The sequence below is a fragment of the Pelophylax lessonae genome (genome assembly GCF_965119305.1).
Source record: "Pelophylax lessonae genome assembly, chromosome: 1".
NCBI classification, from domain to species: domain Eukaryota; kingdom Metazoa; phylum Chordata; class Amphibia; order Anura; family Ranidae; genus Pelophylax; species Pelophylax lessonae.
The window spans coordinates 801978458-802050546 of NC_138768.1; the positions used below are offsets into that span (position 1 = coordinate 801978458).

Consider the following 72089-nt stretch of genomic DNA (forward strand, 5'->3'; position numbering starts at 1 on the left):
GCTCACCCTCCTATTGCTTCAGTACCCCAAGTCTCGCCTTCCTTTTGCCTAGACACCATTCACATTCTTAAAGCAGTACTTCCAATATTACACTCTCTTGCTCCTTTTCTGTTGCCGCACTATGCCTAGAATCACCCTTCTCTTGTTTCAATAACCCTCAATGCTTTCTTTTATTGCTCCAATACGGCTAGTGGCCCACCATTTACCTCTCCGCCTACCTCTTGTTTTAAATGCACAGGCACCACAGATAGTGGTGGCACAGGTGCACCAAATCTTTAGGTCACCTAATCAGCTGAGGGTAGTTGAAACTGCTCCCTTCTCCTGCCACTGTGCTACCCTCTGACCTCCTTACACCAGCTGAAATAAGGCAATCACAGCAGTATTGTATATCATGTGCAGCAGCTTCAGAAACAAAGCACTTGCTTTGAAGAATATCACAGGTACTTGCAGGCAACACCAGATAAAAATAACAAGATGAAAATGAATAGTCAATTAAAAGATTAAATAACACAACCAGCTTTTACTGCAATATTAAAGAGGAATTTCAGGTATGGATGGAAATCTCTGAATTCATGTTAAAGAAGAATTCAAAATTTGGATTTTTTTACATAGTTACATTAGTCGAGCTTGGACTAATGTAACAATGCATATACCATACTTGTGGGATCCCTCTAGAAGTTGGAAATCACTGTAGTAAGCACTGCTACTGCAGTGACATCCATTAGCTTCTGGTTCCCATACCAAATGGCTGCCCTTCTGCATTGTGAACACAGGAGGTTGGCTGCTAGTACAGGTGCCATTTAGAGATTGCTTTCAATTTTCTCAGTGAATACAAAGTGTTCTCTGATTGGACAGGGTGGCGAGATGGGGGGATGACTCATGCTCTCCACCTCGCCCCAATCATAGAAACATTACACTCTTTCAAAAAATGCAAAGCATTCGCTGAATAGCACCCGTGCCCATCTGCCAACCTCCTGTGTTCAGAATGCACCAGGGCAATCACTCGGCACAGGATGCAGCAACTAGTTGAGATCATTTTAGTAGGGGGTAATAGTGACTTCCAGCTTCTAGAGGGATTCCACAGATACGTTATATTCATAGTTACATTGGGCCAAGCTCGACCAATGTAACTATGTGAAAATATCCATACCTCTAATTTTTTTAACATTTAATCCAAAGATTTCCCTTGCAGTACTCACCTCAGTAGCCTTCAGACAAAAACCAATTGGTCGCTTAATACTGTACATGTCAAGTAGTAGTAGTATTTTTTTCTACCACTTAGCTTGATGGCCAGCATTATTCTTCTGAACCCAGGTCCTCTTAGACCCACCCCAGCTTGTGACAGTAAAAGGAGAAGCAGCATGTAAGGGTCTCTCTCACTGGTTGGAAGTTTGCACCAAGGTACCACTGGACCCACCATGTGTCTTCTTGGAAGGGATGGTCACTAAACTGTTATTGGAGATACTCCACCATATTGAGTCACACTACTCCCAGCTTGAGGCCCACCATACACACATTCCTGGACCCACCCCAACCAGTGACAGTAAAAGGAGAAGCAGTATGTAAGGGTCTCTCTCATTGGTTGGAAGTGTGTGCCAAGTTACCACCGAAATCACCTCGCTTCTTCTTGGATGGGATGATCACCTACTGGTAGGGTCACCACAAATCCACCACCAAGTGCAGGGGGACAATAAGAAATGGCCACTCACCGGATATATATGCTCACTTACTCTCATAAATGAGCACACCTCGCATGTTAGTAACAGATCCACATGTTACCATAGGATAAGTCAGAACGAGCAAGAGATGGTTCCCAATCCAGTGCAGTAGCCCTCTTTTCACAATTTCTCCCAAATATGTGGAAAACAAAAAGATATCTCCACTAGTGCAATACGTCTGATAAATTTCATTTCAAAGCAAACCAACATACATTGCACTCACTTGTAATGAAGTAAAAGTAAGCTCATCTCATAAAAAGGCAGTATCGGGGCCTCCTCTCCTAATCCGATGTGGCTCCACGCCAGATCGGGTAGTCCCGGAAGTCCTTAGCTGCCGTAATCCACGATTGGGTGCGTCGTCTGGCCACGCCCCGACGTGTTTCGTCACTTCCTGACTTCAACTGGGGGCGCGGCCAGAACAGCGCACCCGACCTCTTTATGCTCCACAATACCAGCTGTGCGCTGGTGCATCCTAAAGCGCGGAAATAATTACACAGTTTGGGCGGGAGACTGAGGATTATTATCTATATTGATCACCTACTGTTTGTTGGAGATACTCTGCCATATTGTGTCACACTACTCCTGGCCTAAGGCCCACCATACACACATTCCCGGACCCACCCCAGCCAGTGACAGAAAAAGGAGAAGCAGCATGAAAAGGTCTCTCTCATTGATTGGAAGTTTGTGCCAAGTGCTACTCCTGGCCTGAGGCCCACCATACACACATTTCTAACCAAGGACTGTTACCAGGAATTACCTTATGTCCAATCAAAGTGCAATTTAACTGCTGTACTGCATTACTTCACTCCAGCACAGATAGCTCCAATAACGCAGTTGAACATGACTCACTGATAGAAGTGCAAAACACTCTCCTCCTTCCCAAAACTCTCCATACAGTGGTCATCAATTGCAGAACACTTCAAAGTCTCACACAGTAATAGTAGCCATCTTCCCTAGATGTTACAGTCTCTTAGCATAGGCATTACTCATAGGGTGAACATTACTCATACTCAAATGGAGTTACTCCATAGGCACAGGAACCATTCTAAACCAAGCCACAGGACCCGCTGAGTTAGGGTTAAGGGGGTTCAAGGTTTCTCTGTCTACTCCAAAGTGTCCTCACTCACCACCATGGCAGTTCGGGCCTGCAGCGGGGTGTCATGGTCTTACCTTCTTGCTGTTCTCCTTCGTTTGACATGTGCTGGCGGCCATCTTGGTTTCTGGGTTTCTTGTAGCCTCCCACCCTGCGGCTCCTCCTTCCCACTGGGAGGAGCTGGATGCCTAGCTCATATATATAGGAGGTCTGTGGCTTCAGTTCCTTGCTTGGTCCTCCTGTGTTCACATGCTTCTAAGACTGCTGCTGCTTCTGGTCCCTGATCCTGGCTTCGTCTGACTACCCTGCTGGTTCCTGATCCTGGCTTCGTCTGACTACCCTGCTGGTTCCTGATCCTGGCTTCATCTGACTACCCTGCTGGTTCCTGATCCTGGCTTCGTCTGACTACCCTGCTGGTTCCTGATCCCGGCTTCGTCTGACTACCCTCCTGGTTCCTGACCTCTGGCTTCGCAAGAACTCTGCCTCGGTTTCGCCTTCCGTTTGGACTTTTGCTTTACAGCTTGATTTTCAATAAAGCCTTCTTATTTTCACTTATCTGTTGTTGTACGTCTGGTTCATGGTTCCGTGACATTAGGACCAAGCCATGAATTCTGACGGTACAGGGCCATCCTCGCTACCCACGCTGGTTGCCAGACTTGATCAGCAGGATCACCTGTTGGGTCGGTTCGCCGTGGCGTTGCAAACCCTGCTGGAACGCACGGCTCATTTCGCTCCCGTTGCCGTTGTGTCGGTTGTCACTCCTGGGCCCGCTCCTACTGCCGCTCCGTTTGTTGCGCCAGAGTCTACCCCGACACCTGTTGTTGCGCCTGCGGTGTTTCGGGGTATGACCGGTTCTGCCCCCCTTCCACAGCGCTTTGGGGGAGAGCCAACTCAGTGCCGAGGTTTCCTTAACCAGGTGGGCATTTATTTCGAGTTGCTGCCACATGCCTTTCCTACTGAGAGATCAAAGGTGGGCTTCTTAATTTCGCTGCTCTCGGACAAGGCCTTGGCCTGGGCCAGCCCTTTATGGGAGAACAACAATCCGGTGGTTGCAGAGTTTTCCGGTTTTGTTGCTTCTCTTCGGAGGGTATTCGATGTGCCGGCTCGTGCTGCCTCTGCTGCGAAGCTCCTGACAGGGTTCACGATCCGTAGCTGAATACGCCATTGAGTTTCGTACCCTGGCAGCAGAGGTGGGCTGGAATAATGAGGCTCTGGTCGCTGCTTTCTCTCATGGTCTCTCGGATGCCTTGAAGGATGAGGTTGCAGCTAAGGACCTACCAGTGGAGCTCGAGTCTCTTATTTCTTTCTTGATTTTGATTGACACCAGACTCAGGGAGAGACCTTCCTTTAAGGAGAGTTTGCGGAGACCTCCTAACAGATTGGCGCCTACCTTTGCTGTCCCACCCGTGCCTCCCTCTCCTCCCACGCCTCCTGGGGATGACTTGGCTGGGGGTGAACCCATGCAGCTGGGCTTTGCTCGCCTGTCCGAGGGGGAGAGGGTACTCCGAAGACGCGAGGGTCGATGCATGTACTGTGGTCTCGGTGGGCATTTTCGGTTGGCATGTCCGAACCGTCCGGGAAACACTCGCACCTGAGATCCTGTCGGGGGCAGATCTTGGGTGGAGTCTCCTCGTCCCCGGTTTCCCGTGTTGACAAACCACTGATCACTGTTGTCCTCTCCTGGGTCGGGGGCTCAGTGACGACCCAGGCGTTGGTGGACTCTGGTGCTGGTGGTTTGTTCATTGATAGTGTGTTCGCTGGCGCCAATTCCATTCCTCTGCAGGCCCGAGGTTCTCCACTGGCTCTTGAGGCGATAGACGGCAGACCCCTTCTGCCGCCACACGTGACTCATGAGACCCTTCCAGTGGGGATAGCCATTGGTGCCGTTCACAGAGAGTCGGTCTGCTTCCAGGTTATTTCGTCTCCACACTACTCGGTGGTCTTGGGATACCCCTGGCTCCAGAAGCATAATCCGACTTTCGATTGGAGATCGGCCGAGATCCTCTCGTGGTCACCGCAGTGTGGGGCTAGTTGCATCCATGGGCCTGTCAAGTTGCTGTGTACTTCCTCGGACTCTCTGTTGCCTCCTGAATACGAGGAGTACCGGGATGTATTCGATAAGGTGCGCGCGGTTGCCCTACCTCCGCACCGCCCATACGATTGTGCCATCGAGTTACAACCTGGTGCCGTTCCTCCTCGTGGCAAGGTCTATCCACTGTCGGTAGCAGAGAATGAGGCCATGGAGGAGTACGTGAAGGAGGCGCTTTCACGCGGACACATTCGCAAATCCTCGTCCCCGGCAGGGGCTGGATTTTTCTTTGTGAAAAAGAAGGGCGGTGAGTTGAGGCCTTGCATCGATTACAGGGGTCTCAATCGCATCACGATCAAGAACGCTTACCCGATACCCTTGATTTCCGAGCTGTTCGATCGCCTTAAAGGGGCCACGGTCTTTACCAAACTCGACCTGAGGGCGGCATATAACCTCGTAAGGATCAAGGCGGACGATGAGTGGAAGACCGCGTTTAACACCAGGACCGGTCATTATGAATCCTTGGTTATGCCCTTTGGGTTGTGCAATGCGCCCGCAGTCTTTCAGGAATTCATTAACGATGTTTTCCGTGACCTGTTGCAGCAGTGTGTGGTGGTCTATTTGGATGACATCTTGATATATTCTGAATCTATGGAGACCCACATTCTGGATGTCAGACGAGTGTTGCAACGGTTACGAGAGAACAAGCTGTTCGGTAAGCTTGAGAAATGCGAATTTCACCGATCCCAGGTAACCTTCTTAGGTTACATCATTTCCGCTGAGGGGTTCTCCATGGATCCTGAGAAGGTTTCGGCTGTCTTACAGTGGCCCCAGCCCAGTGGTCTTCGCTCCCTGCAGCGCTTTTTGGGCTTCGCCAATTATTATCGGAAGTTCATCAGGGACTTTTCCATGCTAGCCAAGCCTCTCACGGATCTGACCAGGAAGGGCAGTAATTCACAGGTCTGGCCGCTCGAGGCCATCCGAGCTTTTGAGGCTCTAAAGTCCGCCTTTGTGTCGGCTCCGATTCTGTCACATCCCAACCCTGGGTTGCCCTTTGTCCTCGAGGTGGACGCGTCTGAGACGGGAGTAGGCGCCCTTCTGTCTCAGCGTAGAACACCAGAGGGTCCTCTGCTTCCTTGTGGGTTTTACTCCCGGAAACTGTCTTCCGCGGAGTGCAACTATCAGATTGGTGACAGGGAGTTATTGGCCATCGTGCAGGCCCTTAAAGAATGGAGGCACTTGCTCGAGGGTTCGGTGGTTCCGGCCCTCATCCTGACGGACCACAAGAATCTGACCTACCTTTCTGAGGCCAAGAGATTGACACCACGTCAGGCCAGATGGGCTCTGTTCTTGTCACGTTTTAATTACGTGGTCTCCTACCTACCCGGTTCCAAGAACATCAGGGCGGATGCCTTATCACGGCAGTACTCCGACCTGTCCAGGGAGGAGTCGATTCCGACTTCGGTCATACCTCCGAATCAGATCCTGGCCGCCATTCGCACCAGCCTGACCTCTCCCCTGGGTGAGCAGATTTTGGCGGCTCAATCTGGTGCTCCCTCTGAGAGACCCAACGGCAGATGTTTTGTGCCTGAGGAGTTGCGCACTCGGTTGTTGCGAACCTACCATAACTCCAAGACCGCGGGGCATCCTGGAAAGAATCAGCTGTCCTGGGCTGTTTCACGTCTGTTCTGGTGGCCTTCCCTACGTTCCGACATCGCCGCATATGTAGCGGCATGCTCCGTTTGTGCCCAGAGTAAGTCCCCTCGGCACCTTCCATTGGGCCTTCTGCAACCCATAGCCACCAGGGAGCGCCCATGGTCACACCTGGGGATGGATTTCATTGTGGACCTCCCTGCATCCCGAGGCCATACGGTCATTCTCATGATTGTGGATCGATTTTCCAAAATGTGCCACTGTGTTCCTCTCAAGAAGTTACCCTCTGCACAGGAGTTGGCCACGATTTTTGCCAGGGAGGTCTTCCGGTTGCACGGTTTGCCCAAGGAGATTGTGTCGGATCGGGGGAGTCAGTTTGTGTCCAGGTTCTGGCGCGCCTTTTGCTCCCAGTTGGGGATTCATCTCTCCTTCTCCTCGGCCTACCACCCTCAGTCCAATGGGGCCGCAGAACGATCCAATCAGGCCTTGGAACAATTCCTTCGTTGCTATGTCTCCGATCACCAAGACAATTGGGTTGACCTCCTGCCTTGGGCTGAGTTTGCCAGGAACACAGCGGTGAACTCTTCCTCTGGGACGTCTCCCTTCATGGCCAATTATGGGTTCCAACCTGCCGTGTTACCGGAGGTATTCTCTCCCCAGGATATTCCGGCTGTGGAGGATCACCTTTCCGTCCTACGTGCTTCTTGGGTACAGATCCAGAAGTCCCTTGAGGTTTCTGCGCAGCGCCAGAGACTCCAGGCTGATCACAGACGAGCGCCTGCTCCTTCCTACCAGGCCGGAGACCGTGTATGGTTGTCCACCCGCAACCTCAACCTTCGAGTGCCCACTCCCAAGCTGGCGCCTCGCTTTGTTGGTCCCTTCCGAGTGCTTCGCAGGGTAAACCCGGTGGCCTATGCCCTTGCGCTTCCTCCTGGCATGCGGATCTCCAACGTGTTTCATGTCTCCCTGTTGAAGCCACTGGTGTGTAATCGTTTCACTTCCTCGGTTCCTCGGCCCCGTCCGGTCCAAGTGGGCAATCGTGAGGAGTATGAGGTGAGCAATATCCTGGACTCACGCCTGGTCCGCGGTCGGGTGCAGTTTTTGGTTCATTGGCGTGGTTATGGTCCAGAGGAGCGTTCCTGGGTTCCCTCCGCAGATGTCCATGCTCCTGCCTTGCTCCGAGCCTTCCACGCACGCTTCCCTCAGAAACCGTTCTTTACTCCGTGGAGGAGGGGCCCTTGAGGGGGAGGTACTGTCATGGTCTTACCTTCTTGCTGTTTTCCTTCGTTTGACATGTGCTGGCGGCCATCTTGATTTCTGGGTTTCTTGTAGCCTCCCACCCTGCGGCTCCTCCTTCCCACTGGGAGGAGCTGGATGCCTAGCTCATATATATAGGAGGTCTGTGGCTTCAGTTCCTTGCTTGGTCCTCCTGTGTTCACATGCTTCTAAGACTGCTGCTGCTTCTGGTCCCTGATCCTGGCTTCGTCTGACTACCCTGCTGGTTCCTGATCCTGGCTTCGTCTGACTACCCTGCTGGTTCCTGATCCTGGCTTCGTCTGACTACCCTGCTGGTTCCTGATCCTGGCTTCGTCTGACTACCCTGCTGGTTCCTGATCCCGGCTTCGTCTGACTACCCTCCTGGTTCCTGACCTCTGGCTTCGCAAGAACTCTGCCTCGGTTTCGCCTTCCGTTTGGACTTTTGCTTTACAGCTTGATTTTCAATAAAGCCTTCTTATTTTCACTTATCTGTTGTTGTACGTCTGGTTCATGGTTCCGTGACACGGGGCTCTTTAAGTCAGCTCCATTGTAGCACTATATCCTTATTGATCAGGGGTGTCCTGCTTCCATACCCCAAGTGCCTGGGCCCACCCACAGCAGACATATAAAGGGGGTACTATCTCCACACATTACATCACTACAGAAGGGGCAGCAATAAAATGGCACTAACACCTTCCAACAAGCACAGTAAGCACATCTCTATTTGTCAATAAAAGAGGCTTATATCGTGTGATACTTGGGTACTTACACTGGTTGTGTTTAAAAAAAAATGTAATGATATATTTATGATTACAGAGATGCATTCAGTCGTGTCTTTTATCTCTGCCTAGTGTCCAGCTTCAAGCATTATAGTTAGCCAAATTTGGACAACATTTAGTAACTGACAGCTTATGCATTGAATAAAGTATGTGATAAACTGATGAAGGCCTCTTGTTTTCGGCTTTCATTTGTAAAATAAACTGAGGCCCAAGCAGAATTTGCCCCTTTGCCTTTCAGGAGGTTATATGTGCAATGAAAATATTCCTGCACCACTAAGCACATGTAGAGAACATCAAAGGATGGAATCCTCTGTTCAGCAGTTTGGAAGGTTTCACAGAACGACAGTTTATTTATTAGCTGTATTCTGATTTTCCTTCCACAAGTCAGCCCAACTTGTGTGCAGAAACTCCAGAGAATGCTGCCAAGTATATGTTGTATATGTCTAGAGGCAGACCTAATGCTGCATATGGACCTTTCCTATAGAAGTTCCATGTTTTCCTTTGGAAGTTGCATGTTGTCACGATGCTATGCAATTCCAAATAAGAATATGATAGAAAAATTCAAAGGAAATTACCTTCATTAAATACTGGATATCAGAATGATTAGTAGATCCAGAGATTGAGTCAGCTGAAATGTAATGCTTATATTACCTATTCCCATAAAACTTGATCTTAGCCCCACCCCTCCAAAATCCTAAGACCTCCTGTTTGTTAGTGAGGCCACCCGTCATGCACAAGGACCACTTGTAAAGCTTGAAAGGTAGGGCCCAGCCTAACTTTATATGCAAGATTGTGATTATATTACAGATATTTATATAGCCACTTAGTAGAAAGTAAAAAGAATATCAACTGGAAAATGTCAGCTCACATATGACCCAGGAAATGGTTCAATGCATAGTACTGGCAATCTATTGCATTGCTATTTTCCTTCTTGTATGTTTTCTGTATAATAAATTTGTTTAACTCATATATCTCCTTCCTATAATCAGTCCTGTTTTCAACACCCTTTTGGCCATGATCTTCTTCCCACCTATTACCTCCTTTTCACCATGATCAAATCCTATTTTGCGTTCAACATGCAAAAACAGTTATTTATCTTACTCTCTCCCTGTTACCTCTACACGGAGGTTCTTCTATGCGTTTAGTTTCCCAATCGTGATCATCTGCAGCTTTGCTTTACATCAGCCCTGATCACTTTCCACTCTACTAACCACATGTAGCCCTACCCCTGCAAGGGCCGCCAACCTGTATCCCAGGTTCTCTTACTGCTGGTGCCACGGCAAACAGCAACTTCTACTCCACTGGCTCAGAAACAGTTTAGGAGTTGCCTTTGCAAAATTTAATTTGCAGATTAACTTGGATAGGGTTAGGGAGCTGTGGGATACTCCAAGACAGTAACAGAAACAAAGAGGACACTCTTCCTTGTAGCAGCTTCTTGGCCCAGTCCCTTTACTAGGACAAGAAGTGAACAGCACTGGGGCACCTGTAGAAATGTTTCAGGCCAGGCAAACATCATATGAACAGGATTGATGGCCAAGAAGGGCAGACAGTCCTCCTGGCTGGGAACCTGTCCTCCAGGGAAAATAACCCCTCTTCCTGTGGCTCCAAACTATTAATGCATCCTCCAACCACCATCTGGGCACACCTCCCCAGGGATTGGCTGAAGTTTCATAAATAATCAGGCTGCCCTTTGACTCCCCCACTCACTAGATTCTGGAAATCTCCAGAAAACAGGGGGAAGCATCACACCTGCACCCAGTAGAACCTAGAGAAGCCCAAAGCGTGTTAGATTTAACACAGCTCAATTCATTACAAGAGAGTCAAAGAACTAAATTTTCCTTTCCAGGCCTAGCAGCCTAGCTAGGAGGGTGATAAACACTGTACACTTTCCCTTCACCTCAACCATGGTCAGCTTCTACTTTGCCTAATCTCTCAAGGTCTGAAATTGGCTGCCACTGCTCCCTCCCATGCAACTTGTTTTGATTTCCTTTTTCTATCCTTGCTCTATGATCAGCTTCTAATCTATCTCCTTCGTGACCCTACTACAGTCCACAATCACCTCTTTCTGTCTCCTCTGTCTTATCTTCTTCCTCCATTTGGTACATGACCAATCCTTGCTCCACATCATTTAGCCTGGTACACACTAACTTTTTTTTTTCATTCAACCCAGCGGGTTTAAAGAAAAAAAAACTGAACAGCTTGGGAGGAGCCGTTGTGCTAACTATCCAATGTTAGTACAGCTATCTCCCCCACTGAGCTATTGTGTTCTGACAGGGAGACGCCCCACCAGAACAGCGGGCAGCGCTCTTAGCCATTATCTGAGAGCTCTGATCTGGTGCCGATCAGCAGACCTTTTTCAGTCATACCCCTTCACAATACCTGGTCCTTCATGAGTTCATGCTGTGCTTTCTTGCTTTCTCCTATATGCCCCTTCATCCACGGTTGCCTTTCTGACACTGTTTTCTTCCCGTCTATAAATTAATGATCATCTCCCATTTTGTCTTTTCTTCTACTTGTCCATCATCAGCTGCCAGTCCTTATATCAGCTGTCCATACTCAGCTCTCAATTTGCCTCTAGTACTCTAAGATCAACTTCCATTATGTATCCCTTATAATCGGTTCATTTGAGAAGGCACACCTGATCAATCAAATGTCTTCGACTCAGATTTTCTCTGATTGGGCAGGAAAGTGTATCAGCATGTTATTATTCAATCAGAAGCTAAAACCCATTCTATCTGAGTTAACCTGTTCATGAATATTTGCTATCATTTATTTTATGTTTTTAGGTCTACATCTGCTTTGCGACATATGTATAATAATATTAGATTCTTTTTTTAAGCGTTTAACAGTTTTTTCTTTTTTTTAATAAACATGTGGAAAAATGTCAAATTATAAACATATGTATAGGATATTAAACTGATATCAGAATATAGTATCTGTGTTATCAATAATAACATTTTGTTTTTCATTTTTTCTTTTTTTCTTAATTTAAACAACATTGCAGAAATGCAAACTGCATATGAAAAAAGTGATCACTAAACTCAGAAAAATATATTGGGCATGAGGAGGATAAATATATTCTGGCTAATTTCCCTTCTATAAAGTGAACCTAATTTCAAGCTTATGTTGGCATCAATGTAAAACAGAACTCCCTCTCTGGCAACATAATTCCTGCTTGCTCTTGTACATGCTCACTCTCACAGGAGGACACAGCTAGGCTCAATAGAAAACAGTTTTTTTTTGTGTGTAGGAAATTTGTATTATTCCTACTTTCTTTATATTTTTGTAATTCTGCAGCCAACAGTGGGCTGTAGTCAGCCTAATTGTACCCCAACATTCTCTGCCACATGTTGCTTGAGCTTGCTCCAGCAGGGTGTGCTAGCAAGGTATTATTCTGTGTTCAGGCCATTTCAATCATTGAGGCTAAAGAACCTGCTTAGGCATGCTGGGAGAACCATTACATGCAGTCAGGTCCATAAATATTGGGACATTGACACAATTCTAATATTTTTGGCTATAAACACCACCACAATGGATTTGAAATGAAACAACAAGGTGTGCTTTAACTGCAGACTTTCAGCTTTAATTTGAGGGTATTTACATCAAAATCAGGTGAATGGTGTAGGAATTACACCAGTTTGTATATGTGCCTCCCACTTTTTAAGGGACCAAAAGTAATGGGACAGATTAACTATCATAAATCAAACTTTCACTTTTTAATACTTGGTTGCAAATCCTTTGCAGTCAATTACAGCCTGAAGTCTGGAATGCATAGACATCACCAGATGCTGGGTTTCATCCCTGGTGATGCTCTGCCAGGCCTCTACCTCAATTGTCTTGAGTTCCTGCTTGTTCTTGGGGCATTTTCCCTTCAGTTTTGTCTTCAGCAAGTGAAATGCATGCTCAAACGGATTCAGGTTAGGTGATTGACTTGGCCATTGCATAACATTCCACCTCTTTCCCTTAAAAAACTCTTTGGTTGCTTTCGCAGTATGCTTCGGGTCATTGTTTATCTGCACTGTGAAGTGCCATCCAATGAGTTCTGAAGCATTTGGCTGAATATGAGCAGATCATTTTACCCGAAACACTTCAGAATTTATCCTGCTGCTTTTGTCAGCAGTCACATCATCAATAAATACAAGAAAACCAGTTCCATTGGCAGCCATACATGCCCACACCATGACACTACCACCACCATGCTTCACTGATGAGGTGATATGCTTTGGATCATGAGCAGTTCCTTTCCTTTTCCATACTCTTCTCTTCCCATCACTCTGATACAAGTTGATCTTGGTCTCATCTGCCCATAGGATGTTGTTCCAGAACTGTTAAGGCTTTTTTAGATGTTGTTTGGCAAACTCTAATCTGGCCTTCCTGTTTTTGAGGCTCACCAATGATTTACATCTTGTGGTGAACCCTCTGTATTCACTACGGTGAAGTCTTCTCTTGATTGTTGACTTTGACACACATACACCTACCTCCTGGAGAGTGTTCTTGATCTTGCCAACTGTTGTAAATGGTGTTTTCTTCACCAGGGAAATAATTTTTCGGTCATCCACCACAGCTGTTTTCCATGGTCTTCCGGGTCTTTTGGTGTTGCTGAGCTCACCAGTGCATTCTTTCTTTTTAAGGATGTTCCAAACAGTTGATTTGGCCACACCTAATGTTTTTGCCATCTCTCTGATGGTTTTTTGTTTTTGTTTTTTCAGCCTAATGATGGCTTGCTTCACTGATAGTGACAGCTCTTTGGATCTCATAATGAGAGTTGACAGCAACTGAATCCAAATGCAAATAGCACACTTGAAATGAACTCTGGACCTTTTATCTGCTCCTTGTAAATGGGATAATGAGGCAATAACACACACCTGGCCATGGAACAGCTGAGCAGCCAATTGTCCCATCACTTTTGGTCCCTTAAAAAGTGGGAGGTACATATACAAACTGTTGTAATTCCTCAAATTAAAGCTGAAAGTCTGCAGTTAAAGCACATCTTGTTTGTTTCATTTCAAATCCATTGTGGTGGTGTATAGAGCCAAAAATATTAGAATTGTGTTGATGTCCCAATATTTATGGACCTGACTGTATCTATGACTCTTTCTGTTCTGTCTCTTGCCCCTTGGGATCTTGCCCTGTGAGAATGTCAGCCTAAAAAGTCAGTCTCTGCAAAACATTTGGCCTGGTACATGGAAGGATGCAGGATCTCCCGTCTTGAGAGGAACCTCTGAAAGTGTTCGCTGCTGGATAAAAGAGTGTAAGGCCTGAAAGGAAGCTAATCTGCAACTGCTCCCCACATATGGACATGTGGTCAGTGACTGGTTGATTGGGAATTTATACACAGGAACCTTTGCATGCTGTTCTGCCTTGAAAGTTTAAATACCACTTGAATCTCAATTGGCAAGGAGCTGAGGCTCTGTAAAAGGCCAGTCAGCATAGTCTGTGATTTTAAAGGTAACAATGAGGGACTTTGAGGGAGATTTAGTCTGGATTTTGGCCTAGTTTAATGTTTAAGATTCAGTATTCTTTGGGGATATCCTAATCCAGACCTCACCTTTTCCCAAACTGATTTGTGTAGTACACCTATCTTAAAAAATTATTAAAGTTTCTTGGTTCCCATCATTTCATAACATCCATTTTATAACATCCTGGGCAAAGACCCACACCTGAAATATGGTTTCTGGGACTTAAAGGCATTGTACACTTTAAAATGTTTTAGTTGTTTTAACTAGGTAATAACTGGCTGAAGTTCAGGTGAGGTCTGATCGTCCCCACATGCCCGATGACATGACCACACTTTGCGGCTAATGACATCTCACCGCTCAGCACCACCACTTAACTTGGAAGCGCATTCATATGCAGGAACCTGTGATCAAGATACTGAGGCTACCACACTGACCCGAGGATCCCACTGAGGCTACCACACTGACCCGAGGATCCCACCGAGGCTACCACACTGACCCCAGGCTCCCACCAAGGCTACCACACTGACCCCAGGCTCCCACATCCGAACTTTCTAACTCTGGGAAACAACATCACCGGAAGGACGATCCCATAGATAGGAGAGAGTGTGGATCGAGTTTTTGTACCCACCTGTGGCTGCTCCAGGAGCTGTGAGTTATCCCCAGCGGAGAATAGCGCCACTTATTCACATATCAGACTGATGTGATTTGATGGTCACAAACACTGCCAGTGTGAGCCCAGTCAGGGCACCTTCCACACCTGGAGGCAGTGCCCCTCCATTAGCTGCACTGCACGAGTTTAGCCTCAATCCACCAGGACTTACATGTGTTCACATGCACAAACAGAAACTGCCATAGGCCAGACCAAAGAAATGTCACTTACACCGCACAGGACTGTCGATACCTACACCTGTGACTTGCATCTGCTAGATCTGGTTCATCTTAGCTGCTGCCCATGCTTTCCATGCACCATATTCGACAATTGCAGGAACTTCAGTGTATGCTGTGACATACAGTTCTCTACCCAGCTCATCCAGCCTATTTGGGGAATTAAGAAACCCAGATGTCCACTGTGAGTTGTGTGGCCGTCTAAGGGCTGACACCACGGCAGTTACCTGGGACTCCTTCAGACCCCACACACTCTGCCAACCACACTTGAGCTGGCATAGTTGGTACCACAGATTTATGTAGTATTATAGTGTGCTTGTTTTTAGATGTGGCTGTACAACCAGCCATGTCTGTTATGTATGACAAAATTGTCGCCTTTGAATTATTTTCTATTGCTTATCAATTGTGATTATAATTTGTCCACTTTTTCTACATGCTGAATAATAATGTTTTTTTCAAGGAGAAACCGCTGGCAGCCCTATTCCCTCTTCACACTTTTTGAACTACTTATAGATCTTTCCTGTTTTCTTTTGATACTGAGTTGAAGCCACCACTCCATGGATAGAGGATGCTCTGCAGTTCCTATTGGGGCAAAGTGGTTCAGCAGGTTAGATCTGAAAAGCTGGTATTACCAAATCCCCTTTCCACCCAGAAGAAAGGGAGAAGACTGTATTCATTTTTTTTAATTCAACAGAATGCCCCAAGGATTGTCAGGAGCTCCTGCAACCTTTTTACCAGCTGATGGAATGTACCATAGGAGACATGAACCTAAATTAGGCACCGGTTTATCTTGATGATATCATTGTCATCAGGAAGACTCTTGAGAAACATGAGGAGCCATGAGGAAAGGTAGAGACTCCATGAAGAAGAATTAAAAATGTTTTTGGAGAAATGTAAATTCTATCAACCCTTAGTCACCTATCTGGGGCATGTTGTCTCCAAAGAGGGAGTCGTCCCTGACCCAAAAAAAAAAAAATTTAAACTGTCACTTCCTGGCCTAGAACATATAACACCACTGAACTAAGGTCATTCTTAGGATTCTGCTCTTACTACTGAAAGTTTGCTGAAAGATTTGCTAAAATAGCCTGGCCCCTCAATAAGTTGTTAAAGAATTAGGAGGAAGACATGGACGCTAGGGATGATTGAACTTTTCAAAAGTTCGGTTCGACCAGAACACCCGAACTACCCGAAAGTTCGGCCCGGATTTCAGAACCCCATTGAAATCAATGGGACCCGAACTTCGGTAATCAAAAAACACCATTTTGAAGCCCTAAAACCCAATAAATGCACCTAAAAAGTGCCTAGGGTTCTGGATTATGCCCCAGGGACTATTAATCACACACAAAAAAGTTCTTAAAAATTGTCATTTTTGATAGAGAGCCAATTATTGAAAAAAATTAGATTTCTTTGGATTTAGTGTCTGGGGGGTCTAAAAAGTGTACCTGTGAAGTTTCAGCTCTGTAGCATGTCCAGAACCAGAAAAAAAAAAAGATTGTTTGTATTAGAATTGCAATAGAACAGGATAGTGGCTCCGCTATTTTCACACCTTGCCGGTTTTGTAGCAGGTGTTTTTTTGGGCATTTTTTGGGGGTCTTTGGAGGCAGCATAACATCAGAACTTCTGTGTAGGGGTATATATACACACACACATGTATGTATATATACACATACACATATATAGGTGTGAAAGTAGCAGAACACTATGCTTGCGCTAATGAAATAATTAACACCCATATGGCTTCTCTCCTTTCACACCTATATGTGTATGTGTATAAATACATATAAGTGTGTGTGTATATATACCCCTATACACAAGTTCAGATGTTATGCCTGCCTCCAAAGACCCCCAAAAAATGCCCAAAAAAACGCCTGCAACAACACACCTGGGCGTTTTTGTAGCAGGCGTTTTTTTTTTTGGGCAGGGTCTTTGGAGGCAGGCATAACATCTGAACTTGTGTATAGGGGTATATATACACACACACTTATATGTATTTATACACATAGACACATATAGGTGTGAAAGGAGAGAAGCCATATGCATGTTAATTATTTCATTAGCGCAAGCATAGTGTTCTGTTACTTTCACACCTATATATGTGTATGTGTATATATACATACATGTGTGTGTGTATATATACCCCTACACAGAAGTTCTGATGTTACGCCTGCCTCCAAAGACCCCCAAAAAATGCCCAAAAAAACGCCTGCAATAACACACCTGGGCGTTTTTGTAGCAGGCGGTTTTTTTGGGCATTTTTTGGGGGGGTCTTTGGAGGCAGGCATAACATCTGAACTTGTGTATAGGGGTATATATACACACACACTTATATGTATTTATACACATACACATATATAGGTGTAAAAGGAGAGAAGCCATATGCATGTTAATTATTTCATTAGCGCTTCTGTGTAGGGGTGTGTGTATATACACACACATGTATGTATATATACACATACACATATATAGGTGTGAAAGTAGCAGAACACTATGCTTGCGCTTATGAAATAATTAACACCCATATGGCTTCTCTCCTTTCACAGCTATATGTGTGTATGTGTATAAATACATATAAGTGTGTGTATATATACCCCTACACACAAGTTCAGATGTTATGCCTGCCTCCAAAGACCCCCAAAAAATGCCCTAAAAAAATGCCTGCAACAACACACCTGGGCGTTTTTGTAGCAGGCATTTTTTTTCACTTAGAGCTGCTGTTAGAAATCATGGGGCCCTGTACAGCCTGCCTGATGGGCCCCATACAAATTTGCCCTTGACCCCCCCCCGTCCCCGCCCCTGACCTAGTCCCAATGGCTACCGATGTTTTCTTAAGACCAAGAGCCCCCTGCGCTCTCCCAGCACATAAACATGGCCTGCCAAAGGACGCATATGCACAGCTTGTGGGCATTAAAGCCCAGCTTTTTGCCACTTTACATATGGATTACTGGAGTATAAAGGGGTTAAAGGAGAGTGATTAGGGGGGGCACTAAAAAAGCAGGTCAGCTACGTGTTTTTACTGACCCCCAACACCTGTGTATAGTAGTGTTTCACGCAAAAACATGTACCTGTGCCCTTAAATAGAAAAAAAAGTCCCTCCACTGCTCTTACCTCAGGATCCCCTCTGTTGACCTGATGGGGCCTATGAGAATGTAATTATACCCCCTCCAAGCAAGTAGGAAGAGGAATTCGTTTAGGAAGCCCTATTTTTTATTTGGGATAAATTAACTATAAAGCTGCCCAGGCCCCCCTGTTGAACTGATGGGGCCCAGTACAACATGGTTGGTTGTACTGCCTTATCAGCGGCCCTGTTTACACTACAGATCTCAATGGGCACAGTGCAGTAGGAGAAGTGGAGAGATGATTTTTATTAAACTTCTCGGAAAAGTTCTTTCTCTTGTCACCGAGGGAGTTAGAGAGAGAGAGCACCTCTGTCTGGATATTTACCTGGCAGCGGCAGACCATACTAGGGAAGATCCAAGCCTCAGACTGGGAATGAGACAGCGAGGCCAGGGCAGCACCACTGCCCACATCACAGCACCTGCATGGCCTCCACAGGGAGACTGGAGAGTCCACTCACCATCTGTTTGCCACCGTTGATAATCAGAGGATGTTGGGGAGAGAACAAGGGTCCCCCCATTCTGCAGCGAGAGGTCACCGCAACATCCTGGGGACTGGTGATAGGGCTATTCTCCCATTGCTGATACTGCTAGCAGACACCGAGCCACTCAGAGCAGTGAACCAAGTGTACCCAATCCATACCACACCCAAACTGCACTCTATACCGCCCTTATTCCAAACCTAGACTGCACCTATACCAACCCTGTACTGCATAATACTGAACCTTTATCACATCTGAACCACATTTACCTTGCACCTGTGCAGAGACAATATCACATCAATATTGTATCTATACTGCATTCAGGTTAACTGGGGCTGTCGTTAGATGCCCCAACTCTCCTAAAGGGCCCCAATGATAGTCGGCAGAAGAACAAATCAAAGGACTGCCCCTCCTGTAATATTTTTCTACAATCCCCCTTTGTTCCTCTGTCCCCTCTGTTACATTTTCTTTTGGACAGTGCATACCCAGTCAGTCTATAACTAGCATTGCTTCCATAAATGTGCTTTGACAGTATAGTTCCAGCACTTTACTACTGCTCAATGTTGCAAATGAGGTTGCCTCTCTGTTTATGCTGATCTGGATGCCAAGATGCTTCAGCTTGTTCAATTAAGCTTTGGCAAAAAAAAGTGGAAAATAATTGGTTTCTATGCAGAGTTACACCAGATTTTGCATTCTCCAGTTTTAGTAAATCAACCCCCAAATCTCATCTTATGCCTAGGTCCTACTGTTAATCACATTTTATGCTAAATTGTGTTATTACCATTAATTCATTTTATGTTTGCTTAGTTACCCTACCATATTTGGTAACAATACAGTATATTAAATTTGCCTTTACTACCTAGTTTGCTGCCGTTTTCTTTAACATAGCACTACTATTGGGTACTAAGTATTACTTTCATTGAATTTCTGTGCTATTGTATGTTTGTACACTCAACCTGGTGTGTCAGAGGTGCTGAGGTCCTTGAGAAGGTTGAAGCAAAGAACAGAGAACCCATTCTACCCAGCAGCTCCTATGGGGATAGCGCTACACATCTATACCATAGGCCTAACTTAAAATCAGTAATCCCCCCTTTAACAATAAGCAGGCACTCATATACTCCCCCCTCCCCCCAATGTAAATAAGTAAGGGGTACATAATACCCCTACTCATTCGAAAAATAAAAGTTATCAGTAAATATAACAGTAAAGTTTTGACAAGTACAATATTAAAAACGAAAAAAAAAAAGCCCACGATGTACTGTAGATCGATCATCAATCACATCATCCAGCAATGCAGCAATCTTAGGCTGGCCATGGATGATACAATATTCTTTCCTTCCACCATAGGTAGAATGCCTCCTGCTGCGCTATTGTATTCTGCAAGTGCGGGCGCAGGGAACATTCCTGGCCACCAGAAAACATTGGTTACTGCTAGCCCTGGCAGTAATCGCATGTAGAAAAATCAGACATGCTGGTCAATTGATCGACTTGGGTACAATCAACCTGCCCATACATGGTTTGAATCTTGGCCGGTTCAGCGGGATTCAAACTGTCCATGGTTGGCTTAGGATTAGTCTGGTATACAGGAAGGGTAACTCCAGCCACTTTGCAAAGAGAAATAATCTTCTTTCCTATGCTCCCTATACCTAAACTAGCAGTCAACCCTTGCAGTGCAGGCACAGCCCCACTGTAAAGAGTAATTTGCAAATTTCCTGGAGTTGTAACACGTTAAGTGCCGATTCACATTGGTGCAATGCAGGAACCCTGCAAATCCACTGCGGGTTCCCTCACTGCACCCGACTCACAGGCAGTTCACACTGCCATATGCAAACTTCTGGGAGTGTTAATACAAAGTTAATGACAACCACAGATTAGTTCGCATATCGCAGTGCGAACTGTCAATTTGGTCAGGAATCGGATCACATAGGTGATCCGATTCCGGTGCGGACCAAAAAAAGGGTCCTGCGCGACTTTGGTCCGATTGCGATGCAAATTCAGCCATACAATCTGTATGGCTGAATTTGCATTGCACAGACATCGCATGTGATTTGCACAGCAGTACAGTGCAAATCACATGCGATGTCTGACATCGCTATAGTGTTACCCGACACTAAAACCGATTAAAATCACTACTATAACAACAAAAATTATCACTACTACAATAAAACTGCATGTTAGCATCAGTGATAATAAAAACAAAATAATAAAACACTAATAACAAATAATAATAATAATAAAAAATATAATGTTATATTGTAACAATGTATAGTAGTTGTTATGATAATATTAATAATAATAATAATTATTATTATCATCAGTAATATTATTTTTATTGTCTTGTGGTTGTTGTTATTGTCTTGATATTATGCACTGTTGTTAATTGTTATTGAATAAAAAAGTATTAATAATTATAAGGAAGAAGAAGAAGATCGCTATTACTATAAAATCTAATAACATAATAATGTTATAAGTGTTTGTTGTTATTGTCTTGATAATATGCACTGTTGTTAATTATTATTAAATTAACGATTTTTAAAAATAAGAAGAAGAAGAAGATTACTATTACTATAAAAGCTAATAACATAATAATGCCAGCATCATAAAGTACAAAAGCAATAAAAAACAACAAAAATAAAACTAAATAGTAAACATTTGTATTTCTAAGATTGTTGATGGAGGAAATCCTCAGCACTCTTCCTTTCAACATTCTTTCAGCAGTCCCTCTTGACCTGAGAACCTCCTTTTGCCTGTCTAGCCTGAGGAAGAAAGAATTGTTTTCCTCGCTTGTCTGCTGATCCAATTAAGAATGGAGACAATTACTTCTAATAATGTGCTAATTTTGTTTTCACAAAAGCAAGAGGGCTGAGGTGCTACCATCACTCAGCACAGGGAAGAGGACTCTTGTCTGCCAGTAGAAGCCTTTCTTCATAGAAGTCTGGGGAGAAGGGAAGAAAGTCAGGATCACTTTTCTAAGTTATTCGTCCACTTTGTTCTGTGATTCCGGGAATTTCTGGAAATGGACACAAACCACTAGAACAGCACCCAGCTAAACTCACATTACTGTCTACAGTCTCCCCAGCACAGACTCCCTGACTGCGGTCCACATACCTTTTACATGGCCAGATAATGTATGGCCAACAACTTAAGGGGATCGATTAATGTAGATTTACTTGTGCATTATCAACATGTCTTTACTCTTGTAATTAACGTTGGCATTAATGACAGTAGAACTTTTTTGTATCCTTTTTTGCCTATTTTTTTATTTTCATTATAAAAATATGATTATTTGTATACTAATTTTCGTTACCTTTCCATGTATTTAGAGAGTTATCTTTTTAGCTCCTCTATATCTTTTAACCGAGCTATACTTTTTACGTAAAAGCATTATTGATATATATATATATATATATATATATATATATATATATATATATATATATATATACATATTCAATTTATAGTTAGATGGATAATTGCTGGATTAATATATATGCTCACGCTTTCAATGTGTAAAACATGTAATAGGGAGGTATCTTTTAACCAAACTATATTTTTACATTAAACTTTTACATATATATATGTGTATATGTATATATATATATATATATATATATATATATATATATATATATATATGTATATATATATATATATATATATATATATATATATATATATATGTATATATATATATTACATATTTATACACACACCTTTTTAAAGTATTTTTAGGTAGGAATAAGTAATGTAATGAAACTGTATATAATATGCCCTCTGTGGCTAGTTAATGCATAAAATATATATTTTATACTATATTTATATATCTATTATATATTCATTTATATATATATATATATATATATATATATATATATATATATATTGTATAAAAATGATATTTTATGCATAAATTATATATTATACCCAGCTCGATAATTTGAAGAAACGTATTTTATTTAAAACGTCAAAGAGAAGTATGAATTCCGAATTCGGGTGATCGTTTGTATATGCATTTTTTTTCTGTCTATAAAAAGACAGAAGGGGGATTTTGTGAGCCGCATACAATAATATATTGCATAAAAGCAGCAAATGTAAATGAATATCGCAGATTGAGGAATTTCTGGGTTCTTTCTACACATTACTGCCATAAAAATAAAAATCATGTATAGATGATGTGATGATAGGAAGGAGAATTCTGTACAGAGCCGAGTATATATGAGGAGAGGGACTGGTACCGGCTCACTGTATGATCAGATCTGACTACAAAAGAGGGGCCACTTCAGCTCAAGCGATCTGTAAAAATCCCCCAATGATTATGTCATGGCTGAATTAAATACAGAAGTTCACACAAGTTGTATGCTCTTACAGGAACATGTAAGTACGAGCGAGAAAAAAAAACACAAGCAGAGGACAATAGATTGAGGAGAAGGTTTGATGAATTGCATGCACCTGCCTGTAGTGAAGGTGTGACATCTCAGTAATTAGCTAACACATTCCCCTGTCCAAGTAAATTAACGCACGATAGTCAGTAGACTGAGAACAGTAGAGAATGTAAACCTATAGAATATGTACATTACCAGAGTGATATGAGAGTGTGCATTGTACTGTGGTGTGGGAAAGAGAACAGGATATCTCTGTCTCTGTATAATATATATATATATATATATATATATATATATATATATATATATATATATATATATATATATATATATATATACAGAGAGAGAGTGTGAGAGAGAGATCCACAATATCTATCTATCTATCTATCTATCTATCTATCTATCTATCTATCTATCTATCTATCTATATAGTTTTCTAATGGTATCTATTTTTAGCTCAATAGTTTTCTCCATCTATATCTATCTATCTATCTATCTATCTATCTATCTATCTATCTATCTATCTATCTATCTATCTATCTATCTATCTATCTATCTATCTATCTATCTATCTATCTATCATCAGTGTATATCTATTTCTCTAGCAATCTATTTTATATTTAATCTATTTTTTATATCCTTGCTATCGATCCCTTACTGTTTTTTTTATTTCTATTCATCGAGTTCTATCTATCTATCTATCTATCTATCTATCTATCTATCTATCTATCTATCTATCTATCTATCTATCTATCTATCTATCTATCTATCTATCTATCTATCTATCTATCTATCTATCTGTTTATATCTTTCTTTCCATCCATCTATCTTTATTTATGTACATCAGTTTATATATAGCGTTCTATCCATCCAGGTTTATCTATCTATCTATCTATCTATCTATCTATCTATCTATCTATCTATCTATCTATCTATCTATCTATCTATCTATCTATCTATCTATCTATCTATCTATCTATCTATCTATCTATCTATCTATCTATCTATCTATCTATCTATCTGTTTATATCTTTCTTTCCATCCATCTATCTTTATTTATCTACATCAGTTTATATATATCTTTCTATCCATCCAGGTTTATCTATCTATCTATCTATCTATCTATCTATCTATCTATCTATCTATCTATCTATCTATCTATCTATCTATCTATCTATCTATCTATCTATCTATCTATCTATCTATCTATCTATCTATCTATCTTCATTTTTATCTCTCTTTTTAATCTGTCTTAGTTTTGTCCTATAACTTCTAATATATGTCATATAATGTACATATTTCTTTCTTTCTCACTCTATATTGCACAATGTGTGTGTATTCTATTTAATGTATATCAAGGCAATTCTGTTATGTGTTGTAATAGAAGTATTTGTGATTTTAGGTTAATTGTGTTTATTGCATTTTATATACTATGGCTCTACCTGATTTGTATGTGGAAAATAAAGTGTAAAAGAATATGTGCATTGTACTCAGGAGGAGTCTGTACCGTACAGGGGATTTCAGGCAATGATTTCCCCTCTCAGTGCTAATTATGAAGAGGAGCCGCAGTGCATTGCTCCAGAGATATCACTGACTTATCTGAAGTTAGCATCCGACCTTTCCATCTTAGCACTGGAGACAGATGTCAATTAAATATGTATAATTGTCTGAGTGGCTGCATATTTACCATAAGAACCTTTACAGATATGTAGATATATATATATATATATATATATATATATATATATATATTTTTTTTTTTTTTTTTTTTTTTTTTTTTTTTTTTACTGTGATGAAAGTATTTTCTATATTTTTACGATATCAGCAAGGTAACAACAAATAGATTGCTGTTGAGGTGGCGAAGTTCACATGATCAAGCCTTCCATTCAATCGTGTTAAGCTCTTATGATTTTCCTTAAATCTGGTCAGTTATAAATCGGTTGCATTTTCAGAAATTGATGGAGTTAATTTAATAAAGGCAAATAGTCTGTTTAGTATTCAAGGTAATTTTGACTTTGTGAATGAAGTGAAGCTCTTCTGACTTTCATTATCCAATCATGTGCAAGAATAGAATACTGTTTATTTTTCCTTGATTTTAGAAAAAATACTATTTATTCATTTTTAAATTTCACTACATTCACTAAGCTACTTCCTTCCCAAAGTAGCCTATTTGCCTTTAGTAAATCAACTGATGTGTCTCTTGGACTCTGATTTCATTAATAAACTCTTGCAAACTAATATTTTAACTATACTTAAATGTATGTCCATAGTTTATGTATACAGACTTCCAGAGAAGTCAAATGAATATTTTATTTCATTGTATCCAATAAAAAAAAAGAGTATTTTAATTTACAGACAATAAAAAAACTGCATGTGCTTCAGTGCTTCTTTAAGGCCCCCTTTCTCTTTCTCACTGGTGGTACCCCAGGGATTGTAAGTCTTTGGTTATTCATAACTAACAGAAGAAGCTTATACATTGCATAGAAGAGAAGACGATTCCTGTATCAGTCAGATCCTTTCATTTTCAAATGTACATTAGAAATAGTGAGAGCTGAAATCTGATTGGCTCTGGCCAACGCCCTTCTCCTCTTCCCCCTGCTTGTGTGGCATTTCCCCTGTTAGTGATGAGCACATGTTAATAAATTAACTAATCGAATGAATTTAAAAACCACCACAGCAATCAATTCTCTACACTGTTGTTCATCTAGTAAAAGGAAAAAAAAAATGTTAATACTGTAATGGATTGTTAACCCAAACTCTTTCACATATCAAGTCACAAAGCTGACACACCAGGATAAGAATACTAAAAATAATAATAAAAATGTTAAATTAAAAAAACTTTTTTTTTTTTAAAGTTACTTTTTTAGCCAATGAATTAAAAATATAACACATTGTAAATGCAGATTATTATCCCCTGAGCTTTGTGAATTGAACCTGTTAATGAATGATATAGAAGTAAAGAAGCACTGTATAAGGGGCAAGAAATTGCACATATACAGGAACATGAATCCCTTTTGTAAAGTATCTTGCATAGGACGAATTAAATTAGATAAATGGTGTGGGTTCAAGTTTTTTTTTTTTTTTTTCTTAAAAAGGTACAAAAATAAGTGTACATGCTGTAGGCAGATAATAGTAAGATATAATAATAATTATTAAAAAATAAATCCTCCCCTTCCCTTACAGTGATAGGTCAGAAACACAAACTGACAAATTATTAATTCCTCGTAGTGGCTTTGTGATATGGAAGAAGAAGAAGAAGAAGATCGCCTTGCGACAGTTTGTAGCAATGTGCGCCATATTATACGTCCCCATCAGTAAGGCTGTAGTATTTGCCGGGATTGGGGAAGCACAGGTAGGGAATGGTGCTCCCAGGGTAGATGACAGGGAAGGGCATTGGCAGGACGCACCTATTCAAGAAAGAATTGTCTTTGTAGAGGACTGAGAGATCCCCAGCACTTTCCCCTGATCCGGGACCCTCCAGTTCTGCTGACATCTGTCTTTTCAGCTTGTTCCTTCTGTTCTGGAACCAGATTTTCACCTGGGTCTCAGTCAATTGCAAGGAGTTCGCTAAACAGGCTCGCTCGGCGCTGCTGAGATAGCGCTTCATGTCGAAGGTGGACTCCAGCTGGAAGATCTGGCTCTTGGAGAAGATGGTCCGGGTCTTCTTCTTGGCCAGGAGCTTGCTTTTCTTACCGAGCTGATCGGGCGACGGTGAGGGCCCATCCACCAAGCTGTCAGCGAGGTCTGCCCTGTAAGGTAAGTCTCTGTGCTTTGAGGACTGCTCAGTGCAGTAGTTAAGGCTTTGGGTGGAGGTCAGGAGGCATCTGGTGTCTGCAAATAAAAATCCCCAAAAAACATAAATAAATAAAGGTCATGTAAACTGTAATAACTTTTTCTTATTCCCTCCCTTGATTCGCTAAATATATATATATATATATATATATATATATATATATATATATATATATATATATATATATATATATATATATATATTTTTTTTTTTATATATATTTTTATTTATTTATTTATTTTTTTTATATATCTGTACAAATAACTAACTGTTCACCCAGCCAGAAATCTTGTGAGCTGACAATTATAATTTTCTAAAATTATAAAATAGAAATAACTGCATCTAAATAGTAATTGGATCTCAAAAAATGTCCCTGCAGCTGCCAAAAAAGATGTACCCCTATAAAACACCCCCACTTTAAGGTCCTATAAAACACCCCAATTTACACTGTTAATTATAATTTTCTGCACTCCCTGCCTCTGAACTGTTATCAATTAGCACTTCTATATTAAAACACTTTCCACTGGTATGGTGAAGAGAGGGAGGTATTATGTAGTCCTGATACAATGACAACTTCCTGTCCTAAGGTGACAATGCTGCTCAGTAGGGTTGTCATCTTAGAACAGGAAGTGAGTTCATGGCAAGAATGCCAGGTTAAAAAAGAAAACTAATTCAGCCACCACATCTAAAATTGGTAAGCTGCAACACTATCAATTTTGAGGTTTAGATACATTTTAAATCATGTGAATGAAAGATGGGACGATGGGGGTCTCACTGGTGATGCAGATTTGATTAGCACTAAAAACATTTTATTTGGGGCTAATATTTCTACACTATTATCTATAGAATGTACTTTTATGGAATTCTGCAGATGACTTCCCCAGCTCTTCAGATACCATTTTGAAGATCACCTGCTTCTATAAACTGCAACTCCAACTAAACTTTCCGCACTAGGATAAAGGATCATCATCACCAAGAATGATATATCGTATGATATGAAATGATATGATATGATATACATGTCCTGAAAACTGTTATTAGATGTATCGATAGTATCTTCTAGATTTATTGACATTTTCTCTACATTTGGGTGTAGGCCAAGCTAGCCAATAATAGTGACAGGAAGGGGAAAAGAAAGGGGGGGGGGGGAGGATTTATTTTATTTATTTGTGTTTGTTTGTTTGTTTATTTTGAAAGATGCAACCATTTGAATTGTTGCAAGCAAGTTTTGTCTCAAACACTGTCACTTTTTCTGGACAGCTTGACCTGCATGCAAAATGTAAAGGAGGGCATGTAAAAGAGAAAAAAGGTGTTCATATAATAAATACTGTATAATATATATATATATATATTTTTTTTTTTTTTTTTTTTTAATTTCCTTTATACTGGTCCTGTAAAACCGTCATAGATCGTTGAAACAGCATTAAAAAGTTTCAAGCAGACACAACTTATTTTACCTTATTAAAATATTGGAATTAAAAAAAACTATACATGCACAGTATCAGCTGCATCATTTCAATGAACACTTTGGATATAACATTCTCTAAGGATTTGTGGACCCCTTTTCATGATCATTTTGGAACACAGACCAGTATATAGGATCAGGATTAATTGCCTATAGGATAATCACAGTTACCGTTCATCCATAAACACATATCGGTTATTGGGGTCCCAGCCTATTAATGAAAACCTCTCTGTGGTGACCTGAGGCTTCGTGAGCTCAGCCTGCTTCAGCTAAGACTTGTAGTTCCCCAGCAGCTGTAGGACCTCAGGCTAGTATAATCCTGGATTAGTGTAGAGTGTGGGAGTCCCCCATATGGTCATTAGTATATATATGGTCCTAGATTCCGGGGTCCCAGCTGTACTGATTCCCAGCCGTCATATGTTCTGTCCTGGGGACACCAACTTTAACCCAATAGCTGCCGGGGAGCTTATCTTATACCATTGCATTATCAGGAAATTAAATCTCAGATCTATCTATATCTATCTATCTATCTATCTATCTATCTATCTATCTATCTATCTATCTATCTATCTATCTATATATCTATCTATCTATCTATCTATCTATCTATCTATCTATCTATCTATCTGTCTGTCTGTCTGTCTGTCTATATATATATATATATATATATATATATATATATATATATATATATTTATTTTTATTTTTTTATTTAAAGGTGGAGAGCATCAACAGGTAAATATAGTAATCTATCCAGGTAACCAGGCATGTCCCAAAGAACACCAAAATAAATAAAGGGGGTATGGATGCCTTAAGTATACATTAATATAAACTATAAATTATGCTGTCTGTAAAATATTTACAGTTTGTATTCGTTATCCCCTTGAAATATATATATATATATTTGAAACATTTTTATGTAGACATTTATATATGTGATATGTTTGTGCATGTGTGCTTTAAATTGTTACTTATAGGATATTATAGAGTTTCTTCAGTATTAAAATAACTACATTTATATCTTGCTACAAAATAAGCATTGCATTGAATAATTAGAGGTATCATGACTTGTATATAGTATAATATAAGACTAAAGAATTACAATAGTAACATACATATCTTGCTAAATAAAAATTAACACTGTATATATATATATATATATATATATATATATATATATATATATATATATATATATATATATAGCATAATACAGTAAGATTATTACAACATTACATATATACCATGCTGATAAAAAAATGAACACCACTTGCATCGAATTCATGGATGAGCCATGTAAATAGCTTGCATATAATAAATAGTAAGAGCATTGGATAGGTGTAAGTGTGTATATATATATATATATATATATATATATATATATATATATATATATATATATACTTGTAAATTAGTGAACACTGTCAGTGAATGAACAGAAGAAGAGTTATAGTTATAATAATATAAGAAGAGTATTCAAAGCATTGGATAGGTGTGTGTGTAAGTAAGTGAACACAGTCTGTAGTGAATAACCAGACTAATGATAGTGTGATATAAATAACTTTTATATAATTTAAAAAGAGTATCTAAAGCATTGGATAGGTGTATAGGTGTGTGTGTGTGTCTGTGTATGTATATGTATATATATATATATATGTTTAAATATATACAGTAAATGAGCACTGTATGCAGTGAATTAACAGATGAGTGATCGTGTGATATAAGTAACTGCATATATGCATATTAGCTTATGACAACATATATTAGAAGAATACTATGAAATATATGAAATGCCTGTAGCGATGCATTATATTAGCACCCAAATATTATAATATTACAATGACCGTAGACATTATATAGTACAATTGGCCATATAATGCATGCAGAGATGGGTGACAGCCATGTATATACAAGACATAGCTGATGATTGCTCCCATCCAGTGTGCGCTAATTGATGGGAATGTGTTGTATGAGTGTCTGCTCCTCTCTCTGTACCTTGTGCGGTCAGTAAGGGGCTCTTCTTGTCCTCTGTGGCCCTCCGCTCCTCATCTGGCTCCGCTGAGTGCTTGCACAGCTCTCTGCTGTCATCTATGGTCCTCTCTATGAAGTCCCTCTGTATTTTGCTGCTGTCGGATCTCCTGGAGTTTAGTTTCAGGATGCTGTCGATGGTGAAGTTTAAGGAGAGGGGTTTGCAGGCATCTTGGCTTTTACTCATGGTGGGTGAGGCTGGGTTGTGCTCAGGAAGGGGTGAGGGTCCTAGAGGGTGCCGAGCCGCGGCACAGGGAGCTGCATCGCCCGCACAGCTCTATGGACTATAGCAGAGCATGTAGAGTCCCAGGCAGACAACAGACAGGAAGGCAGCACAGCCAGCTCTCCCATTACATGACACAGAGTGGAGGAGGGGCATACACTGCACTCTCTGCACTGACACTGCACAGCACACTGAAGGATTATTTGGGGTGAAAGGAAAGAGGACACAGACACCAATGTGAGAAAAGCACGTATTATCCGCTTTATATTCAGCCAAAAGCTCTTCTGATTGTTTAATAAGCTTTTAAGTGGTCAGATGTAGAATCATTAATGTGACACACTTGGGTTGCTTTACTAAAGGAGTAGAGCATGTGTGCAAATTGCAAGGGAATTTTCGCTTAGTTTGGGGAATGTTGTCAAAATTTACTTTGTAAAGAATACCCAACCATGCAAGAAAAACAATAAAAAAAATTTGCTTGCACATGATTGGATAATAGAAGTGAGCACAGCTTCGCCTCCTTCACTTATAATCTGGCTATACAGGTAGGGCCAGATTTAGACCTTGGGGGGCCTGGGGCTTTTTAGTTTGGGGAAAGGGGGGGCTCATACACAGAGTTTATTCACAGCAGGCTTTCTCAATCTTTTCAACACATAGGAACCCTTGAAATAACTTTCCGGTCTCAGGGAATCCCTTTTAACAATTATTTTATGTACAACTCTCTGCCAATCCCTACATTGGCTCCCGATTGCCCAGCAAATTAAATTCAAATACTAACCACAACATACAAAGTTATTCACAACTCTGCCCTGGGCTACATTACCAATCTTGTCTCCAAATATCACCCAAACCGTCCTCTCCGCTCCTCTCAAGACCTCCTACTCTCAAGCTCCCTTGTCTCCTCCTCCCATGCTCGTCTCCAGGATTTCTCCAGGGCCTCTCCCATCCTCTGGAACGCTCTACCTCAACCTGTACAGCTATCCCCTACTCTAGCTGCTTTCAGGCGATCCCTGAAAACTCATCTCTTCAGGGAAGCCTATCACTAATCTTCCATCAGCTCATTCCCTACTATTACAACCTCTTGTAACACCTGCCCCACCCAATTAGATTGCAAGCTCTTCTGAGCAGGGCCCACTTAAGTTGGGTACACACTAGTAGAAAATCTGCCGAAAATTCCCGTCCGAGGTAAAATCGTACGATTTTCGGCTAGTGTGTACACAACTTTCAGCAGCCAATGCCGACATTTCAACCAAAAAAAACGGAGGGACAAACACCAAAATTTTTATCGTTCGTCCCCAGACGACCAATTTTCGTTTAATGTGTATACAGTACATCCGTGAAAAATCGAATACGAAAGACCGCGCGTGATCTGAAGTTGCTGACAACCCGGAAGTCTAGGAACAAATGTCCCAAAAAAAAAAAAATCGGACGAGAAATTTCGTGAACATTTATGCACTGTCAACTAAAAACGGTTATGAACGCTAAGCAAGAGAGAGAAAAATCGGAGGATATTTCGTCCGATTTCTGTCAAGTGTGTACGGGCCTTTAATCCTCTTGTATTTTATTGTATTGTAACTGTATTGTCTCCCTTTTATTTTGTAAAGCGCTGCGTAAACTGCTGGCGCTATATAAATCCTGAAGAATAATAATAATAACTCATGATACATTAGTGTGAGGGCAGACTGTTCCTTACACACAGTGCTGGGAACAGATCATCACGTGCCCAGAGCAAAGATGTCAAATTGCCCCTCCCCCCTCCATTATGTGTGAGCTTATGAGAAGTAGGGGGAGAGAGAGCGCAGTCCGCATCTCCTCCCGACTCTCTCCTCCTCACTTTGCCACTTCAAGCGCAGGGCTGACAGAAGAAGTGATGTCACTGTCACTAATCCTATCGGCCTTATAGAAGAAGGAACTTGTGCCGCTCCCATCCCTAATACACCCTGCGCCCAGGGCAGCCGCCCTTTCTGCCCACCTGGTCCTCCTTACACATGTGGCCATTGGGAAGAGTTACCCCTTACAGATAGCTAAAAAGATCAATGGTGTCAGTGGAAACTTGTTTAAGAGGCAGAAATTGGTCATTGTTTAGGGAACCCCTAGCAACCTCTCAGTGACAGTCACACATTTTTAAAATGTATGACACAATGTAATTCTGAGGTCATGCATGCTCACACACACACACAGTCATAGCAATCTATGTGAGGTCCGCTTGAACTGACTGCCAAAGTTCATTTTTGAAAATGATATAATATACCAGTCCAGAAGAAAAACTTTTACAGATGATGGCCGGAAAAATATAATTCCCAAAATACATTCAACAAAAGAAATTGATTTTTTATTAATACATATTTTATTTTATTTTTTTCATTATTTTGTATAATTTTTTATATTGTTTTTTATTATTTTTGTATAGAAAAGGGACTCCTTCTGACAGGGGGCCCAGGGCAGTTGCCCCTTTTGGCCCCTAAATCCAGCATGGTATATACAGATAGTCTGAACAAAAAAAAATCAAATCAATTCCTCCATACAGGTTGGATAGCTCTGATCAAATCAAATCTCCTGCTGCAGCTATTGTATTTTAGCAGCTGTCAAATACCTGGATAGTGCCTGCTTCTGATTGGATGGGGAAATTCCCTTTCAAACTGACAATTTGCTTTAGTAAATCAATGACACTGGCTTAAAGCTGAAGTTTAGGTATGCCAATTTGTATAATTACATTGGTCCAGCTTGGATGTAAGCACATATGTGCAATACCTGTGGGAGCCTCTAGAACAGGGGTGTCAAACTCAATTTCATCGCGGGCCACATCAGCATTATGGTTGCCCTCAAAGGGCCGGTTATATCTGTAAGGTTAGATGTCCAGAGCCCCCCACGGCCCCCTTACACCCTTACATAAGATGTCACGAGCCACCCCCCCACCATCATAAGTCAAAAGTCACCCACCCTTCCTTACACCACAATGCACCCCCTTACCTTGTGCTACTGCCAGGAAGAAGATGCAGGTGGATCTGGAGAAAAGAAATTGCAATGTCTGGAAGAGGACCAGAGGAAGGCTGGAGTCAGCCTACAGAGTCTGCTGAATGCTGAGACCAGGGGAGGCAGAGATAAGCTGGTGTTGCGGCTGCACAGAGAGGCGCAGGATCTGTAGGAGGAGTTCTGCCCTCCTCTCTGCTGCAGACTGCTGAGAAGGCGGGGGGGGGATGGGCAAAGACAAGCCTTTCTGCAGCATCACAGAGAAGCACAGGATCTGGCAAAGGAGTTCTGTCCTTTCTGCTGCCAACTACTGAGAAAAGGTGGGGGCAGAGACAAGGAGGGGGGGGGCTGCAACTGCAGGAGAGGTGCGAGGGCCACATAAAATGGCCTGGGGGGCCGCATTCGGCCCGCGGGCCTTGTGTTTGACACCTGTGCTCTAGAAGATGTTAATCACTGTAGTAGGCAGGGCTACTACAGGGATTTCTGCTAGCTTCTAAGTTCTGTGCTGAGCTGCTGCTCTGTCATGCCCCACGCTCCTCCCATGCCACACTGATTCTGTCCAATTGATCACTAGCTTCTAAGTCCTGTGCTGAGCTGCTGTCCTGCTGCATTGTGAACACAGAAGGTCATTTACTTGGCACAGGCGCCGTTCAGGTAACACTTTGCATTTTCCTAATGAATGCAAAGTGTTCTCTGATTGGATGAGGTGAGGGGCAGGGCAGTGACATCACAACCTTATCCAATCAGAAAATGCTTTGCATTAAAACTTGTGCCAAGCTAGCGGCCTCCTATGCTCAGTAAGCAGCAGAGCAACTGCTGACACAGGACACAGATGCCAGTGGCAATCACTGTGGAAGCAATGTCTGGTAGAATGATTTTCAGCTTCTACAAAGATCCCACAACTATGGCACATACATACTTAGAATGGTCCCAGATGGACCAATGTACAGTAACTACAGTATGTAAAAATTGCCATACCTAAACTTCAGCTTTAAAGTCCAACTGCAGGAAAATTAAAAAGTCCACCCTTGTAGTGGGGCCCCCTGCACTGCAGGGGTTAAATGCTCCTTTATTCTAGAGGCAGAGGGTTAAGGTGTAAATACCTACTTTGCTCTTCATTCCAGCAGGCTCCCTCCAAAGCTGTGACCAGTCCCCTGCAGCTGCTCGGTAAGCTATGACCAGTTCCGGTCAGACTCCAGTCTCCTTGTATTGTACATAACTAACCCTAAGACAGTGATGGCGAACCTTTTTGAGCCCAAGTACCCAAACTTCAACACAAAATCAACTTAGTTTTTTCAAAGTGCCAACACTGCAATTAAACTTCAGACACCCAGTCACCCAACTGATGATCGTTTACTCCAAGAGGTATTGAGGTCAATCCAGCACTCACCCGGCTCCAACATCCAGTGTCGGTGTGCCTGGCTGCAGCTTCCTTCTTTTTTGGTGCCTTTGATCATCCTCCTCACTCTTGATCATGTTGTCTCAGCGCCGTCCTCTTGATCCTCTCCTGCTGGTTCAACTGCAGGGGCTGTTGTGGCTTGCTCTCGCTCTCCGTCCTGAACCACATCAGCCTCCACTCACTCTTGTCTCCACACTCCTCTCACCCTTGCTATCCCTTCTGTCTCAGGCCTTTTATTTTTACCGGGCCCCAGGCTGTCCCTCCTCCTATTTTCTCAGGGTATGCTGGGGCTGTAGTTTTTCTTTAATTGATTAAAATAGAGCCATAGTCTTGCAGGACTACATGTCCCATGGTGCACTTGTCCTCGCTCCTCATTGGTTCCTGGCTGCAGTCAGTAGGGAGGCAGGAGGAATCAGCATGGGTGGCAATCCCTGCAATCGCCGCTCTGTCCCTGTCCCGCACTGCTTGATAGAAGAAGGGGAGCAAGCCGGGGAAATACACTGACAGCCCGCACTCACTTCTCCCCTTGTCACAGCGCAGGCAGTGGCGGCGGCTCTCATGTGCCCACAGAGAGGGTTCTGCGTGCTAGCTGTGGCACATGTGCCATAGGTTCGCCATCACTGTCCAAAGACTTTGCCAACAGATTGGAGCTTTTGGCAGAAGAGGACTACACTGGAGCCAACCTGAGCACGGTATATGGTAAGTAATATAGCCTGCACTCTGCACCCCTAGTCATATTGAGTATTTACCCTTGGAATGTGGTGGGACCCACTTCAAGGGTGGATTTTTTTTTTCCCGGAGTAAGGCTTTAAAGGAGAAGTGCAGGAAATCAAAATAATATCAATCGATGCTGCAGCTGTCCTCTGCTGGCTCTGCACTGAGAATTAGTGATCATCAACAAAAACAGCTTATCACTCAGTTCTTAGTCTGTATTCTGCCCTCCCTTGCTCATTGGAGAGCCAGACTAGGGAGGGGGCTGGAGCAGCTGGTCAGACATCTGGGTGGATCCCGACATTATTGTCAGAATCCCTGCAGAACCTGGACCGGCTCTGGGACATCAGCCGACAGAGGATTTTAACCGGCTGTTGGCCGAATCTGGGTGACAGGAATGCATAACTAAGAGCCCTCCTGTGATCCACAGGAGAAGTAAGGCCTAAAGAGCATACAGGACAGTCTATGAAAGGCAGGGATGTTGATTAGGTGACCCCCTGTAGTTAGTGTGCAGTTGGGAAGCTGCTCACACAGAACCTGTAAAATCGCTGCTATGGCTACATGCAGCACCAACTACTACAATAATTTAGAGAATCACCAGTGGCCCTCCAGATATGAGATATGGATTAGACGTGTGCGGTTCGTTTAGGTCCGAATAAATATTCAGACAAATTTTTAATTTTCGGAGATTTGTATATGTTCCTTATATTCGAATTACAGTATAAACAAACTTTGCCAAAACACTCCAAATAACTAAACAAAATTCGTCTGTATTTCCAAAATTCAAATTGAAATTTGAATAGAAAATTCCATTCGAATTTGAACTGTAAACATATTTCTGAAATCAAAGACTGTGTGTGTTATTCGAGTGCCATTTTAAAACAATGCAGTTTTTGTTAAGCCAAAAATGATTTAAAGAGTCATTGTAATCCTTTGATGAAGGTTTTTCTTTTGTTTGTTCACTTTGCAGCATTCAAATTGAAAAAACTCTAAAATTTTCGATTCAACTGATTCGAAATTTATCGATTCAAATGTTTTGTATTGAAAAAGTTGGTAAATTCAAAAAAATTCAAAAAATACTTAAAACGAATTCCGAATATGAATTCCAAATACGAATTGAATGAATCAACCAAATGTAATGAAACGAAATAACTGGAATAACGAATCTAAACAAAATAAAACAATTTTTTTCGTCATGCACATGTCTAATAATATGGATACTTACATTAAATCAAGCTGGACCAAGTATGCTAAAAATATAATTTCTGGAGTTCAGCTTTAAATAATCTCATATTCCATAATCTATGGTCCCTTTTTCCTGTGCCCTCTCATTTATAGACCAGCTCTGATCACTGATATAATAAGAGCCAGATTAACATTAAATAAGGTCAAGGTAAATTTGTGCCACAATGATTTAGCAGCTTCACTGATTTAATTTCAAACCTTGATGGTAAAATTACAGATGGTAACTAACTGGTAGCAGTGGACAACAAGTGTGTTCTTATGGGACTTGAATCCTAGAGTTTGTAGCATCACCTCCTCCACACTGAACAGACTGAGATGATGATTTATTTCACTTCATTCTATTAAATATTCATAAACTGTATGTTAAGGAGCAGGCTTCTATCCCCCATTTTGAACATCAGTTGTATTCAAAGCTCTGGTCTTACTTAAAAGGGATTTGAAAAATAGAAGGATGGATACATAAAAAAATGTAGAATTTGGCTAACTAACTTTGCAAAATCGAAGCAAAAATAGGGCACAGATTGACCAGAAGAGTCGGTCAAGCTATGTCCTAGAAAGAGGGGGGGGGGGTTTAAATGTGCCTTTATAAATCGTCAGATATGCATATGTTTATAGGATTAGTCAGCAACACACATATATTAAAAAAATATATCTTTATTTATACATGTAATAAAAACAATAAGTACGTCATTTGAACATTTGTAGGTTGAACACATCAATGTCTTGTACTATATTTACAAATCTGTAAAAGTATTGCTAGAGCTACGCGTTTCGCATTATGCGCTTCCTCAGGGTCCAGCAAAAAAGGTGTATTTAAACAGAATCAATCTTAGAAATCTAGAAATACACAAGAAACTTATTAGGTGTATGAATACAACTAAATAAATAAAACATTTTTGTTTCCAACTCATTGTATATAGGCTTTATTTTACATTGCTATTTCTATTCACCCATTAAAACCAGACCATTCTGTTGCGTAAACATAATCATTTCTACCTATTGTCCCTATAGGAGGAACCAGAAGTGTATTTAAACCGTAGAAATCTTTCATATAAATTATACATAATAAATTATTTTATTTTTTTTATATATCATTTGGAGAGGCTAAAAAACATCCAAAAAATCCAAAAAATCTTCCTGGGGAAAGATAACGCATCAAAAATGGAAAATAAAAGTCTTCTGAAAGGGGAAGGAAAAGGGGGAAGGGGAGAGGGGGAAGGGGAAGAAAGGAGTGGGGAAGATATTGGGAAGTAATGTAAGATGTGAGTTACCAAATGACCCAAAGGGGGGGGCAAAGAGAGGGTAGACTGGCACTCCGGATAAAACCAAACCGGGGGACAGTCCATCCCTATACAAGGTTTAGGCAGGATGCAACAAGATGGCAAAGTGGGGATCCACATCAAGAGAAACAGAGGAATTTAAGATATCTTTAAGACTTGCTAGTAAAAAGATTAAAAGATATCTTAAATTCCTCTGTTTCTCTTGATGTGGATCCCCACTTTGCCATCTTGTTGCATCCTGCCTAAACCTTGTATAGAGATGGACTGTCCCCCGGTTTGATTTTATCCGGAGTGCCAGTCTACCCTCTCTTTGCCCCCCCTTTGGGTCATTTGGTAACTCACATCTTACATTACTTCCCAATATCTTCCCCACTCCTTTCTTCCCCTTCCCCCTCTCCCCTTCCCCCTTTTCCTTCCCCTTTCAGAAGACTTTTATTTTCCATTTTTGATGCGTTATCTTTCCCCTGGAAGATTTTTTGGATGTTTTTTAGCCTCTCCAAATGATATATATAAAAAATAAAATAATTTATTATGTATAATTTATATGAAAGATTTCTACGGTTTAAATACACTTCTGGTTCCTCCTATAGGAACAATAGGTAGAAATGATTATGTTTACGCAACAGAATGGTCTGGTTTTAATGGGTGAATAGAAATAGCAATGTAAAATAAAGCCTATATACAATGAGTTGGAAACAAAAATGTTTTATTTATTTAGTTGTATTCATACACCTAATAAGTTTCTTGTGTATTTCTAGATTTCTAAGATTGATTCTGTTTAAATACACCTTTTTTGCTGGACCCTGAGGAAGCGCATAATGCAAAACGCGTAGCTCCAGCAATACTTTTACAGATTTGTAAATATTGTACAAGACATTGATGTGTTCAACCTACAAATGTTCAAATGACGTACTTATTGTTTTTATTACATGTATAAATAAAGATATATTTTTTTAATATATGTGTGTTGCTGACTAATCCTATAAACATATTATCAGAATAGAGGTACTCACCGAGGCCGAGATGCCGAGAGCGGTTCGCTGTTGCGACTAAGCGCACTCCGCCCCTCTGGAGGTGATACAGAGGGTGGATGGCACAAAGAGGCACAAGCTACCAGCAGGCAGGGTAGAGCTTGCGTGGAGGTCCTGTAGAGCTGGAGCAGAGACTGATCAGGATCCAGCAGTAAAAGTCCGGAGCAGGCCAAACACAGGTAAGCAGACAATCCAGGTCACAGGCTGAGGGTCAAGGCACTGGAGATAGGAGACAAGACTTGGTCACAAGCAGAGGGTCAAGGCACAGGAGACTGAAGGTAAATCCGGGTCGCAGGCAGAGGGTCAAACACAGGTAAGCAAAAGCAAAGTCCGTAAAACAAGCCAAGGTCGGGTCCAGGAGAAGAACAGAGCAGGTCAGGGTCAATCCGGGTCACAGCAGGTAAACGATCACACAGGAAACAGGAACTCAGGTACAGGAAGCTGAAAGACAAACCAGCAATTCCTCTGAGCACTTGCTCAGCTTTTATAGGCAGCCAGGAAGTCATGTGGAAGTCATGTGGTGCTTGTCATGTGATGACCAGTCTGCAGCTGAAGGTTTCTCTGACACATATGCATATCTGACGATTTATAAAGGCACATTTAAACCCCCCCCCCCCCTCTTTCTAGGACATAGCTTGACCGACTCTTCTGGTCAATCTGTGCCCTATTTTTGCTTCGATATTATATATGGGGGAAGGTGCCAATATAATTTTTTGTGTAAACAGGCCCCCACCTCCCCTTCTATACAAATTTTTCCCTTAACTTTGCAAAATATTATTCCAATGAGATATGGTGATACCTCTAAGCAATGTACTGCAGAACCTGTGTTGGTATTTGCCAAAACCTGAGTATTTTGGTTAGCACGGGAAGCCTATTAGTTTCTCAGTGATACACACTATATTACCAAAAGTATTGGAATGCTTGCCTTTACACGCACATGAACTTTAATAGCATCCCAGTCTTAGTCTGTAGGGTCTAGTATTGAGTTGGCCTACCATTTGCAGCTATAAGAGCTTCAACTCTTCTTGGAAGGCTGTCCACAAGGTTTAGGAGTGTGTCTTTGGTAATTTTTGACCATTCTGCCAGAAGGACATTTGTGAGGTCAGGCACTAATATGGACAAGAAGGCCTGGCTCACAGTCTGCGCTATAATTCATCCCAAAAGTGTTCTATCGGGTTGAGGTCAGGACTCCATGCCGGCCAGTCAAGTTCCTCCACCCAAAAGTCGCTCATCCATGTCTTTATGGACCTTGCTTTGGGCACTGGTCCAAATCATTTGGTGGAGGGGGGATTATGGTGTGGGGTTATTTTTCAGGGGTTGGGCTTGGCCCCTTAGTTCCAGTGAAGGGAACTCTTAAGGCATCAGCATACCAAGACATTTTGGACAATTTCATGCTCCCAAATTTGTGGGAACAGTTTGGGGATGGTCCCTTCCTGTTCCAGTGCACAAGCAAGGTCCATAAAGACATGAACAAGCGAGTTTGGAGTGGAAGAACATGACTTACCTGCACAGAGTCCTGACCTAAACCCAATAGAACACTTTTGGGATGAATTAGAGCGGAGACTGAAAATCAGACCTTCTCTCTAACATCAGTGCCTGACCTCACAAATGCGTTCCTGGAAGTATGGTCAAACATTCCCATAGAAACACTCCTAAACCTTGTGGACAGCCTTCCGAGATGAGTCAAAGCTGTTATAGCTGCAAAGGGTGGGCCAACTCCATATTAAACCCCACAGACTAAGGCTGGGATGCCATTAAAGTTCATGCTCGTGTAAAGGCAGGTATCCCAACAGTGGCGGATCCAGGGGGGGGGGGGGGCAAAGGGTCAATTGCCCCCCCTTCCGAAAATATTACCCACTTCAGTCCCAAGTCCAGACTCCCAATGTCTCTTTGCGTCCCAGGCCAGCGGCAGTGGCGGCGCCGAGAGCCTCTGTTGTTGTAGTACCATCGGGCCGCTGGCCTATACTGCAGTGCACTGGTTGCTATCGCCGCCTGGCGTCTAGCAACCAGTGACGTCATGACAGCCTGAGGAGGAGGAGAGTGAGGCCCCAGCATTCAGAGTGGAGCCTTCTTCCTCCTCCGCTGCACGCCTAGTGTTGGCTCCACCCACCTCCTCCCTCCAGCTTCTCCAGGCTCCAGGCTAGCGCAGTGAAAGATGCAAACAGATGTGTGATGCTGGCTCAGCCAGGCTGCCTTCTTATCTCAGAGTGTCAATTGCTCTTCCATGGGAGCTACTCCCTACCTATAAAAGTGATTACAATAATACATGTCTAAAATCACACAATACAGTCAGGTATGGTTTCCATATTTTTGAAAAAAAAGTGCTGCCCTTTTAGTATTGATATTATTGTCTAGTTCAATCTTAACCACTTAAGGACTGGGCCAATTCCTGACACTTGTTGTTTACAAGTTAAAATCAGTATTTTTTGCTAGAAAATTACTTAGAACCCCAAAACATTATATATATATATATATATATATATTTTTTTTTTTTTTTAGCAGAAAAAATACACTTATGTGAATAAAAAAGTAAGAAAACAGTAAAGTTAGCCAAATGTTTTTCTACAATGTGAAAGATAATGTTACGCTGAGTAAATTGATATCCAAGTTGTCATGCACGCTCGTGGAATAGCAACAAACATTGGTACTTCAAAATCTCCATAGCCGTCACTTTAAAAATATCTACAGGCTACCAATTTAGAGTTACAGAGAAGTCTAGGGCTAGAATTATTGCTCTTGCTCTAACGATCACGGTGATACCTCACATGTGTGGTTTGAACACCATATACATATGTGGGTGTGACTTGCATATGTGTTCGCTTCTGCGCGCAAGCTCAGAGGGACGGGATGCTTTAAATTTTTTTTTTTCTTATTTATTTTATTTTTTATTTTTACACTGTATTTTTTTTGATCACTTTCATTCCTATTACAAGAAATGTAAACATCCCTTGTAATAGAAATACGCAGGACAGGTCCCCTTTAATATGAGATCTGGGGTCAAAAAAGACCTTAGATCTCACATTTACACTTAAAAGCAATAGAAAAAAAATAATTTTTTTATTTAAAAAAACAAAAATTGGCCCTTTAACCACTTTACCGCTGAGTACTGGAATAGTACTGCAGCAAAGTGGCTCGTTCCCGTCTGACGACGTAGACCTACGTCGCCAGACTCCTCCCCTGTAGGCGGCGCTCCCGCTGTTTTCATTCACAGCGGGAGTCGGGCCAGGGGAGGAGCAGCGGCGATCGCCACTGCTCTGCCCCGATCGTCGGGGATCTAGTGCGGAGATCCGCCCGCCTGTGTAAACACAAGCGGGCGGATCTCCTCAGTGACAGGGAGTGACAGATCGGAGTGTTCAGCATAGCTGGACATCCGATCTGTCCCTGTCTCACACAGTCACCCCCCCCCCCCACATGTCAGTAAGCACCAGGCATACATTAACCCCTCCCCCTCCAATAAAATTAACCCCTTCCCTGCCAGTGTCATTTTTACAGTAACAGTGCATATTTATAGCACTGATTACTGCAGCAATGTCACTGGTACCCCCAAAAGTGTCAAAAATGTCAGTCAAGGGTCCGATCTGTCCGCCGCAATGTCGCAGTCCCGCATAAAAAATCGCAGATCGCCGCCATTACTCGTTAAAAAAAAAAAACACCAAAAATGACATAAATCTTTCCCTTTGTTAGTAAACGCAATAACTTTTGCGCAAACCAATCAAAATACGCTTATTGCGATTTTTTTTACCAAACATGGGTAGCAGAAAACAAATTGGCCAAAAATTAAAAAAAAAAATGGTTTTTACATCTTTTTTGGGGGGAATTTCATATAAAAAAATGTTAAAAATATTGTTATTTTTTCAAAATAAACGCAATTTTTTTGTTTACAGCGCAAAAAATAAAAATCGCACAGGTGATCAAATACCACCACAAGAAAGCTCTGTTTGTGGGAAAAAAAGGACGTCAATTTCGTTTGGGTACGGCGTCGCACGACCGCGCAATTGTCAGTTAAAGTCGCACAGCGCCGAATGGCAAAAAGTGGCCCAGACGTAAGACAGCAAAATGCTCTAGTGGTAAAGTGGTTAAGGCCGTTGGTTGGAAGTAACGTTTGACGTCGCTCTGGGCCTCCATGGGCATGGAGTGGAGTGGGGGCCATCTTGCCCTCACTCGAATTCCTGCCAAACCACACAGTGGTTACTGAAGGCTCCGGTAAGCGGAAAAAACGTCCATAAAAGCGATGCCCCTCCCGAGACTAGACTCTGGATCCGCCCCATGCGTCCCTATACTTCTGGTAATATAGTGTATATATATTAGCTGTTTCTTGTCAGCATGAGATACTGCTCCTTCATTAACCTGTCTCACTGCTGCTGTATAGGAAATTACAGGAGACTGCTTTGTAGTAAAATGTAGTTATCACATTAGTTATGTTTAAAATACTTTTATTTATTTTGTTTTAAAAAAAATGAAAAAATGCATTAATTAGTGGGTTTCTTTTTTTTTTTTTACATTTTTCTGGACTTCAGTTTCAAATAGATTTTTTAATGAAAATAAAAGGAATACAATACACAGTGAGCAAAAGGATGAGCCATCAGAGGCCGATCACTTAGCAGAGTTAAAGTAATAGGTTTGGCTTTAAAAAAACAAACAAAAACAAACATGTTATACTTACCTGCTCTGTGCATTGTTTTTGCACAGAGCAGCCCCGGTCCTCTTCTTCTTAGGTCCCCCACCGGCGCTCCTGGCTCTTCCCTAATGACCAGTGCTATGGGGGAACTGGTGCATGCTCGCTCCTAAAACCTGCTCTATGCATCCATAAGACACATAGAGCAGCACCCCTTCCTCTTTATTAGCTCCCTGGCTGTGATTGACAGCAGTGGGAGCCAATGGTTCCTGTTGCTGTCTCAGTTAATGAGGAGAGGGAGTCCCGGGACAGCCGAGACTCTCGTGCACATCGCTGGATTAAGAGTTGATATAAGGGGGGGGGGGCTGTGGGGGGAGCAGCACACAGAAGGTTTTTTACCTTCATGCACAGAATGTATGAAGGTAAAAAACCTTCAGCCTTTACAACCACTTTAATATTCACTTAGAACTTGTTGATACATTCAGCAGCCCCTTCTGCCCATTTGAAAAGTTATCCATGGTGAATCGCTTTTATTAGGCATTTGATGGGTGATGAGGAGGTGATATATCAACTCTTCACAACTTTTTTTTAACCCTGACCCCTGAATGGGCTACATTTGGTGTCGGTACCACCTGCCAAATGTGACATGCCATCACATTGCAAAGCATCACAGCCGTAGCAGATGTACAGCCCTGAGCTGCTACATGCTCTTGATTAAGTGGGTGGTCAGGAGGGTAAAAATGCAGCTCAACTACCATATTTTATGACCCCCCCTCCAATATCATGTTAATATTCATGGTATTAAGCTTTGAACAAACTACACGATCTGGAGGTCTGTAATGCACACAGTGCTCTGGACAGTCTGAGGAGGTCTGAAATTACCTTGGTGCTCTGGATGGTTTAAGGAGGCCTGTAATGCACACAGTGCTCTGGACAGTCTGAGGAGGCCTGTAATGTACATAGTGCTCTGGACAGTCTGAGGCCTGTAATGCACACAGAGCTCTGGACACTCTGAGGAGGCCTGTATTGCACACAGTGCTCTGGACACTCTGAGGAGGCCTGTATTGCACACAGTGCTCTGGACACTCTGAGGAGGCCTGTAATACCCACAGTGCTCTGGAAGGTCTGAGGAGGCCTGTAATGCACACAGAGCTCTGGACACTCTGAGGAGGCCTGTAATACCCACCGTGCTCTGGAAGGTCTGAGGAGGCCTGTAATGCAGACAGTGCTCTGGACAGTCTGAGGAGGCCTGTATTGTACATAGTGCTGTTGACAGTCTGAGGAGGCCAGTAATGCACACAGAGCTCTTGACAGTCTGAGGAGGCTTGTAATGTACATAGTGCTCTGGATGGTCTGAGGAGGCCTGTAATGTACACAGTGCTCTGGATGGTCTGAGGAGGCCTGTAATGTACATAGTGCTCTGGATGGTCTGAGGAGGCCTGTAATGTACACAGTGCTCTGGATGGTCTGTGGAGGCCTGTAATGTACATAGTGCTCTGGACGGTCTGAAGGAGGCCTGTAATGTACACACAGTGCTCTGGACAGTCTGAGGAGGCCTGTAATGTACATAGTGCTCTGGACGGTCTGAGGAGGTCTGTAATGCATATAGTTACATAGTTAGTCAGGTTGAAAAAAGACACAAGTCCATCTGGCTCAATCAATAAAAAAAAAAACAGTAATGAAAACCAAACCATACAATCCCATATACACAATCCTATACCTGCAGTTGATCCAGGGGAAGGCGAAAAAACACCCGGCAAAGCATGATCCAATTTCCTACAGCAGGGGAAACAATTCCTTTCCGGTCCCCTGAGAGGCAATCGAATATTCCTTGGATCAACTTTACCTATAAATATTAGTACCCACTTATATTAAGTCCACCAGTGAGTGCTCTGGGAGGTCTGAGGAGGTTTTTAATGAACATTGTGCTCTGGACAGTGGTCTGAGGGGGCCTGTAATGCACAGTGAGTGCTCTGGACAGACTGAGGAGGCCTGTGATGCACAGTGAGTGCTATGGACAGTCTGGGGAGGCCTCTAATGCACATTGAGTGCTATGGACAGTCTGAGGAGGCCTGTGATGCACAGTGAGTGCTCTAGACGGTCTGAGGAGGCCTGTGATGCACAGTGAGTGCTCTGGACAGTGGTCTGAGGAGGCCTGTGATGCACAAAAAAAAAAATGAGGATAGAAAAAGATGGGGCTTTACAGGCCAGTGGGAGTAGAGCCTGTATAGCCTGTGATGCGCAGTGAGTACTCTGGACAGTCTGAGGAGGCCTGTGATGCACAGTGAGTGCTCTGGACAGTGGTCTGAGGAGGCCTGTGATGCACAACAAAAAAAAAATGAGGATAGAAAAAGATGGGGCTTTACAGGCCAGTGGGAGTAGAGCCTGTATAGCCTGTGATGCACAGTGAGTACTCTGGACAGTCTGAGGAGGCCTGTGATGCACAGTGAGTGCTCTGGACAGTGGTCTGAGGAGGCCTGTGATGCACAGTGAGAGCTCTGGACAGTGGTCTGAGGAGGCCTGTGATGCATAGTGAGTGCTCTGGACAGTCTGAGGAGGCCTGTGATGCACAGTGAGTGCTCTGGACAGTGGTCTGAGGAGGCCTGTGATGCATAGTGAGTGCTCTGGACAGTCTGAGGAGGCCTGTGATGCACAGTGAGTGCTCTGGACAGTGGTCTGTGGAGGCCTGTGATGCACAGTGAGTGCTCTGGACAGTCTGAGGAGGCCTGTAGAAACATAGAAACATAGAAACATAGAATGTGTCGGCAGATAAGAACCATTTGGCCCATCTAGTCTGCCCAATATATCTGAATCCTATGAATAGTCCCTGGCCCTATCTTGTATGAAGGATAGCCTTATGCCTATCCCATGCATGCTTAAACTCCTTCACTGTATTTGTAGCTACCGCTTCTGCAGGAAGGTTATTCCATGCATCCACTACTCTCTCAGTAAAGTAATACTTCCTCATATTACTTTTAAACCTTTGCCCCTCTAATTTAAAACTGTGTCCTCTTGTGGTAGTTTTTCTTCTTTTAAATATGCTCTCCTCCTTTACCGAGTTGATTCCCTTTATGTATTTAAATGTTTCTATCATATCCCCTCTGTCTCTTCTTTCTTCCAAGCTATACATGTTAAGGTCCTTTATCCTTTCCTGGTAAGTTTTTTCCTGCAATCCATGTACTAGTTTAGTAGCTCTTCTCTGAACTCTCTCTAGAGTATCTATATCCTTCTGGAGATATGGCCTCCAGTACTGCGCACAATACTCCAAGTGAGGTCTCACCAGTGTTCTGTACAGCGGCATAAGCACTTCTCTCTTTCTACTGCTTATACCTCTCCCTATACATCCAAGCATTCTGCTGGCATTTCGTGCTGCTCTATTACATTGTCTTCCCACCTTTAAGTCTTCTGAAATAATTACTCCTAAATCCCTTTCCTCAGATACTGAGGTCAGGACTGTGTCAAATATTCTATATTCTGCCCTTGGGTTTTTACGCCCCAGGTGCATTATCTTGCACTTATCCACATTAAATTTCAGTTGCCAGAGTTCTGACCATTCTTCTAGTTTTCCTAAATCCTTTTCCATTTGGCGTTTCCCTCCAGGAACATCAACCCTGTTACATATCTTTGTGTCATCAGCAAAAAGACAAACCTTACCATCGAGGCCTTTTGCAATATCACTTATGAAGATATTAAACAAAATTGGTCCCAGTACAGATCCCTGAGGTACCCCACTGGTAACATGACCTTGTTCTGAATGTTCTCCATTGACTACAACCCTCTGTTGTCTGTCACTCAGCCACTGCCTAATCCACTCAACAATATGGGAGTCCATGCTCAATGACTGCAGTTTATTGATAAGTCTTCTATGTGGGACAGTGTCAAAAGCCTTACTAAAATCTAGATATGCAATGTCTACTGCACCTCCACCGTCTATTATTTTAGTCACCCAGTCAAAAAAATCTATAAGATTTGTTTGACATGATCTCCCTGAAGTAAACCCATGTTGTTTTTCATCTTGCAATCCATGGGATTTAAGATGTTCCACAATCCTATCCTTTAATAGGGTTTCCATTAATTTGCCTACTATTGATGTCAGACTCACTGGTCTATAGTTGCTCGATTCCTCCCTACTACCTTTCTTGTGAATGGGCACGACATTTGCCAATTTCCAGTCTTCCGGGACGACTCCTGTTACTAATGATTGGTTAAATAGATCTGTTAATGGTTTTGCCAGCTCACCACTAAGCTCTTTTAATAATCTTGGGTGTATCCCATCAGGACCCTGTGACTTATTTGTCTTCACTTTAGACAGCAATCTTAGAATGTCTTCCTCTGTAAAGACACATGCATCAAATGATTCATTAGTCATCCTTTCAAGTGGAGGTCCTTCTCCTTCTTTTTCTTCTGTAAAAACTGAACAGAAGTATTCATTAAGGCAGTCAGCTAGCCCTTTATTTTCTTCTACATACCTTCCGTCCTTTGTTTTTAATTTAGTTATTCCTTGTTTTAATTTCCTTTTTTCATTTATATATCTGAAGAATGTCTTATCCCCCTTTTTCATAGACTGAGCTAGTTTTTCTTCTGCCTGCGCTTTAGAAGTTCTTATAACTTGCTTGGCCTCTTTCTGCCTAATCTTGTAGATTTCCTTATCTTCATTGCTCTGGGTTTTTTTATAATTACAAAATGCTAGCTTTTTATTTTTAATGATTTGGGCCACTTCTGCTGAGTACCACAGTGGTCTCTTCCTTTTTTTGCTTTTACTGACAAGTCTAATGCAATTTTCTGTTGCCTTCAATAATGCACCTTTTAAGTAGTCCCATTTCTCCTGGACTCCATGTAATCCGTTCCAGTCTGATAAGGACTCATTTATGACTAATTTCATTTTTGAAAAGTCTGTTTTTCTAAAATCTAAAACTTTTGTTTTTGTGTGGTGTGACTCTTTCACAGTTCTTATATTAAACCACACTGACTGGTGATCACTAGATCCCAAGGTTTCGCCTACAATGACATCATATACCGAATCCCCATTTGTGAATACCAGATCCAAAATGGCCTCCCTCCGGGTTGGCTCCTAACTGTAATGCACAGTGAGTGCTCTGGACAGTCTGAGGAGGCCTGTAATGCACAGTGAGTGCTCTGGACAGTCTGAGGAGGCCTGTAATGCACAGTGAGTGCTCTGGACAGTGGTCTGTGGAGGCCTGTAATGCTGCACAGTGCTAAGCAGACCACACCACTAAGCATGCTACGGTAACTATCTTGCTTGCTTGGACGGGAAGCACTTACGAGCTTTACAGGCCGAGCTCCAAGGAAACCGGAAGTTCACGTGGTTAAACGTTCCTCTCTAACATTTTCATTCCGTTATCTTTCATTGATGAAAATGGAATTGATTTTCGCCATAGTTTTCATCAATTGACCAAAATGTGGGGCAATTTTCATTTTGTTTTTGTCTCGGGAAATATGCTACTAATGAAAACTATGATGAAAATGTTTCCGTCAATGAATGAAATTAATACTGCTGATGGGAGGTTCAATGGATTATGGAAGAGACTTCCCAGCATCTGTATAACTCAAAGTTTAATACTAGGCAGACACAGAAGATACAAATAAATTCAGCTCTGTAGTTATTAATACATTCTCTATCAGCCTCACATAGTCCCTGTATAGAAGACTGAAGTATGAGAGGAGGAAGAGCCAAACAGTTCAGAAATGAACTTATCACTGTGTTGCTTCTACTTTCACTTTTTAGTCACAGGATGGGGTGGGGTCCAGAATAACCTGGGTTTAGAGGAAGTGCATAGTCATCATACTGAGGACATCTAATAGAAGAATAAAAAATACTGCATGGGAATTTTTTTAATTGGAAGTGAAAATTGCAGCACATTTTTTTTTTTTAATTATTTATTAACAACATGTTCATGTTCATGAACAACATTTCAGGTATTGAACAGGCCACCTAACTCAATGCAATGCACTTCAATGCACACAAATGAGCTGCTTTGTGTGATCCTCTGGAAGTGTTGGGGTTTCATTCAAAGCCTACTATGATTTTCAAACTGTCAACCACTGCTTTGATAATTGTGTCTAGATCACCTTTAACATACTGGGCTTTCAGTACTGAACCAACTAATCTTAAAAAATGTTATTCTAATTGCTCATGACCACCTCCATAAATGTGTCCTATAACCTGAAACTGAGCATGAGGATTTGTTGCACGTCTTTTAGAAAGCATCACTATCATTGCCCAGAAAAATCTTTAAAGAAGCTGTATGATGCCTACTTCTTCTCTCCAGCAGCCTTTGTGTCTTACCTTTGTTCCATTCATGTGCTGCAGCCTCTATCAGGCTCAGCTTTCAATAAAATGTTGTGTCATCTGCTGCAGGTCGTGGTTTCATTAATACCCCATGGACATAACCATACTTGCTCAATGGCGTCACCCGGGATCCCCTGTAACATCACTGACTAAACATAGTCATATACATGTTTGGTCACTTTTGATACACTTCCCCTTTCTTTACATTTAGCTGTGGGGCCAGGAGCTGTTTTTCACAGAATGCAGTTGTCAGGACAGATGTATTGGCAGGTTTTTGTTTGCGGCAGTTACTACATACCTCTTAATCATTTACGTAGTTTGGGGTAGGTATCTAGAGGCCCCTTACTCTAAATTACTTTCTGATAATTCCCCACCCTTAGACCCCACAACCACTGGGTCAGGGTTTTGGTGGAGAGACCCTTGTCCTCATCAACATATGGGCAAGGTGTTTTGTCAGGGTGAGTTCCTTAGCAAAGTACCCACTACATGTTGAGGGCATGCGGCCTGGTAAGGTTCAGAATGATGAGGGTGCACACTCGCTGCGCTTCCCCTGGTCAGCCAAGCTGTATGTTTTTGCTTTTATGTAGGGTATCCCCTTAAAATCCATACCAGACCTTTTTGGGTCTGGTATGCATTTTGGGGGGAATCCACCTTTTTTTGTGTGACCCTTACCCTTTTTTTGTGAGTGGGATCCCCTCTTAAAATCCATACTAGAACCAATCTAGGAAAGGAGTCTGGTAGGACCTTTAGGATCCGGCATTTTTTTTATCTGAAACCATCAGTGGTTGTTATGTGCACCATAACAATGAATGACAGTGCAGTCACCGGCATCCTATCAAACAATAACCTCATTGGTTGCTAGTATATAGATGGCCAGTCTCCATTGCATCCTCGGTTGCTAGGCGCCAGGAAGCTGCTTGCTTTTTAGCATCCAAAGATGCTTGCGCCCACACAATTGGAAGTTGTCATTTAGTGGCAGTAGTAATACTGCTACTTAATGCATGACTTCTGGCTGCAGATGGGGGGTGGCTCTGGCATTAAAACACCCTATTCTCCATTTCCACTATGAACTCTAAATGAAAGAAATCCTGTGCAGCGGCATTTGCAAACTCCATCCCTACTGGGAACTACTGGCCAGGCTCCCAAGGTCAAATGAATACCGCTTCCCTATAAATTAGCCAGCCCTTCATTGACTAAATTCTCTGGATTGGTGGGGAAATTCGGTCAAATCTCAGTCACACTCTACTGATTATGCAAAACTATGCCACAAATCCCACGCATTTTTCTTTAGGCATGGGTCCTTTAACAATGGAGAACACTGCTAAAAACTTCCAAGCCAGTCACGTTGTTTAGTCCTTGAAGGTTATTGAGATTCCACATATGCTGCTCTGTCGCCATCCAAAGGTGTTACTTATAAGCTAATTGATTGTTATTTTAGGCAGTCTTGGATGAAATGTGAGTAAATTAAGAACAGAACATGTGATACAAAACCCCGGATAAATATTCTACCACGAGCCCAGCACGCCATGCTACACTGTTTTTAAACAGAGAATGTGGATGTTTGAAATTACAGTCTTTAGGTCATATAATCCTGGTTAAATCTCTTTGTAACAGTACATGTTGCTGAGTTCTGTGACCTTACACAACCCAACAGAGCTCAATAATCCAAATGACATGCCGCAATACCACAGCAAAGCCTTCAGTATATTACAGTATAGTAGAACAGTAAATAAACCCATTCTTGCTATTTATCAACTTCATACTTTCCTTTCTTATAAATAAATGTTAGGACGGCAATACATAAGCCAATATATGTTAGCAATATGTACAGTCTGACCATTGCTAGGGGTTGAACATTATCTGACAAAGCCCTATAGTACAACATCATAGGACCCATTGGCTCTCTGACCTTCATTTTTAAACAGGACCAGGTACCAATCAATGTTATTTTTACTAATCTGTTTCTCCACTACTGAACTGTTATGAAAGCTCTGAGACTATTCAAAGTGACCCTGTCAGCACACAGTCACTTGTATTCTTAGTTTTATTATTATTATTATTATTATACAGGCTATATTCAGGTTGGGTGGGTCCTACTCATGGGGGCTTACACTGTAATAGGGTGGGGCAAGTGAAACAAAGGGTAATAACTGCTAGGGTTGAGCTGATGGAAAAATCAAAAGGTCACTTGTTAAATGAAGGCGGGATAGGCTTCTCTGAAGAGAGGAGTTTGTTAGGGATTGCCAAATGGTGGAGAGAGAATGAAATAGCTGGACAGTTTGGGGGTAAGGAGTTGCTGAGGAGAGAAGAGGCTCTGGAGAAGTCCAGGATGCGAGCATAGGAGGATGTGACAAGGGGCTAGAGAGCAGGAGGTCTTAGGAGAAGCAGAGAGGAAAGTTTGGGTGATATATTGAGACAACGTTGTAGCTTGGGGCAGAGTTGTGAATGGTTTTGTATATCTAAATTTTATTTGTTGGCCAATAGGAAGCCAGTGGAGGGAATGGAAGAGAGGGGTGGTGGACACTGAGCAGTTGGTAAGGTGGCAGCAGCATTCATAATAAACTGAAGGTTATGATAGACTTATGGGTGGGACTAGATAGGGGGACCCTAGCGAAGGCGCTCATTAATGCCCTGGGAACATGGGCACGGGGGATGAAAATTAAAGCGGCACCCCAAATCAGAAGTGAGCCGCTCGCCTATGCACAGTTCCATTTGCACTTAACGGTTAAGCACTTTTCCCATGTCACCGTACGCTTCCTCTCACAAATGCAACTGTTCTGAAGGGACATTGCAGAGCCTTTGTCCCACTCCCCAGTGTTGGAGATACAACAGCTTTTAGCTTATCCGATAAACTGCAGTTCACAAATAGGACAGTAGATGTCGCTAATGCTAAGTGATATGCTATGCATTTTCTATGATGTGTATTTCCTGTACACTGCACTGTACTTGTTGGTTATCTCTTCCTGTCTGTGTTCTTCTTACAAATGAGAAGGTGACATCTTTGATATCTGTGTTATGTTCCAATAAAGAAGCCAGTTCCTGTTACTCCACAATATCTGATCTGAATGGACTCCGCTGCACCCAGTGATCGCACTCTGCAACAGGTTATGGGCCCAGGATCCGGATAAAGATCGACATAAGGAAGCTTTCCAGTGACATCTCCTATAGACAAGTAAGACTATTCATATATAAAGGAGGGGAAAAATGTCTGGAAACTCAGAACTTAAACTCTCAGTGGCCAAGCTGAACAAGGACAATTATCAGCTATGGAAGTTTAAAGTGGAAATGCTATTTTCTAGAGACGACTTGTGGGAGGTTACCACCACAGAGAGGCCACAGGACAATAATCAGGACTGGGACAAGAAAAACAGACAGGCACGGGCCACCATAAGCTTACTAGTGGAGGATGATCAGCTCATTCATATACGCCATGAGGACACAGCAAAAGGCATGTGGGACATTCTAAATAGACTGCATGAAAGATCCAGTTTAAACAGCAAGCTGTTTCTACTGCAGAAACTTTACAAAATGAGACTTAGCAGAGAACAGGACATGCAGGAGCACATAAACGCAATGCTGGAAGTGATTGCGCAACTCAGATCAATCGGGGAGAATATAACATACAACCACGCAGCAGCCATGTTGTTATGCAGTTTGCCCGATACATATACTGCACTGATCAATGCACTGGAGACACGACCTGAGACGGATCTGACGCTATCATTTGTAAAAACTAGGCTCATAGATGAGTATCAGAGAAGAAAGGAATTAGTGCATGACTCCACAGAAACCGACACCAGAACCGCTCTTAAAGCTACAGACACAAGGTTACACAGGAAAGAGACCAGAGTGTGTTTCAGATGTCACAAACAGGGACACATAAAGAAAGATTGTACTATATGGAAAGCAGAGCAAAGAAGACAGCATCCATCTTATGCTAAACAAAAGGTCAAAGCCACAATCAATGATCCATGGGAAGGAAACTGGAATGCCACATTTAAAGTGACAGGTAACAATAACTGTCAAGGCTGGTGCATCGATTCGGGGGCAACCAGTCACATGACGAGTGATAGAAGTTTTTTCACAGAACTTGATCTGAACAACAAAGAAACTATTTATCTTGCAGATGGAAGCAAAATACATGCAGAAGGATATGGGCATGGAACCCTTGTATGCCCTGATGATGCGGGACACAATCTAGCCATACCAGTGAAAGATGTGCTTTATGTTCCTAATCTAGAAGGAGGACTCTTATCTGTGAAATGTCTAACAGCCAGAGGACTCACTGTAAAATTCCAAGGTGACAAGTGTTCAATCCTAAACGGCAACCAGACAGTAGCAAGTGCCAAGCTGGATGATCATCTATATCACCTCGACACAGTGAAGGAAAAGGTGAGACTATGTACACACAAGCACAATGACTGTATACATATATGGCCCAGACGTCTAGGTCACAGACACCCAGAATGCATACAGGAACTACAGAGGAGGAATCTGACAAGGGATCTAACAATATCCCCTTGTTCAGTTACTGTTAAGTGTGAATGTTGCATTAAATCCAAAGCTACAAGAGCAACACTTCCCAAAGTCAGTCAGAAGAGAGCTTCAAGACCACTTGACTTAGTTCACAGTGATGTGTGTGGTCCCCTAAACCCACCTACACCTGGAGGCAAAAGGTACATAGTGACTTTCTTAGATGACTATTCAAGATACACAGTCACCTACCTAATGCAACACAAGAGTGAAGTTTTTGACAAATTACAAGACTATATAATAAAGACCAGTAACAAGTTTCAGAGGAAGCCTCTCATACTTCGGAGTGACAATGGAGGTGAATTCACAGGATATAAGATACAAGAGTACTTAAAACAGAATGGAATAGAACATCAAAAGACAGTCCCATATACACCAGAACAAAGAACAGAACTCTGACTGAAATGATCAGATGTATGCTGACAGACTCTGCACTACCACAAAAATACTGGGGTGAAGCAGCTATGACAGCTACATATTTGCAGAACAGACTTCTTTCCAGAACAATAGAGAAAACTCCATATGAACTATGGCACAATGAGAAGCCAAATGTAAAACACCTAAGAGTTTTTGGATGCAAAGCATTCATCTACATACCTGAAGAAAAACGCACCAAACTCCAAAACAGAGCTTTTGAAGGTATCTTCGTTGGATATAGTGACAATGTCAAAGGTTACAGAATCCTTAATCCCAAAACAGACAATGTTACCATTAGCAACAGCATAACTTTTGTTGAAGATTTAAGAGACAACGTAATGACAACAGTAGAAGCAAGAATGGAAGGGAAAACTGACACTGACCAGCCCATCTCTGTAACTTCCGAACAAACAGTTGAAGTGAGTGCAGACTCTACCAGTACTGAAGAGCAGACAGAAGAAGGCTCAGACACAAAACTGAGACGTTCAACAAGAGAAAACAAAGGTAAACCACATGTACGTCTCTCATACAAAGCAAGTACTGCCAGTATCAACGAACCTGCAACCTGGGAAGAAATATCTCAGCTTTCAGAACAAGAAGCAAGTAAATGGATAAAGGCTGCTGATGAAGAGATAAAATCCATGCATGACACTAAAACATGGACACTTACAGAACTACCACCCGGAAGGTAAGCCATAGGCTGTAAATGGACTTTTAAAGTGAAATACAATGCAGATGGCACAATTGAGCGATACAAAGCAAGACTAGTAGCCAAGGGCTATTCTCAAAAATACAGAGAGGACTATGATGAGACATTTGCACCAGTAGTCAAGCACACTACAATACGGACTTTACTGACAATAGCCGTCACAAGGAAAATGCAAGTGAAACATTTTGATGTGAAAACCGCGTTTCTACATGGCGAGCTAACAGAAGAGATTTACATGGAACAGCCGCCAGGGTTCAAAGATGAACAAAGGCCAGACCTAGTATGCAAACTTTGCAGGAGTATATATGGTCTAAAGCAAGCAGCCAGAGCGTGGAATATAAAAATAAATGAAGTGCTTACACATCAAAACTTTCTGAGGAGTAAAGCAGACCCCTGCTTATACACAAAGAAATTGGCAGACAGATGGGTCTATATGCTTATTTATGTGGATGATATCCTGATTTGCTTTGAGCAAGAAGGGGATGAAGCAGAAATCCTAGAAAAATTAAATCAGAAATTCAACACCAAAGATCTTGGCAACATAAAGAATTACCTCGGCATCCAGATCGAGAGAGAGGAAGATGGCAGCTTTCTTCTGAACCAAAGACACAAAATACAAGAAATAATTGAAACATTTGGAATGGAAGACGCCAAACCAGTAAAGTCTCCTATGGAAACCAACTACATAAAGGAGACGAATTGCCAAGATAACCCATTACCTACTAATACTCAATGCAGGAAGGCAATAGGGAAATTGCTGTATCTTACCACTGCTACAAGGCCTGACATTGCAGCAACTGTTGGAATCCTATGCAGAAAGATTTTGATGCCAAGTCAAAAGGACTGGAATGCTGTAAAGCGAATCATTCGCTATCTAAAAGGGACTTTGCACTACAAGTTAAAGTTACCAGCAAGTGATGAAAGCACCTTGACAGGATATGTGGATGCTGACTGGGCAGGAGACACCAGCGACAGGAAATCTACCAGTGGCTACTTATTTTTTCTGTCAGGAGGTACCATCAGTTGGACTAGTAAAAAGCAACTCTCTGTTTCACTGTCCTCTACTGAAGCAGAATACGTTGCTGCAGCGCAAGCAAGCCAAGAAGTTATATGGCTGAGACAGCTATTAACAGATTTGGGTCAACCACAGTTGGGACCAACAGAAATCTATGAGGACAATCAAGGATGCCTTGAACTTGCGCGCATGGAAGGAGTTAATTCAAGAACCAAGCACATTGATGTGAAGTTCCACTTTCTTAGGGATCTTCAAGAGCAAGGTCTTCTTGAGTTACTTTATTGCCCAACCGAGGATATGACAGCAGATATCCTTACAAAGCCTCTGACCACTGAAAGACACTCAAGGGTTACAAAGAAGATGGGTTTAATAGACTAAGCCTTATCTCTTTTCCATGTGCTCAGGATCCCTCAGAGTAGAGCCTTTCTCTTTTTGATAACAATACAAGGTAGAGGGCAGAGCCCAGAAAGGCCTGGAAGACACAAACCCGGCGTTACCATCCTAGTGACACCCTGGCAGCCTGCTAGCTGAAGCACAGTACACATAACTCAAAGTAATGTCAGAAAAAAGCATTAGCTTGGTACAAATCTGTCGTAATAAAAAAAAAAAAACATTTTTACCACTTCACCCCCGGAAGATTTACCCCCTTATTACCAGGCCAATTTGTGCAATATGGCACTGTGTTAATTTAACCGACAATTGCGTGGTTGTGCAACGCTGTACCCAAATAAAATGAATGTCCTTTTTTTCCCACAAATAGAGCTTTATTTTGGTGGTATTTAACTACCTCAATACTGGGCACTTAAACCCCCTTTCTTCCCATACCAATTTTCAGCTTTTAGCGCTGTTGCATTTTGAATGACAATTGCGCGGTCATGCAACACTGTACCTAAACCAAATTTGTGTCATTTTTTACCCACAAATAGAGCTTTCTTTTGGTGGTATTTGATCACCGCCAGGTTTTTTCTTTTTAGGTGCACAAATAAAAAAAGACCGAAAAGTTTGAAAAAAAAAAAAGTTTTTTTGTTTAGGTTATAAAATTTTGTAAATAGATAAGTTTTTCCTGCACTGATGAGCACTGATGACGCCGCACTGACAGGCACTCATGAGGAGACACTGATGGGGTGGCACTGATGGGGTGGCACTGATGGGGTGGCACTGATATGCAGCACTGATGGGCACTGATAGGTAGCACTGATATGCAGCACTGATGGGCAGTGATATGTGGCACTGATAGATAGCACTGATATGCAGCACTGATGGGCAGTGATATGTGGCACTGATAGATAGCACTCATATGCAGCATTGGTGGGCACTGATAGGCAGGGCTGATGGGCACTGATAGGCAGCACTGATGGGCACTGATCAGCGGCACTGATGGGCACTGATAGGTGGCACTGATCAGCACTGATGGGCGGCACTGATCAGCACTGATGGGCGGCACTGATCGGCACTGATGGGCGGCACTGATGGGCACTTATAGGCAGCACTGGTGGGCAATAATAGGCACTGGTGGACGGCACTGATAGATGACATTGGTGGGCAGCACCGATAGGGAGGGCACCACTGGCAGGCTCTCTGAGCCCTGTTTGCCATCCCTGGTGGCCATGGTGGTCATCCCTGGTGGTCATGGGTGGGCATCCCTGGTGGCTCTAGTGGCACCCCCCCCCCCCCTCACAGGGCTGCACTGGTAATCAATGTTCTGATTACCAGCACAGACCCCCCCTGTGATCAGTGAGTAATTAGAAATACTCACTGATCCCCCCGGCTGCAGTACAGATCATCCTTCTTCTCCTCACTGACAGGATCTGTCAGGAGGAGAAGAGATCAAAGCCAATACAACGGCTGTGTTTACATTACATGATGGCTGTGATTGGACACAGCCGTCATGTGATCAGGAGGGCCAATCACAGGGCCCTCCTGCCGCAACTTGTTGCTCTGTGTCCGAGGGACACAGGCACATTGAGATTGCGCCGCTGCGCGTCCCCGGAGGCGCGATCTCACTCCTTCTGAAGGACATTCCGGAACGTCCGATCAGAAGGACAAGACTCCCACCCGGCCGTATATGTACAGTGGCCGGGTGGGAGGTGGTTAATCACCTCTGAAGTTATTATTTTTTGCGCTATAAACAAAAAAAAAAACGACAATTTTGAAAAAGAAAAACTTTTTTTATTTTAATACTATTTAAAAAACTTTTTTTATAATAAATACTTTTTAATTCCCAATAAAAAAATATAAAAATAAAATTTCTTTATCAGTTTAGGCCAATTTGTATTCTGCTACATATTTTTCGTAAAAAAAAAAAAAATCCCAAAAAGTGTATATTAATTGGTTTGCGCAAAAGTTATAGCGTCTACAAACTATGGGAAAGATTTATGGACTTTTTATTTTTTTATAGTTTTTATTAGTAATAGCAGCGATCAGCAATTTTTAGCAGGACTGCGATATTGCAGCGGACAGATCTGACACTTAGTGACACTTTTTGGGGACCAGTGACACCAATACAGTAATCAGTGCTAAATAAAATGCACTGTTATTGTATAAATGACACTGGCAGGGAAGGGGTTAACATCAGGGGCGATCAAGGGGTTAAGTGTGCTCCTACGGAGTGCTTTCTAACTGTGGGGAATGGACTGACTGCAGGAAATAAATGATTGATGTTCCTGATCAGTAGGAACACACAATCTCTCTCTTCCTGACTGACAGAACAGCCGATATCAAAATCGGCTTCAGGTGCCGACATTGCTGGATTCCAGGACAGGTAAGAGTCCTAATATTAAAAGTCAGCAGCTACAGTATGTGTAGCTGCTCACTTTTAATTTTTTAAAGTTCAGCCCATAAAAAATGGGGGCAAAAACAAGTGTTGCGTTTATAATTTTGTTCAGTATATATATATATATATATATAATTACAAAATAGCATTAGCATTCATATACAATTAAAGCGGAGTACCGGGCACAAAAACGACCTTTTTTTTTTTTTGTGCCCATCCGCTTGGTCTCCTTCACCTGAAAAGGAATTGGATAGTTAGGCATTTTTTTTTTCACTCACCTTGTAATTGTAGAATGAAAATACTCACCTATTCTCTACTTCCTCCCTCGGTGCCGCGGCTCCAACGTCACTTCCTGTCTTGCGATGATTCCTGGGAGCTGAACGTCATCGCTCCCAGGAATCAATGCGACGGCACCGGTCCCGCTCGTCACTTCCGGGGCGACGCCGCATTCCCTGCTAAACAGCTTCTGGGCATGCCAAGAAGCTGTGGAGGAATGCGGCGCCGCACCGGAAGTGACGAGAGGGGCCGGTGCAGGCACATTCTGGGAGAAGAAGACGCGGAAGTGGACGCAGAAGAGGATCGCGCTGGCTTCAGCTGCCCACAACAGAGATGGCAACGCTGGAGAAGAAATTTTAAAAGTGAGTATTTCTTCTTGTAGGTAAGTGCGAACCGGGACAGATCAGAGGCTAGCCATTGTGGAATGTACTAGCCCTGACTGTCCCGGGGGTATGTTCACTGAAAAAAAGTTTTCGTGCCCGGAACTCCGCTTTAACATGTTATTAAGATGGTTAGACAAAAAAAATCCTACTTATTCAATAAATAATGGATTAGACATCAATCGTACCTGTAATGGTAGATGATAATCACCACAAATTATGTCAACAGAATAAAGAAAGATCTTCAAGTGGAAATATGCCTACCGGCCCATGGGACACACCCATATCTACATAACCCAAAGAGATGGATAATGGATTGTAAATGCATGACAAAAGAATAATAACCAGGGATTATAATATATATATATATATACATCCACATCAAATGAAAATCTTACTTCAGTGGGTTGACCAATAAATTATCAACGTGGACTAGATAGTATATTGAATCCCAGTATTAGGCTAGTATGTGTATATGGGATATCAGAAAGTCCAAAAAGCCCAAGTGAACTTGGTGCATTGAAATGATCCCCATCGTCCGTCATGCTTGCACATGATCTCTCCCTCCTTGGCTGAAATCCTATAGAAAATTGCAACAAGGCAGCAGTAACAGAGCGACTACTCAATGGGTTCGGCCTGGGAAGCAGCAATGTCATAGCAGCAGAAGAGTGCTTTCTTTGCCCTCAAGCACAGGGCTCCCCAAACTTTTTTGGGCCAAGACCCACTTCTGAATACAGTTATTTTGCGGGACCCACTTGCTTGTAATTTAATGAAAATAATAATGATAATAATAATGATGCATATTTTAAAGGGAGGGGGATGTTAAATTAAAAATATCAATTTACTACTGTTCAATTTATTATTGAATACACTTGCCAGATGTTCCAAGTGAGGTGTCAGAAACCTGTGGCATGTGTGGTATCTAAGTGGAGTTGTAAGTAATCAGCAGCACCCTCATAGACAGTATAAGGCAGGCAGAAGACAGAAGTCAACCACCCCAGGATAGTGATCAGCAGGCTATATGGCACTCACCCTCCTTCCTCTCCCAGCGGTCCACAGTTAAGGTGAAGGTGAAGCTCCTGTTTGCCCTCTCCAGGGCCCAGCACACCTCACCCAGAGTCTCCATGATGAGGAGCTCTATGCTGGTCTTGGTGTCCTGGCTCTTCTCCTTCAGATCCTCTACTGAGGTCACGGCAGCTGCCATGAACTCCTGACACCGTTGGGCCACCTGGTCCTCCTATGACACCGAGGCTGCCATCTCTGCCCGATATAGGTGAGAGAGTCCCCCCACCAGTCTAGCCACCACCACTGCCGCCAGCAGGACCGAGGAGTTGGCTCTGCACCCCATGAACATATCCTACATAACAGCTCACATACTGTACATACTCACTGATGCAAGTATCCTCCTTGTGGGAGATGCAGACCAGCCTCCGTAAACTGCGTGGGTGGGGTCTTGAATCCATCAATATTTGACTGCTCTGGCTCTCTGTAATTTGTGCTGGCTTTCACAGCACAATTTAAGCGGGCCCGCTCTCAGTGATTTCTGGCTCAGCGAGACCCACTCAAACACAGCTCGCGATCCACCAGTGGGTCCCGACCCACAGTTTGGGAACTCCTGCTCTAGCAATTGCGACGGGATCACCTCAGTGATGACATAGGTATCTTCTAGAAATCTTTTTTTTTAAGTCAGACTCCAAAATTCAATGCACTCATCATTTGTAAATTTTATGTTGACTACACAGTTTTTTTCAGTCTAGACCCATCTGATTGACGTTATCCACTAACAAAGCTTTAGAGTGAGAGACTACATTAACAAGTTGTTGGTAAACTTTTGCTCCTGTAACAGATCAATTCTAAATCGAACTCTAACAGTGACTACAGGCTTTACCGCACAGGTGTCAAACACAAGGCCGAATGTGCCCCCCCGGGCCATTTCATGTGGCCCTCGCACCTCTCCTGCAGCTGCAGCACCCCCCTTGTCTCTGCCCCCATCTTGTCTCAGTAGTCAGCAGCAGAGAGGACAGAACTTCTTTGCCAGATCCTGCACTCCCCTGTGCAGCTTCAGAAAGGCATGTCTTTGCCCCCCCCCTTCCCAGCAGTCCGCAGCAGAGAGGAGGGCAAAACTTCTCCTACAGATCCTTCACCCCTGTGTGCAGCCGCAAAACACCACCTTGCCTCTGCCTCCCCTGGTCTCAGCATTCAGCAGACTCTGGAAGCTGACTCCAGCCCTCCTCTGGTTCTCCTCCAGACCTTGCACTTTCTTCTTCCCAGATCCAACCGCATCTCCTTCCTGGCAACAGCACAAGGTAATGGGGTGCATTGTGATGTAAGGAAGGGTGGGTGACTCTTGACTTCTGACGATGGGTGGGCTCTTGACATCTCATTTAAGGGTGTAAGGGGGCGTGGGGTGCTCTGGACATCTAATCTTACAGATATAACCATATTGTAAAGCGCTGTATAAATCCTGTATAATAATGGGGGAATGTATGCTGGTCACTGCATTGAAGTGGGCACGCACGCTGATCTCTGCATTGGGGAATGTATGATGGTCACTGCATTGAAGGGGGCACGCACGCTGATCTCTGCATTGAAGGGGGCATGTACGCTGGTCACTGTGCATTGAAAGGGGGCACGCTGGTCTCTCTGCATTGAAAGGGGGCACGCTTGTCACTCTGCATTGAAAGGGGGCACGCTGGTCTCTCTGCATTGAAAGGAGGCACGCTGGTCACTCTGCATTGAAAGAGGGCACGCTGGTCACTCTGCATTGAAAGGGGGCACGCTGGTCACTCTGCATTGAAAGGGGGCACGCTGGTCACTCTGCATTGAAAGGGGGCACGCTGGTCTCTCTGCATTGAAAGGAGGCACGCTGGTCACTCTGCTTTGAAAGGGGGCAGCCTGGTCACTCTGCATTGAAAGGGGGCACGCTGGTCACTCTGCATTGAAAGGGGGCAAGCTGGTCTCTCTGCATTGAAAGGGGGCAAGCTGGTCTCTCTGCATTGAAAGGGGGCACACTATACCTTAATTACTGAAGGCCCCTTTCACACTCTTGCGACCTCAAAGTTACGCAATTTTTTACAGCGTTTTTTACCGCAAAGCAATGCCAAATACATTTTTCTGTTTGCGCCCCCCCAAATTTTGAGCACCAGCCGCCACCGATAACCGGCCCATGATGAAAATTGAGTTTGACACCCCTGGTGTAAGGATAAGGATAGGAATGGGATATAGTGAAAATGAGTCCCTTAGTAAACCAGATTCTATGATAGTTCATTTGACTGCTAGCCATTTTCCTGACACAAGGGTCATAAATCTGCTCATTTTCACCCCTTCGGTGTTAAGTTGAATTATAATAGCCCTCATTAACCTCTAATAACTGTCGGGTCAGGAAGGCTGACTTACAAAGCCCCGTGGCAGGTTACAACTTTGAGCATTATAGATTTTCTCACTGAAACATTGCAGTTCACCCAGACTAGACATATTTACTGCAATTCTTTTTTTTTAAAAGGACATTAATATTAATTAAACATTTGTACATTTTTTTGTAAATAGATTGTTTGTGGCTTAAGATACATTTGCACCTATAAATACAATTCAGTTTTATTTTTTTAGCCACTAGGCTGTTCACTTTGAAGGGAAATTGAATTTGCCCCAGGGCTTAGTGAATGCAGTGCAAACTTCTGCTGACTTCCATTATCCAATCATATACAAGCAAAAATGCTGTTTTTTTTTCATTTTCTTTGCACTTAAACGGGTTATGTTTTGCAAAGTGAAACTTTCCCACCTTCACTAAGCTCTGGGGCAAATTCCCCCTGCAAAGTGTTAAGCCTATGTGTCTTTAGTAAGTCAACTCTATTGCGATAGTAAGTAACATGAACTTTCTGCACGCAGTTCAGACAACCCCCCCCATATTTATCTGAGCCCAATGTCAAACCAGCGATGTGTACACGAGCAGAGGCTCTCTCCATCCTCATTGGCTCAGCCACAGCAATGGGAGCCTACTACTGTCAATCACAACCAGTGAGGAGGGAGTGGACACACAGAGAGGGGCTCAGGAGTGAGCATGCACAAGTACCCCCTAGAAAGCAGCTTGCTATGGGGGAACTGGCAAGGTGGAGGAGCCAGGAGCACCGGCGGGGGACCCAAGAAGAGGAGGATCGGGGCTGCTCTGTGCAGGTAAGTATAACATGTTTGTTATTTTAAGCCTTTACACTCACTTTAGGCTCACTGATTGAAATTCAGTCAGTTCAGCAGAGACAGTCCGAATTTTGATCATTGCATGACCGACCCTGCTTGACACAAGTTGATAGTTTAATTGATAGTTCCCTCACATAGCCTGGTACACATGGGCCAAATATCAAGAAAACAACAAGAGAAGGGCGCACCGACCTTGTGCATTACCACTTAAAAGTTTATTAAAATCAAAGAAGGGTAGCGTACAATATACTCACAAACGTAGCATACGAACAAGCATATAGGAAATGGGCACCGGTCGCTTCCAGGCACCTCTCTACTGCTGGATAGCGTGATGGCGTCCTCAAACCTGATGTGGCTTACGCGTTTCGAGGGAGGACCCTCTTCTGCAGAGCCAAAATCGCCACTTGGGCCAAATATCAGCTGGTGTTGACCGGTTCAATGGAAACTGATCAAAATTCAGCTCGAGTGTACAGGGGCCTGTCCGCCACAAGCTGGCCGAACGTCCTGCTTCTGCCAAACAGACATGCTGTAAAGCAGCAGCCGATTCGCAGCTGATGGACATACTGAGTGTGTTATGTTGGGGGGGGGGGCAGTCCCCCTGTCAGAACACAATAGCTCATCGGGGAGATCGCTGTACTAACATCACATAGTCATTATTGCCCACACAGCCCATGTAGCAGTCAGTGGATTTGAAATCTCCGATCCTCTTTCCCCTTTTTTCTGTAAGGCTTCCAGAATGGATCAGAGTGCTGACACATGACCACTTTGACCAATGGGAATCTATGCAATGTCCCAGAAGCCCTACAGAAAGAAGGGGAAGAAGAGCAGGGATTTCAAACCCCCAGACTGCTACACCAACTGTGTGGGCACTGACAGCTCATCCACATGGGGACCAGGGACCCGAGAGAGTGGAGAGGGTGTACAGTACGGTGTTAGTTCACATTTACATTTTTTCTAACCCTTTAAATGTGTTTTTGAATTTAGAATTTGGAGTGCTTAGGTTTAACAGCCATTGACCAAGGCTTGTTAAAACCTATTACCAATGCAACAAAATGCTAGTCGTATGCATTTTAATGCATTATCGTTGATATCTATGGGCCTCTCAATGCAATAAAATGCAGAAAAAAAATGGACTGCAGCACTGAGATTGGAACAGATAGTCAGTTTTTAGCAAAGTGAAATTTCACCGCATTCATTACATTCATTTTGGTCTAGGCAAGAATCCAGGAAGCAACTGAAGAAATGTAAAACATTTTTTAAACAAGTAAAAATAATATACCTCTTCCTATCTATTCACTACAGCATAAGGATTAACAATAGTTAAAGTCGATTGAGAGAGTTTAGTTTCCCTTTAAGCTGACTATACACCAAAATCTGGCCATAAACTCTAGGACAAATGAGACAATTCCATTGATTCCCCCATCCACTCTAAAGAGCAGCAATGGACAAATCTTCTGACTGCCAGCTATTGTATTCTGACAGCTGACACCCATGGAATACACAGACTGGCTGCTGTCACTCCTTAGTTGACTCACTTTTGATTTCTCAGTCATAGTTTGTTGAGCGGTGGTGTCATCAGGGCCACCTACAATTTGGGTTTAAGTTAATTTGAAAGAATCAGACTAAATTTGAGCATTATGTGGCCAGCTTTAGACTGGGAGAGGGATGATCAGCACTAGGAGACAATAAGTCCCGGCTCACACTGGGGCAACTTGTTAAGCGACTTAGCCGCCTGACATGTCGCGCTCCATTCAGTGCAATGGAACCGTTCTAATCTGAGCAACTCAAGTCGCTCCAACTTAGAAAAAGGTTCCTGCACTACTTTTGGGGGCGACTTGCATTGACTTCTATTAAGCACTTAAGCCCCGGAGGATTTGGCTGCTCAAAGACCAGGGCCTATTTTGCTATTCGGCACTGCGTGACTTTAACGGACAATTGCTGTACCCAAATGAAATTGACATCCTTTTTTTCCCCCACAAACAGAGCTTTCTTTTGGTGGTATTTGATCACCTGTGCGATTTTTACTTTTTGCGCTATAAACAAAAAAAGAGCGACAATTTTGAAAAAATAACAATAATTTTCACATTTTTTTATATGAAATCCCCCCCCCCCCCCAAAAATGTAAAAATCTAAATTTTTTAACATTTCAGGTCAATTTGTTTTCTGCTACATATTTTTGGTAAAAAAAAATCACAATAAGCGTATTTTGATTGGTTTGTGCAAAAGTTAGTGGGAAAGTGGGAGAGATTTTTGTCATTTTTATTGTTTTTTTTTAACTAGTAATGGCGGCGATCTGCGATTTTTTTTGCGGGACTGCGACATTGCGGCGGACAGATCCGACCCCTGACTGACATTTTTGACACTTTTGGGGGGACCAGTGACATTACTACAGTAATCAGTGCTATACATATGCACTGTTACTGTAAAAATGACACTGGCAGGGGAGGGGTTAACTTTATTGGTGATCAGTGGGTTAAATGTATCCCTAGGGGCGTGATTCTAACTGTGGGGGGGCTTGGCTTGTGATGTAACCACAGAGACATACGATCCTACATAGCAGGATCATATAGTCTCTGCAGTTAGATCAGGGATAATGACAGGCGGCTTTGCTTACATCAGCCGTCTGCCTTTCTCCCTCTCCAGCGGGAGATCGCGAGTGACCGGCGGACATCGGAGCCACTGGTCACTCGCGCGAGGATGTCAGGGAACGAGCGGGGGCGGGAGCCTAGAGGCTCCTGGGCGAGCGACGTAGCCCTACGTCGGTTTGCCCAGGAGAGCCAGACTGGAGCTTGTTCCCACTATCAGCAGTGCCCTGCATTTCTCTGCACCAAATAGATGCAGGTCACCACTAGGACACATAGAAAACAATTGTTTCTACGTTTCATTTATGTGAAAAAGATATAAAAAATATTTAAATTATATTATGATTGTTGCTATTAATATTATTATTATTATTAATAATATATCCACCACGGCCAAATTATACATGGGTCATGGGCACAATGTACTATAGGAATGCCTTTTATTCAGATTTACTAAAAGATGACTCACCTAATCAACATATGTGTATCCATGAAGTACAAGTGAGTCTATAACCAGTAATAATCTCTTCAGAGAAATCTATCTTGCAACCACCTAACAACTGTACTTTTATTTTCTCCATCAGCCCATCCCCCACGGTTATTACCTCTTGTATCTCTTACCCCCCTCTTAGATTGTAAGCTCTTAAGAGCAGGGCCCTCTGATTCCTATTGTATTAAAGTGTATTGTATTTGTACTGTCTACCCTCAAGTTGTAAAGCGCTGCGTAAACTGTTGGCGCTATATAAATCCTTTATAATAATAATTATAATAATAATAATAACCAGCTCAGGACTGTGCTGTAATGTCACTTAACCTCCCTGGCGGTATGATTATGTCAGGAATTCTGTACCAAAAGCGGTACAATTTTTTTCATGGAAATTTGGCGTTATGTATTATAGGCCTACAATTCTTAGTAATTACTGACTTAAACCTGACCAAAACAAGACTCTAGTAGACATCCCAGATGTGGTAAATTTGAAACACAAACGCATGAATTATAATATAATCAATAATATAATTTTATTATATAATATATATATATATATATATATATATATATAATATTATATAATAAAATTATATTATTGATTAGATTATAATTCATGCGTTATATTATATATATATATATATATATATATATATATATATATATATATATATATATATATATGTGTGTGTGTGTGTGTGTATATATATATATGTGTGTATATATACGTATATATATATATATATATATATATGTGTGTGTGTGTGTGCGTGTGTATATAAATATATACAGTGGGTACGGAAAGTATTCAGACCCCCTTAAATTTTTCACTCTTTGTTATATTGCAGCCATTTGCTAAAATCATTTAAGTTCATTCTTCTTCCTCATGAATGTACACATAGCACCCCATACTGACAGAAAAACACAGAATTGTTGACATTGTTGCAGATTTATTAAAAAAGAAAAACTGAAATATCACATGGTCCTAAGTATTCAGACCCTTTGCTCAGTATTTAGTAGAAGCCCCCTTTTGATCTAATACAGCCAGGAGTCTTTTTGGGAAAGATGCAACAATTCTTTCATACCTGGATTTGGGGATCCTCTGCCATTCCTCCTTGCAGATCCTCTCCAGTTCTGTCAGGTTGGATGGTAAACGTTGGTGGACAGCCATTTTTAGGTCTCTCCAGAGAGGCTCAATTGGGTTTAAGTCAGGGCTCTGGCTGGGCCATTCAAGAACAGTCACGGAGTTGTTGTGAAGCCACTCCTTCGTTATTTTAGCTGTGTGCTTAGGGTCATTGTCTTGTTGGAAGGTAAACCTTCAGCCCAGTCTGAGGTCCAGAGCACTCTGGAGAAGGTTTTTGTCCAGGATATCCCTGTACTTGGCCGCATTCATCTTTCCCTCGATTGCAACCAGTGGTCCTGTCCCTGCAGCTGAAAAACACCCCCACAGCATGATGCTGCCACCACCATGCTTCACTGTTGGGACTGTATTGGACAGGTGATGAGCAGTGCCTGGTTTTCTCCACACATACCGCTTAGAATTAAGGCCAAAAAGTTCTATTTTGGTCTCATCAGACCAGAGAATCTTATTTCTCACCATCTTGGAGTCCTTCAGGTGTTTTTTAGCAAACTCCATGCGGGCTTTCATGTGTCTTACACTGAGGAGAGGCTTCCGTCGGGCCACTCTGCCATAAAGCCCCGACTGGTGGAGGGCTGCAGTGATGGTTGACTTTCTACAACTTTCTCCCATCTCCTGACTGCATCTCTGGAGCTCAGCCACAGTGATCTTTGGGTTCTTCTTTACCTCTCTCACCAAGGCTCTTCTCCCCCGATAGCTCAGTTTGGCCGGACGGCCAGCTCTAGGAAGGGTTCTGGTCGTCCCAAACGTCTTCCATTTGAGGATTATGGAGGCCACTGTGCTCTTAGGAACCTTAAGTGTAGCAGAAATCTTTTTGTAACCTTGGCCAGATCTGTGCCTTGCCACAATTCTGTCTCTGAGCTCTTCAGGCAGTTCCTTTGACCTCATGATTCTCATTTGCTCTGACATGCATTGTGATCTGGAAGGTCTTATATAGACAGGTGTGTGGCTTTCCTAATCAAGTCCAATCAGTATAATCAAACACAGCTGGACTCAAATGAAGGTGTAGAACCATCTCAAGGATGATCAGAAGAAATGGAAAGCACCTGAGTTAAATATATGAGTGTCACAGCAAAGGGTCTGAATACTTAGGACCATGTGATATTTCAGTTTTTCTTTTTTAATAAATCTGCAACAATGTCAACAATTCTGTGTTTTTCTGTCAGTATGGGGTGCTATGTGTACATTCATGAGGAAGAAGAATGAACTTAAACGATTTTAGCAAATGGCTGCAATATAACAAAGAGTGAAAAATTTAAGGGGGTCTGAATACTTTCCGTACCCACTGTATATATATGTGTGTATATATATATATATATGTATGTGTATATATATATATATATATATATATAATATAAATGTTATGTGTGTGTTTGTGTTTTGTGCAACGTTCAACGTTTGAATTTCCCTCCCTAGTTCCGCTCCCATGCAGCATTGCTGCAGGGAGCGGAACTAGGAAGTCATCAGACCGACGGAGGACGGACGAACGGCGGGGATCTCAGACGGCTGGCGATCACAGCAATGGGAGATCATCGCTGGATCGCCAGGAAAAGGTAATACACCGCTGCGCGCTCTGCACATCCACCCCGATGTCAGCATGGAAAATCCTCCCCGAGTCACGCTCGGGGATACCGCTAGGCAGGTTAATGTAGATATTCCGGTTGACGTATAACTTATTTCCAACTGTAAATTCGCCTCCCTCTCAGGAACAAGTAAGCAAATATTTTACAGTATTTTACATAAAAATACTGACTATATACCCTTCCCCTGTTTGCGTTCTGTCATTGAAAACTGCTGTTGTGCAATCTGCCATTAGCAATAAATATCTTTGTCAAAACCACAACTGTATGACACCCTTTGAGGACTTTGTATGTTGCTCTCCTAATTACAGTATATCTACCTTTGCTCTATCTAAGATGTAGTCAGGGGATGCCAGAAATCTGACATGCATCTTAGTGCAGACTTCTGGGAAAATTGGTGAGCCAATCACACAAGCAGGAAATGATGTTTCTGGGGTGTGGTCAGTACACATTCTGTGTGCAGAACAGCTCCAGGTAGCCATATTGCATTGCATTTTCAGAAAATTACAACAGCTGCAGATTGAAAAGGAAAGGTAATTTTTAATAACATTCAATTACAATATGACTTGTGTCACAGTTGTATACGCTATATTGTTTTTTCTTTTTTGGCTGATTTTTTTCCCCCCATGAAAGTGGAGTTACCCTTTGAATAAAGTAAATGTAAACTTTACCAGGATGGCCTTTTATTTTATTTTTTTTAAATAATGTTTTTTCTTTTTTTTTTTTATCCATTATTATATCTTAGTACTGTTGATCTCATCCAAACCTGTACCAACTACTTGTCTACATTCACTTACTCCAGCAGGGGCTTCATGTCATTGTTGAGAGTGGGCTTCCTGCTAATGACAATGGAGAAACACGCCTGAATAATGAGCGATGATGATACAGCTGTTATAGTGTTTACTGGTAGCAGCCATGAAAATGTGGCAACACTGAAGGGCAATTAGGAGATGGGACAGAGAGTTGTCACCCTACAACAGAATGTGCCTGAGCAGAGACCTTCATGGCAGGTTTATCAGGTATGATTCTAATGAATGCTACAGACTTTTTAAACTTTTATTACTATTAAACATGACATTACTATTACTTTTAAACACGGCATTAACATGCTAATGTTAAAATGAGATTGGGTTTACATTTACTTCAATTGATATGAAGTCACACTTTGCTGAAATGCATAATATATATATATATATATATATATATATATATATATATATATATATATATATATATATATATATTACACACATATATATATATATATATATATATATATATATATATATATATATATATATATATATATATATATATATATATATATATATATACTATAGATATATATATATATATATTTGGCTTGAGCTATTTTTGTTTATATATATATATATATATATATATATATATATATATATATATATATGTGTGTGTGTGTGAGTGTGTAATATATATATATATTACAAACACACTTATATATATATATATATATATATTTGGCTTGAGCTATTTTAGTTTTTATATATATATATATATATATATATATATATATATATATACTGTAGATATATATATATATTTGGCTTGAGCTATTTTTGTTTATATATATATATATATATATATATATATGTGTGTGTGTGAGTGTGTAATATATATATATATATTACAAACACACACATATATATAAATATATATATTTGGCTTGAGCTATTTTAGTTTTTATATATATATATATATATATATATATATATATATATATATATATGTATATGTATATATATATATATATATATATATATATATATATATATATATATGTGTGTGTGTGTGAGTGTGTAATATATATATATATATTTATATATATTACACACACACACACACACACATATATATATATATATATATATATATATATATACATATATATATACATATACATATATATATATATATATATATATATATATATATATATATATAAAAAAACTAAAATAGCTCAAGCCAAATATGGCTTGAGCTATTTTTGTTTATATTTTTGTAAGTTTTTTTTTCACGTTTATTGTTCATGGCTGTACCCAGCCTTGCTCTGTA

General features: G+C 42.0%; 1 protein-coding gene across 1 annotated transcript; it reads right to left on the bottom strand.

The window, feature by feature from the left end:
• Positions 1-25799: 25799 nt before the first annotated feature.
• Positions 25800-30417, bottom strand: LOC309544329 (uncharacterized protein). Its single transcript, XM_082243234.1, has 2 exons — positions 30104-30417; positions 25800-26681 (listed from the first exon to the last, which is right to left on the bottom strand). Exons 1-2 carry the CDS (start codon positions 30321-30323, stop codon positions 26149-26151), a joined length of 753 nt encoding a protein of 250 aa, XP_082099360.1. The 5' UTR covers positions 30324-30417; the 3' UTR covers positions 25800-26148.
• Positions 30418-72089: the final 41672 nt, after the last annotated feature.

Excerpts from the sequence above, each read along its gene's own strand:
- LOC309544329 (XM_082243234.1), bottom strand. The coding sequence starts at position 30,323 with ATGAGTAAAAGCCAAGATGCCTGCAAACCCCTCTCCTTAAACTTCACC. Across the intron at positions 26,682-30,103 it reads CCCCTTACTGACCGCACAAG|ACACCAGATGCCTCCTGACC; the intron begins GTACAGAGAGAG and ends TTTTATTTGCAG.